The following is a 72,004-nucleotide window of genomic DNA, read 5'->3' on the forward strand; positions in this document are numbered from 1 at the left end:
ACCAGAACATGAGCTCATGGCTGCTCTTGGCTCTTAAGTCTCTGCTGAAGAGGAGAAGGAGAGCCTGCCAAGGAATGCCAGGGGGAATTATCAGGCTTGTGGGTTTGCCAAAGCAGAATTAGCAGGGCTATAATGCCTGAGGTGGGCGGCATGCAGATGGAGAGACTGCTGGAAGCAAGGCAGGAGCCTGGGGAGGGGGTGGGAGGCTTCAGGAGAGGGCTGGAGGGACAGTGGCAAATATGGGCTGGGGTTGTGATGGGGAGTGGAGGGACACTGCAGCCAGCATGCTGTTGACTTACAGACAGGCCTTGCTATAAGGTCCGGATTCAGAATGTCAGAGCTAGAAAAATCCTCAACATCAGGTGGCTCTACTCCCTCGTTGTACAGATGACAAAACGGACGCCCCGCTGTGTTCTGACCTGCCCAAGGACATGCGTGTTTTGTGAGGGGAGAACCTCGTTGTCTATGGCTGGCTTGCTAGGGGTCATTCAGAGAAGGGAAGTTGGTGTCCTGTTTTGGCCAAAATAGAAATAGATGTCCAGAAAGTGCTAAGCTCATCTCATAAAAGTCTTGAGGCAATGCCAACTGCTTGTCCATCACCCATGGGCAGAGAGGGTACCACATAACACAGGCTCACACTGCTCTTTTCTTTCTTTTGGAATATGGGGGTTTATGGGAGTGGAAGCCAGCTTTTATAGCTTTTTAAAAATTTTTTGTTGCTACTGCAACAAATATTTATAATAACATTGTACTATAATAAATACAGTATAACACTATACTATATAATATTTATTATAACATAATATTTATCATAATATTATAATTTCATCATAGTGCTTATTATTATTATTTTTTAAAGATTTTATTTATTTGTCAGAGAGAGAGAGAGAGCATGCGTGAGAGAGCAAGCACAAGCAGGCAGAGGGAGAAGCAGGCTTCCGGCTGAGCAAGGAGCCCGATGTGGGACTCGATCCCAGGACCCTGGGATCATGACCTGAGCCAAAGGCAGACACTTAACCGACTGAGCCACCCAGGTGTCCCCATAGTGCTTATTATAATGAAATATTAATACTAATAATGTACCAGATAACAATTTGTAGAAATGACTCATCTTCCCTGTTCTCTGTCCTGAGAGAGGAGCATGGAATGGAATGCCTGTGACCGGCCTGGGGAGGTCCCTGAAAACACCTCCTGACCCCTGATGGTTAGTCTCCCGGGAAGAAACACCCCACCACCACCCTACCACCCCCGCTGTCCTTACATTCGGAGCCCTGGCCCATCAGCTGAAGCCTCCCCTTCCCACTCCAGGCTCCTCCCCTGGGCTGAGCTCCCCCCTTGGCCCCCCTCCCCAGAAGGAGAGAGCCTGGCAATGGGAGAAGGTGGTCGCTGGGTTTTGTGGGAAAAGAGGTGCCAATTATAGCCTTTATTAGGCTCACACCCGCCGTCTCACTGCCTTTCGACTGTAGCAGGACCACACACACACTCAGTTCTCCTGCACTGGGACGGGAGACCTGTGTGGTCCTGCAGACTCACTTATAATAAATCTGCGAGCTTAATAAAAGGCATCACTTCTATCTTTTGATCTCTCTTGAGTTACTCATTAGCTCTGGGTAACACACTTCTTGACTGACAGGCCCTTCCCAGGGAAAACCCGAGATTTGTGGTTCTTCAAACAAAAAGCAGCACGGAAAGGTAGGGGTGTGTGTTTGTGTGTGTGTTGGAGGTGGTGCACTGTGTGATTTGGAGGATGGAGGAAGGGGAAGGAGGAGCTTGACCATCTCAGGAGATGTCTGGGACAAGGTCACCAGAGGAGAATGAGCATCACCTAGGAACTGCTGCTGCTGGTGGAAGGTTCTCGAGCCGTTAGGGCTATTGAGCCCTGTAGCCTCACCTGTTCCAGTCTTCCTTCCTACCTTCCTTCAACATCTTTCTCAGGATTCCATTTCTCCGTGGAAGCTCCAAGTCTTAGCTTCGATTTAATCTGAATTTCCTTTAAACGTACTACAAACACTTTCTCGTGCAACCTCTTGCCTGGTAAATTTTCTGAAGGGATCAATACTCCATTTTCTTTCCCACTTTCTGGCACACCCAAAACTTGCCTTTCCTCCTACCATGTGTAGGCATTTGCGGCATCTCCTCTGTGCCAGGTTCTGGGCTAAGCTCTGGGCCTATTATTCCTGTGTGTGTTTACAGCCCCATGAGGTAGGGACGGTTGTGTTCTGCGTTTAATAGCTGAAGAAACTTGGACTCGGAGAATTGAGGTAAGTTGCCCAAGGTCACACAGCTAATAGGTGAAGGATCAAGGACCTCATCCCAGCTCTGCCTGAGTCCACAGGCCTACCCACTCTGCCCCAAACCGCCCGCGTTGGGCCTCGCTTGGGCTGCTCAGCTGTGCTGCATTTTGCACTCCCTCCAGCCCCAAGCCCAACACTGAGGCGAAGTTCCCAGTGTTCCTGCCTCCCGAGGGCTCACGTCATGCCCACTCACTGGGGGTGACTTCACCCTGGGCCGAGGCTGCTCTGGGAAACCACAGCCACTCAGAGAATCGTGGGGAAAGCACCAGACTCCATATCGACTCACTGTGTGTTGGCGTTTCAGCTGAGCAAACACACTCAGCAGCCATGTTTGGTCCTCTTTACCACCCAGACACAGCCTTCCTCACAGCCACCCCCACGGGAAACTACACCGCAGCCACACAGGGCCACACAGAACAGAGAGGCTATGTTGCCCGTGGCTAAGGGTGCAGCCTCTGCAGTCAGCTGAGGCAGGGTTGGGCCCCACTTATGTCCTTTCCTGCCTACTTGACCTTGAGCAAGTCACTTGGCTTCTCTGCCAGGTCTCCCAGTGCCTTCCTTAAAGGGAGCTAATGGGAACTCTTACATCATGTGTGCGTTAAAGGAGATAATCCACGTGAAAGAGCCCCTCATAAAGCAAAGTCTTTTTATAAAGGTTAGGTATTATTAATGTTATGGGTTGAACTGAGTCTCCCAAACATGTTAAAGTCCTAACACCTGGTACCTATGAATGTGACCTGATTTGGAAATAGGATCTTCGCAGATGTCATCAAGCTAAGATGAGGTCACCAGGGGCAGCCGTAATCCAGTTTGACTGGGGTCCTTATACGTAGAGGGAAATCGAGACCCAGATGTCTGCAGAGAGGAGAACGCCACGTGACGGACACAGGCATGGAGGGAAGACGGCCATATGAAGATGGCGACAGAGATCAGAGTTAGTTGCCGCAAACCCAGGAATGGGAGCTACCAGAAGCTGGAAGAGACAAAGAAGGATCTTACCCTAGAGGTTGCAGAGGGACCGCGGCCCTGCTAACACCTTGATTTCCGACTTCTAGCCTCCAGAACTGTAAGATAACACGTTTCTCTTGTTTTAAGCCATCTAGGTTGTGGCAGCCTTAGGAAACAGATGCAATTAGCATTAGAAACATCACTGGTACAGGAGCCCCAAGACTTCCGTCCTAGTTTTGAGTTTGCTTCTTTTTTTTTTTTTTTAAAGATTTTATTTATTTATTTGACAGAGAGAGACACAGCGAGAGAGGGAACACAAGCAGGGGGAGTGGGAGAGGGAGAAGCAGCCTTCCCGCCGAGCAGGGAGCCCGATGTGGGGCTCGATCCCAGGACCCTGGGATCATGACCCAAGCCGAAGGCAGACGCTTAACGACTGAGCCACCCAGGCGCCCCTTGAGTTTGCTTCTAAATAGTTGTGTCCACTTGGACAAACTACAGAGGCATCAACTATTAGGATGGAAAAAGACTGGATGCCAGGTGAGGGAACCAAGGCCCACAGAGGGGAGTAACTGGCAGGTAACCCCAGCGAACCTGTTACTTCATCTGTCAACAAGAGATAATTATCCCTGCCCCGCCTGCTTCCCTGAGCTGTGGTTGAGGTGTCAATAAGATCACCTAGGTAGACCGGTTGCCATTACAACCTCAGCAGCACACACACACGCACACGCGCACACGCACACGCACACCCCCCCCCCCCCACTGTCTGTCTTCACAGGAGCACCCTTGTCAGCGAGCCAGGATTCTGGTTGATTTAGGCCAATGATGAGCTATTTGAAGCAGGTGAAATTAATAACAGCCTCTGGGCACCCATGTGACCGTAAGCCCACTGGTTGGGTAAATATGGAAGAGTTGGTTAGATGTGCCACTCGAGAAGCAGTGTAGACAGCGTATATGGGCATCCACAAAGGAGGGCTCTTCTCTTAAGGAAGAATATGATGACTCAGGACGCCTGGTTTCTGCACCTGGTGCTGCTGCCTGACTCAGTATGCATTCTTGGGCAAGTCCCTTACCCTCTCTGGGCCTTCCCATGCCTATCTATAAAATGTGAGCTGGGACCTGCAGCCAGCTCTGTGTGACTCCAGAATCTCTGATCTTAACAACCACCATTTTCTACTGCCAAAAGAGATGAAACCAACTGGTCATTCCAGAGAGTACAAAATGTCAGTAGGGCACGAATGTATGTATGTTCTGAAATCACAGAGCTGACAGGGTCAGGAGGTCACCTGGCTTGACCCACCAGATGATAACCCTCATAAACAGATGTTTGGATAGCTTCTGGACATTCCAGTAATGTTTTCCTCACTTGTCTTGAGGATGCTCATTCTGTTGGCATGGAAACAGTCTTCCTTAATGTGGCGAAATGATGACTACAAACGTTGGGTTTATAAAACCATAATACCTCAGTTTGGGTTCTGCCTCCCTTTTTTTAGCCCACGTGACTTTAGACAAGTCACTTTGCCTACTGAGATTGATGTGGAGACTTTGGGGGGTTGGGAGGAGAGCAAGACAAGACCATGAAAGCCCCTTGCCTCTCTGGAACATGGCAGGTGCTCAAGAAATGTGGGTTTCCCTCCCTTGGGTTAATCTGGAGCTAGAAAGATTATATCTACTCTTCGTACCTCTGTCAGCTCTTCAATTGTCTGAAGACAACTGTCCAGTGGTCCCCCAACTGTTAGCATTCTCAGGCATCCCTCCTCGTCATCATCTTCATCGTCACCATCATCACCATCACCAGCATCCTCATCAGCATTCTTTTTCTCAACAGCATCATCTTTTACCATTATCACCTTTGTCTTCATCACCACCACCATGTCATACATTTGAATTGACCCTAGAATTTATCCTGTATTCTCAGAAGTATAGCCAGTGGATCCATCAAAGATTCATTGAACCAAATATTTTTTTCTTTTTTAAAAGAATTGAAGTATAGTTGACACACAATGTTACATCCTTTGCAGGTGTACAGCATAGTGATTAGATAAATCTATACACTATGCTCTGCTCACCACAAGGAGAGTACCATGTGTCACCATACAATGCTATTACCACCATCAACTATATTCCCTGTACTGTACCTTTCATCCCTGGGACATATTCATTCCATAACTGGAAGCCCGTACCTCCCACCCCCTTTCACGCATTTTGCCCATCCCCCCACCCCTTGTCCTCTAAATATTATCCTTATTTTACAGATGGTGAAACTGAATCTCAGAGAATTGCTTTTAGCCTGCATAACACCTAGCCAGCTCAGGTTACACACAGGATGAGGTAGGAAGCTTCAGATGTTTTTCAGTGACGTTTGATCTTCTCCATCATATTCTTGTGCAACTGACTTCTCAAACTTAAAGGGAAGATTTTACATTTGAGTGTGTGTATGTGTGTGTGTGAAAGAGAGGGAGAGACAATGTACATATCATATCCCTGGAAAACTCTGGACCCCTTCTGCCAAGGAGATTTGGGTTTCAGCCCACACCTGCAAGATTTGATGTCTTTTGTCCCCTAATAGTCTCACTTCGCCTGGTTAATCCAGGCGGAGCTTCCTGCTGCCTCCTTACAGGACACGGTTCAGACTAGAATATTAGTGGAGATTACAGGAAGGAGAACAGATTTGGGGGAGGGATGGAGCTGCCAGGCAGGGAAGTTTGGCATCCAGGTGGGAGCCTTCCATGGATGATCTCAAAGCATTTGGTTAGAAGCAGGATGGGATGGAGTAGGCCCTTCCCAGGGGTGCCTAGAACTAAGTCTATATCCTATACTTAGTCCCTAGGTTCTTCCTAGAACAAATCTGCCCATACCTTTGTTTTTATATGTAAATGACATGCATACATCTTTTTTCTCTTCTTCATATCAAACTCTGCTCACTATAAATAGGGTGACCTATAGCCCAGTTTGACTAGGACAGTCAAGCTTGCATCTGTTGCCCTGTCCAGTTCACCATTTGTCACCAAACAGTGTCCCTGTTTGGACATTTACTGTAGAACATTCTTCCAAGGATGAGTATCAAAGAAGACAGAGGACAAGGGCCACCAAATGAAGGGTTTGCCCTGTGGCTCAGTGGGAAGAGCATTAGACTTGGAAGCAGAGAGCTTAGTTTAAGATCTCAGCTGTTCCTCTTTCTATCTAGGTAGGACTCAGTTATCTCATCTGTAAAATGGGTATGATTATACCTACTTTACAGGGTTATCAAAGGTGAATGGCCTTAGTAGGCTCTGTTCCCTGCAACGTCACCTCTAATGATCTGTTGTACCTTTATATTTCAGTTACAACTGTGCCAGTTTTTCTCCAACTTTGTCAAATATCTGGTCACATGAAATCATTGGGGGCTTTGCACCAGGGTCCAGGGCTCACCAGCTTTGGAGTTTGCTCCAAGAGCTGTAAAAGTCTAGTTATGCCTAAGAAAACCCAGCCCACCTCTCAGGGCTGTACCGGCTGGAGCAGCCACACCCTAGGAACTGCTAATTTGGTAGAAGGATTTGGAAAATCTGGAAGATTATAAAAAGCATTTACTTGTTGGAAGCTTAGGAAATGAGAGCCAAAAAGCAGAAAGCAGTTTTGGGAGGTGGATTTGTTATAATAAAGGACTGAATCTGTGAAGGGGAGGAAGAGAATGGAGGCAGCTCTGCAATGCCATGGCCCAGAATGTTCTCTCCAGCCCAGTTACTGAGCCCAGCACCGCTCACCAAGCCCCATGCTGGTGAGCTCTAAGAGGCTTCCAGGTGCTATTCTACTGCTCCCTTCCACAGGCACCCCCGTAAGTCCCACCTGCGCTGCTGACCACGCTAGCCCCTCTTCCAGCCACACACCAGTGGAGTGCCTGAGGCCCTAGCTACTCACGGCCACGCGGCACGTACAAATGCAGAAGGTCCCGCCGGGCCTTCTTCAGCCCGTTTCCTCCTCTCAGCAAGCGCACGTTCTCCCCACCATGGGAATGCAGCCACCTTTGAACACCCAAATAAAGATTGTTGGCTTTTCAAACCTTTTCTTTTTTTTATTTTACGATTTTGTTCATTTATTTGAGAGAGAGAGAGAGAGAGAGGAAGTACGAGCACAAGCAGGGGGAGGGGCAGAGGCAGAGGGACAAGCAGACTCCCCCCTGAGCCGGGAGCCTGAACACGGGGCTCCATCCTGGGACCCTAGGATCATGACCTGAGCTGTAAGGCAGATGTTTAACCAACAGCCACCCAGGTGCCCCTCAAACCTTTTCTTGACTCCTGCTGTTCCTGGCAATGTGAGTTGCTCCTTCCTCACCACGGCACTCTGATCTTGCAAAGGCGGCCCTGCTTTACAAGATACTCTGTATCTGTCTCACTCTGGTCACAGTGAGCTCTGAGAGGGCAGGCACAGCATCACCCAGCTCTGTATCCCCCCTGGCTCACACAGTGACCTCAGTCAGGTTAACCTCTGTACCACTTATCTACACACAAGGTGTTGTGAGCCCTGTATTAGTCAGGGTTCTCCAGAGAAACAGAACAAGCAGGATATTCATTATATATATATATATACTATTATATATTAATATATACTATTATATATAATAATAAATACTAATGTGTAATAGAAATATTTATAGAGAGAATATATACTTATATATACACATAAAGAGATTTATGATAAGGAATTGGTACACATGATGATGGAGGCTGACAAGTCCAAAATCTGCAGAGCTGATGTCCCAGTTCATGTCCGAAGGCTGAAAGCTGCTGCGGAATCAGGTCTTCCAATGTACCCCCTGGAACACTGTCAGACAAGAAAATGTTCTCTTATTTGGGGGAAGGTCAGTGTTTTGTTCTATTCAGTACTTCCACTGGATGAAGCAATTTGCTTTACTCAGCCTACCAATTCAAATGTTAATCTCTTGTAAAAGCAGAAACACCCAGAATAACGTATCACAATATTTGGGCACCCCGCGGCTCGGACTAAGTCGACCCATAAAATGAGCCATCATATCCCTCTGCTGTTGGATATTGTTTACAGGTGATCAACATTCATTCCTTCCCCCTTCTGTAGTCTCCAGTGTATCGAGAACTACATTTCCCAGACTCCCTTGCCAGCAAGGTTAAGGTTCTGCCCATGGACCAACTCCCAAGAGATTCAGAAACAAGGCAGAGGCATCCTCTCTCCAGCACTGGGCACTAGAGCATCCGTAAGCCTCTGCAGATGGGACAGCTCGCCTTCCCATCCTCCGCCTGGCCTCTGCGCTGGCAGAAGCAGGTTCCTGCAGGTCTGACCTCTGGATTAAAACTGGCAGGGGCAACCTGACCAAAATCCAGTGGTGGTCCCTGATGGCTTCTTCACTCTAAGCAACCTGTTCCCCATAGTAAACCCTCCTTCTTGAAATACCGAAGGTGTTTTTTCTTTCTTTTTTCTTAAATTTTATTTTATTTTTTCTAAGATTTTGTTCATTTATTTGAGAGAGAGAGAGAGAGAGCACAAGCAGGGGCAGTGGCAGGCAGAGGGAGAGGGAGAAGAAGGCTCCCCACTAAGCAGGGAGCCCGATGCGGGGCTCGATCCCAGGACCTTAGGATCATGACCTGAGCCGAAGGCAGATGCTTAACCGACTGAGCCACTCAGGCGCCCTTACTTTTTCTTTTTTTGCACTGAAGCTCAGATGATAGATACATCATCATATTGACCTGAAGGTGTTTGGACTCTGGGTTTGTAAATACAAAATTTAAGAAGTAGAACTATACCAAGATACATTTTTTTCACCAAGAGAGAATTTTCAGGAGCAAGTCTCATTAAGCTGATAAGATTTCTAGATCAATTTTCTATACAACACAGTTATAGTTTCCCCCTTATTTCCATTTTTATTTTACTGAAAAAGTTTCATCACTATCATGTTTTTTCTCTTTTTGCTCTAAAAATAAGAAAGATGACTCACTTATCAATCAAGGCTTTATTTTTGTCAAATTAAATGATACCCTATCTCCTAACATTTTTATTTTTGTTTTGTGGTTTTATTTCTACCAAACCTAATTTTCCTAGGAAGGCCTAAAGCTTTCAATTTTACCGAGAAAATGTAATTCTGTCAATTTTTAATCCATAACCAATTTTACCATGCATAGCTTCAGCCATTGATAATTTAATTATATGTTGAATATTTTTACACAGACCAATTTTTCTTGGACCAATTTTTGCATTTTTGATGTTAACTCAAAAGATCTGACATTGTGAATATAATAAGAAATATGTATGTTAGTCTTTGTCCGTGGTTCCTAAAACCTTGTAATTTCCTAAGTTATTAGAGCGGTAAGAGCATCTTTTGTTATAGTACTTGTTTTTTGTCCTCAGTTCCTGAAATAGCTCCAGAGAGATAAAGGTAAATGAATGTCTCTTATTATTTATAACGAATGTCTTTCAACAATACCTGAGTTGGTTAATGAGGTGATTTTTAGAAAGCCCCTAGATAACCACAGGATTGGGAGTGGTTGCCAGGGAACCAACCACATGATTAGAGGGTTGGAACTTTTAGGCCCCCACTCCATCTTCGGGGAAAGGAAAAGGAGCTGGAATCTGAACGAATCACCAATGGCCAGTGATTTAATCAACCGTGCCTATGTAATGAAGCCTTCATAAAAACCCCAAAAGGATGGAGTTTGGAAAGCTTCGGGTTGGTGAACGGGAACACATCCACTTGCACCATGACAGATGTTCCTGTGGTCCAGGGCCTTCTGGACCTCACGCTATGTGTCTCTTCATCTGGCTGTTCATTCCTATTCTTCAATATCCTTTGTAATATCCCGGTAATCTAGTAAGTAAACTGTTTTTGCTGAGTTCACTGTGAGCCATTCTAGCAAATGATCAAACCCAAAGCTCCAATTCATAGCTAACTTGGACAAGTTGTAGGTAACTTGGGGACCCACCACTTGCAATTAGTGTTTGAAGCTGAGGAGGACAGTCTTGTGGGACTGAGCCCTTCCCCTGTGGGGTCTGCACTAATTCCAGTTAGTATCAGAATCAAATTGTAGGACATCTGGCTGGAGCTGCAGAATAGCTTGGTGTGGAAAACCCTCACATCTGGGGACCAGAAGCGAAGTAGTCTAGGACTGGAGTATTGTAGTAGAGATAAATAGAGGTGTTTTTCCCTTCCATTGTGATTCTTCAGTTTTCAGATTTCACTGTGCACTATTTTAGTTGATGTCAGATTTCTTCCTTCTTTTTCTTTTATTTCTACAGCTAAATTCGACAAGTAATTATCACTGTAAATTAATTGTACAAAGATTGATTCTTTACATTTTTTTTAATTGAAGCTAAGGGCATCAGAAAACAGAGGATGTATGTGCACAGTAAGCCCATAACATTCTTATTTCAATAAGGCAGGGTTTCCTTAACTATAAAACAGACTTGTTTTGAGGATTAAATGATAACGTCAAATGCTCAGCATGATGTCTGGAGCATAAATCACTCAATAACCATTAGTCACTATTAATTCTAAATGTTTGTGAGTTAAATTGAACTTTGAACCCTGTGAGATGGGTATTATTATTACCTCTGAGGAAGCAGAGTGGACTGGTGGCTGGCCCACATTCATCTCGGACATGGGCCCAGGCTTTCTGACAGTGGGTGCAAAATCCTTTTTCCAACCCTACACAGCTTTGCAGGGGGTAAAAAAAAAATGGTTCTGTCCCAGGAGGAGACAGTCAGCTTAGCTCTGTGCCATGCCAAGTGGATACAGGTGTGATATACCACCTGAACTCCTGCTAAAGGCAAGCCAAGATAGGACCCATCCATAGGAAAACATAGGGCAAATAGGACCAAAATGCCAGACAGTCCCCAGAAAGTTGGGGCACAAGGCAAGACTCACCACAAAGGACATAACTGACCTGATGCAGACCAATGATACCTCAGAAACCCCCATAAGTAACCTGAAAGAGACCAATGACATTGGCCTACCAGGGTTCAAGAGAAGTAGGGCAACAAATGGGAGTGGCAGCTCATTCTGGACGTTGAGGTGGGGCTATGTTCCTAGGCTCTAGAGGCTCTAGACGAGGCTCTAGAGGAGAACCCATTTCCTTGCCTTTTCCTGCTTCTGCAGGCCACCCGCCCTCCTTGGCTCCTTCAGCACCACTAGGCTGAGTCTTTCTCATGCTGCTGCTCTGGTTCTCCCTTCCAACTGGCTCTTCCACTTTTAAGGACCCTTATGATTATATTGGGCCCACTTGGGCCATTCAGGAAAATCTCCCTATTTTAATGTCAGCTGATTAGCAACCTTCATTTCGACTGCAGTCTTATTTCTGCTTTGCCATCTAACCAAACACAGTCATAGACATCTTTGGAGCCCCTCGTTTTATCCACCACACGCTGAGAAAAGCAAAGTTGAGGAGGGCAAGAGAGGGCCAATTATCGTGGCCAGTTGGTCAGTCTCTGCACTCCCTTCCAGGTGTTGGGCAAATTCCAGGGAGATGGTGTGATGGAGTTTTGGTCAGGCAGATCTGGATGAGAAGCCTGGCTTTCACACTGAATGATTGGTGACATAGACACTCTGAGTTATTTCCTCATCTGCTTGGGGGTGGTAATAATACTTCCAGCACATTTATTTCACAAGGGTTCCATAAGATCTCTCATGTGGGAAAACGCCTAACATTCCAAGTGTTCGATTTTCTTCCACTGTCACAATATGTAGGAGCTCTTGTCTCCTTCTTAACATTCGTTTACTTAGTCAATGTACATGAAATGTGAATTATGTGCTGTGTACGTAGTAGGTGCTGAGGGAGAGACACTACCTGTCTGACTTTCAAAAAAGCAGGAGAGCTGGATGCTAGATTACGTGATGGACAGCAACAGAGAAACGATGAGAGGGTGATGAGGTGTATACATCTCCCCATACCTGTGTGTGTCACTCTGCTAAGCAGTGTTGAAGAGAGTCCTAAATGACAGAGAAAGCTTGCAGGAGTGAAAGAAAATAGGAGTTAAGGGTGCCTGGGTGGCTCAGTCAGTGAAGCATCTGCCTTTTGCTCAGGTCATGATCTCCGGGTCCTGGGATCGAACCCCACATTGGGCTTCCTGCTCAATAGGGAGTCTGCTTCTCTCTCCCCCTCTCTCTCTCTGCACCCCCCCCCCCCACTGCTCATTCTCACTCTCTCTCTACCAAATACATAAATAAAATCTTTATAAAAAAATAGGAGTTAAGAGCATAGGGTTTGAATTCAGATCTAGATTTTTATTTTAGTATGAAAAGTTCCAAACGTTAACAAAAGAAGAGAATACAAAACTATGTTGTCTAATTCAGTAGCCACTATCCACATGTGGCTATTAAACACTTGAAATATGACTAGTCTGAATTGAAATTGCTATAAGTGTAAAATACCTTTTTATTTCAAAGCCAATTTCAAAGCCTTAGTATAAAAGATGTAAAATATCTCATTAGTAATTTTTACATTATTTTGGGTTTGGTGAGGTAAATAAACTGTATTATTATAATTAATAATACCTTTCATTCCTCTTTAAATGTGGCTAGAAATTTTTTAATATGTATATAGGTCACATTAAATTTCTTCTGAATCAAGCTGATATAGAATACTGAATCCCCACTTTAAATGACTCACCCAGCTTCAACAATTACCAACTTCTGAACATTCTTATTTCTTCTTTATCCCTTCCAACCTCCACCCACACCGAATTATTTTGTAATAAAGTCCAGCTACCATATTATTTTGTATGGAAACATTTCAGTATGTACCTCAAAAAGAACTATCTAAAAAAACACAGCCTCATTATTACACTTCAGAAAAATGAATGTATATCACTTGTATTTCAATAAAACTTGGAAAAAACTAATAATGATTAATATTATTGAATGGAGATTATTGATTTCAGACAAAATGAAATAGACACATTTCTCCCTCTTCCTCCAGGTACAACCAAACACCCTGGACAAAATAAATAAGACAAATATAAGAAGATTCTGAGAGGTGAAAAGGAAAACTGGGTAGGAACCTCAGGATTTCAGGAATAACATGATGATGAGTTCCTAGATTTTCTTATTCTCTCTTCTTCTTCTTCTTCTTCTTTTTTTTAAGATTTTATTTATTTGATAGAGAGAGACACAGCGAGAGAGGGAACACAAGCAGGGGGAGTGCGAGAGGGAGAAGTAGGCTTCCCGCCCAGCAGGGAGCCCGATGTGGGGCTCGATCCCAGGACCCTGGGACCATGACCTGAGCCAAAGGCAGATGCTTAACGACTGAGCCACCCAGGGGCCCCTTATTCTCTCTTCTTATATGTATTTTGGCTTCCCTCAATCTGGAAACACTAAGAGGTGTAAAACAAAAACAAAACCAAAAACTAATCTCCAAGAAAATCTCTAGCCAAAGGATCAGAAGAGAAGTGGCTTAGCAGATCAAAAACTTTTTTGAAAATACTCACTTTACTCTAGCCAAACACCATGGGAAAAACAAGGCACCTGTCAACAACTGAGGTCAAGTGGGAGCCTAGGCTTTAATCCATGCCCAGTGGTAATAAGGTTCCTCTTCTATCTCCCCCTATCCCACTATTTGCAGTGTCAGCAGAGACCTAGTGGGAAGCCTGGACTTCTGCATTACGTGGCAGTAAAGAGGTGGTACCCTCCTTTCTTCTGTTGGTGTAGGGTCAGTGAGACCTGCTAGAATAGAATATTTAAATAATATCCAGAGTCTCATAAAAGAATACCTAACATACCTAGTTTACATTAGAAAAACACTTCTTATACCAAAAAGCAAGAATATCTCAACTTGAATGAAAAAAAAAAAAGACAATCAAAAAGCACCAACACAGAGATGACACAGAAGTTGGAATAATCTGACAAGGATTTTAAAGCAGCTATCATGAAAGTGCTCTAATAAGCAATTATAAGCCCATTTGAAGGAAATGAAAAAGTAGAAAGCTTCAGGAAAGAAATAGAAGATATAAAGAAGAACCAAATGGAAATTTTAGAGTTGAAATTATAATTGAAAGAAAAACTCACTAGATGGACTCAACAGCATAACAGCAGTGACAGAGGAAAGAATCAGTAAACTTGAAAATAAATCAAAATAAATTATCCAGTCTAGGGGCACCTGGGTGGCTCAGTCGGGTTATGCATCTGCCTTTGGCTCCGGTCATGATTCCAGGATCCTGGGATCAAGCCCCACATTGGGCTCTCTGCTCGATGGGGAGTCTGCTTCTTCCTCTCCCTTAGCCCATCCGCACCCGGCTTGTGCTCTCTCTCTCTCTCTCTCACTCTCTCTCAAATAAATAAATAAAATCTTTAAAAAAATGATCCAATCTAAAAAAAAATAAAAATAAAAATAAAAAAATAAAATAAATAAAATTAAAAAATTATCCAATCTAAACAACACAAAGAAAGTAGACAACAAAAGAACAGAATCTCAGAGATCTGTGGAACAATAACAAAAGATCTAACATTTATGTCACTGGAGTCCCATAAAGAGAAAGGAAAGAGGGTGGGGCTGAAAACTATTCTATGAAATAATGGCTGAAATTGTCCCAAATTTAGCAAAAGACATAAACAGACTGAAGAAACTGCTTAAACCTCAAACAGAATAAACCCAAGGAAACCCATGCCAGCCCACATCATAATCAAACTTCTTAAAACTAAACAAAGAAAAATCTTGAAAGTAACAAGAGAGAAATGATTCCTTATCTATAAGGGGAAAAATTGAATAACAGCAGATTTTTCATCCAAATCATGAAGTCCAGAAGGAAGTACCACATTTTTCTCCTCCTCCTCTTCCTCGTCCTCCTTCTTCTTCTCCTTCTTTTTCCCCTTCTTCTTCTTCTTCTTCTTCTTCTTCTTCTTCTTCTTCTTTCTTCTTCTTTCTTCTTCTTTCAGTAATCTCTACACCCAACATGGGGCTCAAACTCATGACCCCACACATTTTTCAAGTGCTGAAAGAACTGTCAACCCAGAATTCTATGTCCACAAAAATATTCTTCAGGGGTAAAAAGGAAATCAAGACATTCTCAGATAAAGGAAAATTAAGAAAATTTGTTACCAGCAGACCTGCCCTCTGAGAATGGCTGAAGAAAATTCCCTAAACAGAAAGGAAATAATAGAAGGACTTGTAGAATATCAAGAAAGAAGGAAGAACATGGGAAAAGTAAAATGTGAGTAAATACAATACAATAGACTTTCCTTCTCCTCTTGAGTTTTCTAAATTATGTTTGGTGGTTGAAGCAAAATTATAATATTATATGATGTGTTTTTCAAAGTATGTACACTAAATATTTAAGATAATTATAAATGAGGGAAGGTAAAGGGACTTAAATGGAGGTAAGATTTCTACACTAGTAGACTGCTATGTTACATATGTATATATAATACTTAGAGCAACTATAAAAAAACTATACATAAATATGCATCCCAAAACACTATTAGTATATCAAAATGAAATTATTAAAAATATTCAGGTAATCCATAAAAAGGCAGGAAAGGGGATACAGAAGAATGGGAAAGAGAGGGAGTAAACAAAAAACAAATTAAAAATGACATACTTAAGTCCTAATATATCAACAATTACATTTGATGTAAATGGTCTAAATATACCAGTTAAAAGACAGATTGGGCCAATGGCTACAATAATATGCTCCAACTATATATAACTACAAGAACTTCACTTCAAATATAATGATACAGGTAAGTTAAATGTAAAAAGATAGCAAAAATACAATGCAAATTAATGCAAACATTAATCACAAGAAAGTAAGAATGTCTATGTTAATATCAGATAAAGTGGACTTTGGAGCAAATAAAATGACCACAGACAAAGAAGAAAAAAAACATAATGATTAAAGGATCAATCCACCAAAAAGACATAGCAATCCTAAATATGTATGTACCAAATAATAGTGCTTCAAAAGATATAAAGCAAAAACCAATAGAATTGAAAGGAGAAATAGACAAACCCATAATTATAGTTGGGACCTCAGCACTCCTTTCTCAACAATTGATAGAACTGGTAGACAGAAAATCAGCAACCAATAAGATCTAATTGACATTTATAGAACACTCTACCAAGATGAAATCTATAGTCCTAGGTTTCAGTGAATACTATTCTTTCTAAGCTTGGCACCCTTGGCATAATAGAAGTCTCTAAATAAAGAGTATACAAAAAGACAAACATTTTGGTAGCTGCTGATTTTTTAATGCTCATTTTACTTTCAAATGATTATTTATATGGTTATAAGAAAACTGGAGAAGCCTCTGCCCCAACCAATAGGTTGGGAACATTGGCACTGAAGCATGGGATCTCTGGGTGGAATGAAGGAGTTATTTTATTTTATTTTATTTTTTTTAAGATTTTATTTATTTATTTGAGAGAGAGAGAAAGCATGAGGTGGGGAGGGTCAGAGGGAGAAGCAGACTCCTCGCTGAGCAAGGAGCCCGATGCAGGACTCGATCCCGGGACTCCAGGATCATGACCTGAGCCGAAGGCAGTCGCTTAACCAACTGAGCCACCCAGGTGCCCATGAAGGAGTTATTTTAAAAAAGAGTAGAGCTCAGGAGTCACCCTGGCTGTCCATGACTAGTGCCAAGTGTGTTAAAGGGGGACTGAAGCAGACCTGAAGCTAAGCTTTTCGTAGAGCCACCTGTCAAATTCCCAAGATCACACCAGCAACACAGAGGACCAGAAAGAGAATCTGAGAACCATCAATACTAGCGCTAAATGTGGCTCTAGCACACAGCAGGTGCTCAATAAACATTAGTAGAACAAATGAATGAATGGTTCCAGCTCTGCTGCTCTAACCATCTGTCGTGCCTTGTCCCCTTTCTGAGTTTTCTCACATGTAGATGGAGTGAGAACTTGGGTCCAATCATCTCTCCAGCCCCTTCTAGCTCTCACAATCTATAACACTGCCTCGTGTTGCAAAACATTTTCACACACATGAGATCACTCATAATGTGATCTTAATCTTCACAACAGCTCAAAGAGGAAGTCATGCCCATGTTTTTTTTAAAGATTTTATTTATTTGTTTGACAGAGAGAGACACAGCGAGAGAGGGAACACAAGCAGGGGGAGTGGGAGAGGGAGAAGCAGGCTTCCCGCCGAGCAGGGAGCCTGATGCGGGGCTCCATCCCGGGACCCTGGGATCATGACCTGAGCCGAAGGCAGACGCTTAACGACTGAGCCACCCAGGAGCCCCAGTCATACCCATTTTAAAGATGAGCACACTTACTGCCTAACAGAGTGCCTTGCACATACATAGTAACTGTCAGTTATGATTTGTCCTTCTCAGAAATCCTATTAATGTAGCAGGAAAAAAGATATTATTACTACTATTTTCCAGATGTGGGGAAAGAGAGAGATGTTGCAATGTTCCTCATTTACCTCCACATCTATCATTTTGCAAATCAACATGTTTTCACAGACTCCTCCTTGTAAATTTTGGAGTAACCAAGGAAATGGCCAAGGTGCTGATGTCCCTTCTTTCAGGCAAGAATGATTTGACTGCATGTTCCAGTTTGTCTCCTAAGCCCTTCATGGTTGTCTTCTCATAAAGGCATAAAGTTTTAGCTTGACTATCTCTTTTTTTTTAATCTAAAACAGTTCCCAAATCAGTAGTAAGCTGCAGCTGCAGAATCAGAAACTCAAAAGCAGGTCAATATAAATTACCCAAACTGAAGCACAAAGGGGAAAAAAAATGATGCATGGGAAAGAAAAAACTCAAAATTTGTCCCAAATCATGTACTAAATTGGATGCTCTTATGATCCCCACTTTACAGAAGAAGCAGCCAAGGTACGGAAAATCTATGGAACTTGCCCAGTCATACAGCTCATGAGCAGAGGAATCAGGATCTGAATCCAGGCTCTGGGTCTAGACTTTTCTTCGTTTCTAACCACCTTTCTACAGTTGCTTCCTAGAAGAGGAACCTGAGGCTCTGGTCATTTGCCCACAGTCACACACAGCTTAACTGCACTCGGAGCTCGGATTCAAACACAGGTTGACACTGTAACACAGGCTTGAGTGGTTCAAAGGGGTAAAGGGAGGGATTTGGCATTTACTGAGGAAGTTTCCACTAGTTCAGGCTCTGCACCTAGCGTTGTTGCAACATTATTCAATGTAATTCCCACCATGGGAATTAAGTAACGGGACCCACACTTTCTGAGATAAAGAGACGGAGGTTCTGAAAGGCCCAGAAAAACTCGGTACAAAGAGGCTGAGTCTTCTCTCTTCCAAGCTGCAGTTCGTGTCACTGCTTCTCAGTTGCCTTCTCAGGCTTGGGGGAGCCGGGGGACAGGATTCAGACCATAGAGTCCCTCCTCATCTCGATCTCTGAGGCTGCCTTTGGTTGAAATGCCCCGGTCTTAGCCCAGATGGGGCTGGAGTGTGAGTTAGGGGGACTGGTGGTGGGAGAAGCGAAACAAAGAGGCGGCTCTAGACCTGTGGTCCAACAGGGGCAGCCTCAGCCTCAGCTGCAACCTTGTTAGAAATGCAGATTCTCAGGCCCACCCCAGACTGAGTCAGAAACTCTGGGACTGAGACCCAGGCACCCCTGCGTTACACCTCGGCTGTTTTACCCTCAGGACACCCGCAAGGGTGATGCACACCTTGTCCTCTTTTGTCTGATGACATTTTCTGATGAGCACTGGATTCAAATCCTCGCTGTGTGACCTTGGCCAGGCGACAGCCCCGGTCTGAGCCTTACACTCCTTCTCTGTGCCTCCCTTCCAGGGGTGCAGTCCCACGAGCTCAGTGCCGTGCCGGGCGCGCAGGGAGGGCGAGCCAGCTGACAAATGGTATTACTGTGGTTGGTCAGGGCTCTGAGTAGAGAATGAAGAGGCCCCAAAGGTCATTAATGTAAGCTGTCTGTCTGTCTGTCTGAGGCCTGACCCCCTGGGGACCACCCCCCAGCTCCCCGGGAGGGGCAGTGCCCTGCAGCCCTTTCTCCGCTCACAGTGGGTGGGGTGCCTCAGCCTCCAGAATTTGGAATTTTAGAGAGCACACAGGGGCTCCGAGGCCCTGCTCATGTCTACTATAGCTCCCTGACTCTGAACTTGTCATTCACCTTCTCTGGGCCTCAGTTTCCTGTAAAGAGAAGGGGTGAGATGTGCCCAGAATGTACTCGATCAGAGGACTCCCTGGGCCCTCTGTGGGGCAGGGCTTCGAGGACTGTCCAGGCACTGATAGAAACAGATCATTCCAGGGCGCCTGGGTGGTTCAGTCAGTTAAGCGTCTGCCTTCGGCTCAGGTCACGATCCCGGAGTTCTGGGATCGAGTCCCGAGTGGGGCTCCCAGCTCAGCGGGGAGTCTGCTTCTCCTTCTCCCTCTGCCCCTCCCCGCCTTGTGCTTTCTCTCTCTCTCTCTCTTTCTCAAATAAATAAATAAACTCTTTTAAAAATAATATAAAAATTTAAAAAATAAAAGAAAATCTTAAAAAAAGAAAGAAAGACCATTCCAGGGACTGCCACCGTGAAAGAAAAACTGTACACCAAAGGCCCTCATCTATCATAACAGTTCAGAGACATTAAAATATGAATTTCCAAATGAAGGAAGCCCAGCGCCCTTGGCCTTAGATCCCTTGGCTCTCCCCACAGGGCCAACTTTGCTCCTGAGGCCCCTCAAAGAGGCCGCAGGGAGTATCAAACCCCTCATCACTTCCTCCTGGACAGATTCGGCTCCACAGTAGGGAACCTGGTCTCCTGCCTGCAGAGGCCGACGCCCCCACTTAGCAGTTTCGGGCTCCAGCAAAAGGCAGTCGTGCTAGTGCTGAACACATGTGCAGGTTCTCCCCCCTCACATTCCACCCCTTTCCTTTCATATTCAGTCACAGGATAAAAGCCTCCCTTTATGTAATGATAGAGCATTTTTGGTCTCATCTGCTCCTCAGAGCCACTCTAACAGCACAGCGTCGTTGCTCCCATTTCCCAGAAGCTTGCACAGCTGGAGAGCAGCGAGGTTGGGATTTGAACCCTGCCTTCTCACTACAAGTGCAGGGCACATTAGAACTGGAGTTCCCAAAGCCGGGTCTGTTGAGCACACACGTCCGAGAAGCATCCAGCAATCTGCTTCCGGAGGGAGGCTGCAGGGTCAGATGGCCCAGCTTTCAGTCCTGGCTCGGCAGCTTTCCAGCTGTGTGCCCTTTAACAAGTCAATCAACCTCTCTGAATTAAGTGTCGTCGTTCAGGGCTATAACCATATACGTTGAGAGTGGCGACCCCGTTTATTTTGTAGGAAGAAAACACTCTGCTCTGATTTGATAAGTAATGAGTGGTGCTTCATTGTTTCATGGTAACAGTGGTTTATCTGGTGGTAAGCAAAATCTTCGAGGAACACAGCCCACAGAGTGGTGGAGGAATAACGAGGGACCTCGAATAATGGCCAGGTTGGGGACATTGCCTGTGCACAGGTGCTAGTCAGAGCCCTCAGCCCGCCTTTAGACTGAGTCTGATGGTCTCTCAAAAAAGGAGACGGTCCAACCAAGTAGTCCTGGAGGGAATTTTCCTGCCGGAAACCTCTCTGTGTGATCCCTACGGGGGTTCATCTGTTCTCTTTCAATGCTTCCGGGGATGGGAGTTTCTCTCTTAGGGTAAACTCTTGTGGGTTGGATGGCTCTAACTGTATTAGACTCTTCCGCAGAGCATGTCGGAACCAGCCTCCCTCGACCTCGAGCCTTCGGTCTCACTCCGGCCTCTGAGGCCCCAGGGTAAGTCTAGGCGAAGACCCTGTGGGTACCTGCAGACAGGTTCTGGAGTCTCTGCCAGCAAAGTCTCATGTTTGTTTTGAGTCCACGGCCCCGGCACCTGTAACTACCCACCACTGTACTCCCAGAATATTCTGGCAGAGTTTAAAAATTAAAGTTAATTAAATTCATGTATGGAATTTCATTCCCCCTCCCATGCTTACACACCTAAGGGATAATAGTAATCACACTACCACCATTTCCCCATCTGTTGAGCACTTCATTTCCTTCAAGGTGCCCTTGTATTTTTTATTTCAAATTGATCTCAGCACCCCCCATGAAATGGGTCAGTGGGGGATTAGTATCCTCATCTTGTGGATGAGGAACTTGCATTTCAGAGGTCCAGTGAGTTGTCCAAGAGTGAGAGCAGGAATTTGCTGGGGCTTCCGAATCCATGGCTAGTGCTTTTTCTACTATGGCTCATTATCAGAACTAATGCCAGGCTATAAAAATAGTCCACGTCTAAGAATTTACCCTATGGGAATATTTATTTTAAAATGCACATATTTGGGCGCCTGGGTGGCTCAGTCGGTTAAGCGACTGCCTTCGGCTCAGGTCATGATCCTGGAGTCCCTGGATCGAGTCCCGCATCGGGCTCCCTGCTCGGCAGGGAGTCTGCTTCTCCCTCTGACCCTCCCCCCTCTCATGTGCTCTCTCTCATTCTCTCTCTCTCAAATAAATAAATAAAATCTTTAAAAAAAAATAAAATGCACATATTTGTGTACAAGAATGATTACCACGGCACTGTTGGCAAATGACTGTTTGCCATCTGATTGTCCATCAGTGGAGAACTGGTTACAAACTGTGGAACAGCCTGTAATGGAACCCTACACCACTTTCAAAACAGTGTAGGTGACTTCATGCAGTCACGGGAGTAATGTGCCCGCAGTTCGGCTGAGCCATGCAGGGTTGAGTGGGGGGGAAATGCATTTTTAAAAAGTGGGTGTAATGGCCCATTTTTATTTCAGAAATCTGTACGTTTGCACGCACAGAAAAGCTTAAAGGACCCACAGCTGCCATCAACAGTGGTTATCTTTTATTTGTGCGTGGGCAGGTCAGGAGGGTCAAGGGTAAAGCAAGATTGACTCTACATTTCTCTTAAGTTTCCATTTTTTAAACAATAAAGGCAGAAAGTTTAAAAAGACTCATAGGGGTCTTTCATTCTTTACATTACAGAATTTTGTTTTATAATAGATACATTTTTACTTGAAAAATACATATCTATAGCCCAAAGCACTGCCACAAAACAGTTTTCTTTGATTTCAAAGTGAGCAAATTGCAGAGTTGCAGTCAAGTGTATGCTAAGTTGGTCTTCACTGAAATACCCATCTCATCCTCAATGACAACACTTTACAGAGAAGACTCTCTTATACCCAGGAATAATCTTGGGACATGGCGGGTGGCAGCTCACGAAGTTCAACGGTTAATGGGGCTCATGGTGGACTCCTTCTAACAGGTGTTTGAAAATTTTAACAGCAAGGACAGAAAAGGTTGTTATGGAGGACCTATGCTATAAATTATAATAACAGTAGCAGTCGTAATAACAAAAGCTGTTATTGCCACTGTGAATTTGAAACTCCCTGAGGCTGCCCTATGCTAGAAGCAAGCCCATCCTGTCTGCTTTTGTATCTCCAGCATTTAAGACAGTGCCTGGAGTACAGCAGACGCTCAACGAACATTGCTTAACCGACTGAGCCACCCAGGTGCCCCGCCTCGGGAGTTCTAAAACAAAAGGGCACTTAGTTGTCCAAAAATTAATATTCATGATTTCTTCTAGTTGTTAGAAACCCTGGCAGATCAGTCCTCCTGATTCTGCCTCAGGCTGGCAGGTGGATGGCAGGGCCTTGAGGCTGGTCTAAAAGGGGGAGCCCGTTTGCAGTTGCAGCTGAGTGGTGAGCCTAGCCACCCACCGGACGTGCCACACACACACTGACCCCATGACAACTCTCTCCTGAAACCCCATGGCGATGTTTCCTAACTTGGGGATTGACAGAGGCTTTGAACTTTCTCTTTAAAAATAGCTAACTGCGCGGTGCCTGGGTGGCTCACTCAGTTAAGCGTCTGCCTTCGGCTCAGGTCATGATCCCGGAGTCCCGGGATCGAGTCTCACATCGGGGTCCCTGCTCAGTAAGGAGCCTTCTTCTCCCTTTCCCCCTACTTGTGCTCTCTCACTGTCAAATAAATAAATAAAACCTTAAAAAAAATAGCTAACTGCTTCTTTAGTTTATTGTCCTAAATTTCATAATCAAATCGTTCTTTGTATCCACATCTATCCACATTCTTTAACGTCTAGGTAGAGCCCGGAGCTCCCCCATTCTTGCCCTCTTCAGTTTTTTGGGGCTTTACTTTCTCGCCATAGATGGTTCTGAGGTGGTGGGACTGTCTGATCAAGGGGGCGGTGGGGAGGGGTTCTTCATGATTAAGGGACGGCCACTGGGGAATAGCTGAGAGCGGCCACAGTGTAGACTGCATAATCCTGACTCCGGGCTAAGACTTAAAGTCTTGGGCTGCAGGAGTGCTCAGATTTCAGTGGTCTGCCCAGCTCACCAGGGCCATGACCTTGCAGCAATTCAGAGCCAAGCAGCCAGTGTGCCTCTGGGCCACAGGACCCCAGGACCCTAAGCACATCTAGGGAATTCACACCGTTCCAGTCCTGCCCACTTGGTAACACCCTTAATGACAGGCTTTTCAGTGATTCATTTAAATAGGATTGTCCTTAGGAATCTCTTCTAACTATCCCAGAGTCTGATGAACATGGTCCTCCTGCCACACCCCAGGCTGCCACAGCCTCACCTCATTTCTCTGCTTTGCGCCAGAGGAGCTGTGTAGAAATCCTGTCTGTGTGGAGGGAATGCCACGGAATGTTCCATATTTGAGGGAATCTGAATTCTGATCCCCTAGTTACCTATTGCTGTGAAACAATATTAGCAACTTAAAACAATGCACATTTAAGGTGAAGGGGATTAAGATGTACAAACCTCCAGTTACAAAATAAATAAGTCACAGAGATGAAAAGTGCAACACAGGGAATATAGTCAATAATAACGTAATAACGTTGTATGGTGGACAGATGATTTCGCTTATCCTGGTGAGCACTGCATGATGTATAGAATTATCAAATCACATTGTACAGCTGAAACAACATTCTATGTTAGCTATACTTCAATAATAAAAAAATTTAAAAACCCACGCATTTATTATCTCAGTTTCTGTTGGTCAAGAGTTTGGGCTCAGCTAAGATCTACTTTGGGATCTCTTACAAGGCCTTAAGCAAAGTGTCACCCAGGGCTGGGGTCTCTGAAGCTCGCCTGGGGAAAGATCTACTTCCAAGCTCCTGTGGCAATCGGCTCGATTTCATTCCTTGCAGGTTGTTGGACTGAGGGCTTCAGTCTCTTGCCTGCTGTTGTCTGGTGCCAATCCCGTTTCTTATCACAGGAGTCTCTCCGTAAGGCGGCTCATAACACAGCACGCGGCTTTGCCAAAGCGGCAAAGGGAGAACGTTCCCTAGCAAGGCGGAAGTTACGGAGCTGTGTGACGTAATCAAGGGGCGTGGCAGCCTTTGCTGCATTCTACTGGTTAGAAGCAGGTCATAGGTTCTGCCTACACACAAGGGGAGGGATTCCAGAGGTGTGAATACCTGGAAGCAAGACTCACGGGGCCCTTTAGAGTCTGTTCACCACAGGGATCAGCAAACTTTTGTAAAAGCGTGGAGAGGACACATTTTAGGCTAGCAGGTCAGATAGGTTCTGTCAGAACTATTCATCTCTGCCCTTGTAGCGTGAAATCAACCATCGACAGGATTTAAACAAATGAATGTGTTCTAATGGAACTTTATGGACACTGAAATGTGAGTTTCATGTAATTTTTGCAGTCACAAAATGTCATTCGTCTTTTGATTTTTCCCCCCAACTATTTAAAAATATAAAACCATTTTTAGATTGTGGGCCATACAAAAATAGGCAGTGGGCCAGATTTGGTACTAGGTCATGGTCTGCCCACCCTGCCCTAGTTTATCAGGAAAATTAAATTTTTGCATATCAAATTTTCTTAAGGCGAGTTACTCCAGAATTGGAGGCCTTAGGGCAACCTCTCTGCAGGTGGTCAACTTCCACCATTGGGTTTTAGAGTTGGTTCAGTTTCTAGACTCTACCCCATTATGCTGAAGAACGGAGATAGTCCCCCATTTGCCTAACCGCAATACCCCCTCACTTTCACTCAGGCAAGTCAGCCACGGAGAAATGCGTATTTGTCCTGAACTGACTAGTCCTGCAGATAGAAAGCATCCTCTGACCAGAACATACAGACCATTGATGAGGACACACAGGTCCAGAGGGGCAAAGTGACTGCTCCCCACTACCAGGGCTGGGATTGGACTCTCAATGTCACTTCCTGTCTCCCATGTCAGCCCACATTGCTCTTTTCTTGTTCTACTCTCTCTCATTCTCTCTCTTTCTCTGCTAACCCAGCCACCAATCCCTCAAGCAGACTGAGAGCTCTCTGAGGCCCCTGATGGAAGATCTCCCCTTCTTCTACCTGCTCATCCCCTTCTCCTCTCACCTCTGCCATTGACTGGGGACTGGCGGGGGGAGGGGGCAGGTGCACAGTGGGACGGGTAGGGGGAGGGCAGCAAGTTCTCATGGCATCCAAGTGAAATACAACGGGTGTCTATTAAAAAAAAAAACATTTGCAGATTCTTCTGGGTGAATCCATACTTCTTGGGCCATTGGCTTTGGACCTGCCTGTCCTCCAGGGACTCCCCTTAGACCGGGAGGGGATGAGTTAGTCCCACGTGACTAGTGGCTACAAAGGCTGTTAGCATTCAGTTCTAGTTGGAGGGTTTGTGAATAATCAATGAGTAGTTACTCAGTGAAATTACACCCAGGGGCTTAAAATAGAGTTTGTCTCTGGACTCTAGAGTGATCTTTTAAAACATTAATGGCATCATACTTCCCCCTGCATGATACCCTTAGAATAAGATCCAAACTCCTCTCTACAGTTTATAAGCCCTGCCTGGCCTTACCTGCTTCTTGGACCGTTCTTAACCTTGCCTCCCTTCCTTTCCCGAACAGCTGGGCACAGGCCCACCTCGGGGGATTTGCACTTGCTCTTTCCTCTGCCCAGAACGCTCTTACCTAGGGCTTTTTGAAGGGTTAATTCTTACTCATCAGGTCTTGATTTAAATGAAGCCTCCTCCGAGGGCCCCCCCCCCCCCCGCCACACACAACCTCCCTTCTGAAGGAATCCTGCACACTCTGCTCTGCCGGTCTGTTAGCTCCTCCTAGCCTTTATTAGCCCCTGGAGTCATTCTCTTCGCAGGTTTATCGTCTTTCTCTCATTTACTGCTGCATCACCAATACTTGCGGTCGAACCTGACACATGGGCAACTCCATAAATATCTCTTGCAAGAACCAAAAAAGGCTTCCCTTCTTTTATAAGGAATAATTGCAACCCAAATGTCCTTCAGTGGTTAAACAAACCAAGGTACCTCCACATCACCAATCCTACTCAGCAAAGAAAAGGTACAAACTATTGACGCACGCAACAACTTGCACGGGACCTCAAAGAGATTATGCTGAGTGAAAAAAGCCAATTTCAAAGGGCCACATACTGTGTGATTCCACTTATGTAACATTCTTGAACTATCAAAACAATGGTGATAGAGAAGAGATCAGTGGTTGCCAGGGGTGGGGGCCTGGAGTCCAGGGAGAGGATGAGAATCCACGTGGGGCTGGCATGAGGGGGCCCTTTGGTGATGGAACAACAGATCTGAATCTTGATGGTGGAGGTGGTTCACACCCAAGCTACGTGTGTGATCACTGCACAGAGCTATGTACACACAGACACAAATGAGTGCTTGTCACACCAGTGAGATCGGAGCGAACTCTGTGGATTATGCCAATGTCGGCGGCCTGGTTTGAGATTGTACAGTTATAGAAGTCGTTCACCCCCAGGGGAGGCTGGGTGAAGGGTGCATAGACCTCCCTATGCATTGTTTTTGCAACCTCCTGTGAATCTATAATCGTTTCAAAATAAGAAGTTAAGAAAATGTTCTGTACGACAACGACAAAAGAAGTTAAGTTTAGAGACAAGTTTCAATGTTTTTAATATTAAATCTATTTGTGTAGGCTCTATTGTTATTGCTATTGTGAGACAAAGTATATCTAGTTCACTGAAAAGCCTTTTTTACAAAAAGAGTTGATCAATGTGTTTTGCCTCTGATATTCATACACAATTCTTTTTTTTTTTTTTTAAGATTTTATTTATTTGCGAGAGAGAGAATGGGAGACAGAGAGCATGAGAGGGAGGAGGGTCAGAGGGAGAAGCAGACTCCCTGCTGAGCAGGAAGCCTGATGTGGGACTCGATCCCGGGACTCCAGGATCATGACCTGAGCCGAAGGCAGTTCTTAACCTTGCCTCCCTTCCTTTCCCGAACAGCTGGGCACAGGCCCACCTCGGGGGATTTGCACTTGCTCTTTCCTCTGCCCAGAACGCTCTTACCTAGGGCTGAGCCACCCAGGCACCCTTCATACACAATTCTTTTGTCTTATTTGGGGTTGCTATTTGTCCCTGGTTAATATCTACCATGGATAGAGCCGTACAGATCACACGGGGCTTTGACAGGCACCATTTCATTGGAGATTATTAGTGCGGAGGCAGTACTTTGATTAGCCTTTCCATTTTATGGATGAGAAAACCAAGGCTCAGATACAAAATGGTATACCTTAACTAAGGGGTAGAGCCTGAGTGACTCAGGACCCGGGTGTCCTAATTCCAAATTACTTCTCTTCCCCTTACCACCACCGACACACATTTGAGTAACTGTTTGGAGATCGCAACTTCATCTAAATTTATGCCTATATTCAGACTCTGAAGCCTATACCCTTCTCTCCTCTAGAGGGGTGGTGGCCTCCAGCCCCAACCAACTCCAAGAAGCTAATTAGCACTTCTTTTTAAAAAACTCAAGGTGGACTAAGAGAGAAAGAGACTGTTAGTTGTTGCTCATTTGCGGATGTTTTCCTTGCAAAACCACATCAAAGCAGGGAAGCCCACCATGGACTTGGCCGGAAACCAAAGCTCCGCTGGCCAATCTGCGAAGCGACAAGTTCCATCAGGCAGAAAACCATTTTATCTTCTGGGCCCAGATTCCTCACTGAGAGCTGACGGGGGCGGAGCATCCCCGGAGCAGCAAAGCTCTCCCTAAGCCCCCAGCTGTCTCAGGGAGCCCCCGGACTTGGGGAGCCCTGCCCTGTGCGGGCCTGATTGGGGCAGGAGATGAGCCTCTGAACAGACCCCACAGATGGTCGCTGAGTGCCCACCAGGTGCAGAGCATATGGTGGATGTGACTTTGGGGAGCAACCCCATCCCTTTCAGGTACTGCAAAATGAAAGTGTGTATTCGTCTTTCAGAAAGGCATCACCAAACATGTGTTGATTTTGAGGGAAGAGAACCCATCCTGTTAGATGCTAAGGGTGTATTCTGCAGGGCGTTGTGGGAAACCCACAGTAAAAATGCCACTGGCCATCCTGCCCCACCCCACACCGCTCTCCAGGAGATTCCAGCATTCGGAACACAGAGAAACATCGAAGATCCCCTAGGGAGAGGTCTAGATTAGATTCGAGGGAAGCACAGGATTTACAGAATACAGGTATGGGCGTGGGGTTGGGGAGGGTGGGGATTGCCTCCTGGGGAAGGCATTTCAGCCAGAAGCACTAAGGACACACTACTGCATGGGTGTCCGTGTCTCCGGATGTAATCGTGTCCACATCCATCTCCTTGGATACACTCTGAGCTCCCTGGGGGCTGGGCCCATGGTTTTCATCCTTCCATCTCAGGCATCTAGCACTATACCTGACAATAATGGGCACAGGTACACTTTGAGTGGATGAACGGATGAATAAATGAATGCATGGGTTAGCCTCTGAGTGAGGGAGATTAATCAATGGTTTTTGAGCTGTGGAGGTGACACATTTTATTTATTTTTTTAAAGATTTTATTTATTTATTTGTCAGAGAGAAAGAGGGAACACAAGCAGGGGGGGTGGAAGGGGGAGGAGCAGGCTCCCCACTGAGCAAGGAGCCCGATGCAGGACTCGATCCCAGGACCCTGGGATCATGACCTGAGCAGAAGGCAGATGCTTAACAGACTGAGCCACCCAGGCGCCCTGGTGACACAATTTTATATACATTTTAGGAATACCACAGTGACAACCCTGTGTAAGCCCTGGCAGCAGGATGAGAGTTTGAGGATTTTAGTTTGGGTGTCTTAAATCTGAGAGGATAAGGCCAGTCACTTGAATCCCATCTGACCTCTGGTCTTGTAAGTAAAGAGCCCAGTGTAGGCTTGGTGCATACAAGAACTGAGACCTTGAGCCCAGTGGAGATCTGAGGTTTCAACTAAATGAGGCAGTCACCTTTCCATTCACCATGCCTTACAGGGACCTTGGACTTGATAAATATGAGTTAAATAGGAGTTGATTCATGAAAGGAAAAGACTTGGGGAATTTTAGAACTACAGAGGTGTGGACACGTTTTGGTTCAGCACATTTGATCTCTCTTCCTAGGTTGGAAGAATTCCCTACTTACAAAAATAAGCGCTTATAAGCCCACCTCACACTAAGGGAAGCCGAAACCCATGAAATTGCTTCCCCAGCTGTCTTTAGAGCCAGAGCACTGTCATGGGACCAAAGCTAGCCGACCAGAAGCCCCCACCTGCCTTGGCTTTAGTGAGGTGCCAATGACGCCTCAGCCATGGACTTCCTAGGGGAAGGTATCACCCAGATGGACAGGAGATCACTGCAGGTATCAGGGGTAATCCAGAGAACATTCAGCAGATCCGATGACTCTTCTCTGCTGCCAAAGGCCATAGTTAGCTACAGCCCAGCCCCCTCACCTAAGAGATGCCTCCTTAAAGGAAAAGCCTGAGCAGATCCAACTCAGGGGTAGGGCCCTTGATTGACAAGTGAAGACTCCTTGATTTAGTATTTCAGGCTCTAGACAATGCTCCATGTCAAAGGCTGGAGGGTACTTGACATTTTTTTTCCTATACCAATTGTTCTGAATGTTCTGAGGAGACGACACTTTGAAGTTGTTTCAGACTAGATGGGCGGTTACAATCATAATGTAGAGGTTAAAATAGAGACCCTGGGATCAGACAAACTAACATTTGGCTCTGAAACCCTCTAGGTGTGTGACTTTGGCACCTGGCACAGTGAGTCCAGTTAATGGGGGCTATTATTATTATTATCACTACCTGGGGAGACTATTTGAGGACTCAGGGTTGGAGAGAAAGAGAGGAGATGGGCTGACTCCAAGAACCCCACCCAAGCACTTGGCTGAGCCCCGGCAGACAGTGGAAGGGGGATTAAACATGTTCAGCGGAGCCCTGAGGGCAGAGGAAGACCCAGTGGTAGAAGCTGGAAGGTGATGTGTTTGGCCTCGCTACCAGACTTTCTAATAATAATCTGAAGATGCGCCAGGGTCACTCGGTGGGTAGTAAATAGTAAATAGTATGGGAAGTATTTAAGCCAGAGTTGGGAAAATGTTTGGTGAGCGAGGGGATTTAAATAGACATTAGATTTGATCAAAAGTTTAAACAATGAAACGTCCCTTTCTTTCTTTTTTTAAAGATTTTAATTAATTAATTAATTAATTTAGAGAGCACGAGTGCGAGGAGGGGCAAAGGGAGAGGGAGAGAGACATCCCAAGCTCAGTGCGCAGGACCCTATCTCAGGAACCCGAGATCACAACCTGAGCCGAAATCAAGGGTAGGACGCTCGACCGACTGAGCCACCCAGGCGCCCCTGAAACTTCCTTTTTACAATGAAACTTTCTGTAAAAACCCAGTCAATGCTGAGATTATCCAAAAGGCATACTAAGCATGTGCTCGGAACACCGGACAAATAGGAAGAGGGAGAGAAAAATGTTCCATTTAAATAAACGCAGCTAGTTTTTTCCATCAGCAAAACTAGAGATGAGCCACTTTAATGTCAGTAAGGGATGGGGGCTGCCGGGTCTTCTCAGTATTCAGGGCCTTTAAGTCTTAATCTGGTCCTGCGCCCATTATAACAACAGATGAAAGCAGAAGTGCTTTAGGGACAGCCAGAGCCCCCTCCCCACCCAGGCCGCTACAGGGACTCTGAGGACCCCTCCAGCATCATAGACCCCAGTCTGAAAAGTCCCAGAGAACCTTCCAGTCCTGGAATGAGGGCAGGTTCTTCCCACCTTTATACCCTGACTCTAGTCAAGCTTTACTCGAGTTTCATCTATGATAGTATTTAATTGTAATTTGCTTAGTAATTTTAACTTTCTCATTTTTCTCCGTCTATTATCTTGGTTTACTCTCATAACATCCCCTGGGGGGGCTTGAAGGATGTCACTTCCATCCAGATTTTATTGGCAAGGAAACAGGTCTAGATGACACAAAGACCAGAGCTATGAGCTGAGGGAGACGTGTTGGTACCAGAGTGGTGACTAATAAGGTGTCTGCGTCCTCCATTTGCGCAGCTCCCTTGTCCCCCCTGAACCCACTTCAGCCCAAACCCCAAGGCACCACTTTTATTTTATGAGAGATTTCTGCTGCTTCCCTCCCCAGCCTTGTGACTTGGGGCTCTAACTGTATCCAGCTCATGGCCTCATGGCCCCTTGACTCCCCAGGGTCAGAGGCGAAATTTCTACAAGGACCCACTAACATGTCAGGAGCTGTTTTTGCAATAATGGCACATAGTTCTGCGCTGCAAATGCCTTGACCTGTTGCAGAACCCTAAGTGTTGTGCTGTTGCTGTTTTATTGGACTATTCAGAAGCTCCACCTGGCATCGTCCTCGGCCCCAGACATGTCTGACACCATGCGGTCTCGCAGGCTTCCTAGCCAGCAGCAGGGAGCTTGTCCAACAGTCTAGACCTGCTGTAGAGCCTGCTTTTGCGCTGGGTCCCACTCAGAGCTAGCAGCCTTCCATAACACCTAATAAATGGATCATAATGGGATTCCTAAGTATGGACTATGTAGCTTCCAAAACCCAAAGAAGTCTACCAAGTGTTATGTTTCTTTCTCAGTAGTGGGAGTTTAAAGTGCAATACGTTGTCCTTACTTTGGAGGGTTAATCTGATCGTGGCTCAAACCACTGGACCCTTAAAAACTTTATCAATATAGTCTGTCCCTGAATCTGTTATGGTTTTTCTACAGCACAAGTCTTTAATCATGGTATGTCTACAGCACAAGTCTTTAATCATGGCATCCAGGGCATTTGCTACTTTTTTTGTGCATTGGATCAAATTAGCGTGATTTTACCAATTTATCATGGAGACCAAGGTGCAGCCTTGTGCTGTGGGATGTTAATAGGTGTTGCACCAGAAAAGCTCAAAGCTCTATTAGCCTTATTTTTGCTCTAAAAATATTTAAAATATCTACTTAAGAAAAACACTGGACACATTCATATAGGTGCCATTGATATTATTACATGAAAGTCTGCTTTTTTTTTTCTTGCTTCTTTAAAATGAGGCTCCATATTGAAAAAATGGCAGGAAGCATTACCTAATTACACACATGTGACATCCAATATAGCCTCTATTGATGTGTGGTATTTAACAATTGACTCTTGTGTTGTGTGATTCTTCAACGATCATGATCAGCCTCATTGCGTGTTCTGACATATAAGACCCAATATATTCGTGATGTGATTCAATGTTTTTTGTATCCTAAACATAGCCTCTACCCCATATCATCCTCATGGACCCAGAAGAAGGAAGTTTCAAAGAAAAAGCAGAATCACGTGCTCGCAAGCTGGGTTTGAATCATAGAAGCACACAATTAAGCAACCTCCAAATGAAGAGAGTTTCTAAAAAAGTTGGGAGAAGAGCTGTTCAAAATGAATAAATTAATTGCCAACAATAAGAATAACTACGGTAAAACATAACACAAACAATGCAAAATAAGAAGTTGATCTTTTCTCCTTTGATACATTGTACTGGTGACAGAAACAGAATATGGAAATAGACCTGATGTTGAACTGATAAGGAAGATCCTAACCAGCCCCCTTGCTCCTAATATTAAGTGAAAAGGTAGTTTTTAAAAAAAGAACTCTTTCAATTAAAACAATTTTGAGGGGAATCATACCTTATAATAAAAAAATACAAAATATATATATTTAAAATCTTGATCTATTTAATTATTAACAAAATTAAGTTGGCTTAATATCTAGAACATGGCAATTCTGTTCTAAATTAAAAATATAATTTCGTGCTATAATTTCTTGCTACAATTAATCTGGAAGACTGTGTTCTTCCATCTGGTGTGATCCAAGCACATAATTTTAATCACCTTGGTGTCCCTTCAATCCATTATACTTTTAAAAAGTATCTCATGATGGCCGAAGTTGGAGAAACATAGTCACAAGAGCCAGTAGATATGTGGAGAACCTTGGAGTCAGAGCACCTGGTTTTGAACCTCCTTTCTGCCATTTCCTACCTGTGAGCCTGGGCAAGTTTCTCAACCTCTCTTAGTCTCTTTTTCTGGCTTTGGTACAAGAGCAGAACCCCAGTTTCTTGGGGGGACAAGACAGTCATGCTAAATTAATGGTAGCCATTCATGTTGCCAGATACAATGTAGAGTCTGTGATAAGAAAGATGCTGACAGAGGGGCTGCGGGCCAGCAGCTTCGGCCTCCTCAGGGAAGTCTTGCTCTTTGTTCCCACTCTGGATTTTGCCTTCAGTCCCCTTAAAGTGCCTGGCCTGTCCCCCCTACCCCCAAACTGCCAGATGGTCCCACGACTTTGGTCCTATCTCGGTGAGCTGCAGGACAACACAGCGGTTGTTTCCTTCCTACATTTGTCTTCATCCGCACATCTTGAAACTGCCTGCAACTGGCAAGGTTTCTCAGGGATCAGTTGCCTTGTGCTGGTTTTAGACTTTTGCCTTGTCGAGCTCCAGGAGCCCTCTCTGTCTCTCTGTCTCTGTCTCTGTCTCTCTCTCTCACACTGAAGGGACCGTAGGGCATATAACCACCCCCCAGCTGTTGGGAGCTCTGCTGTAGACAGCCCTGAGCCCTACTTATGTAGAAATTGTCTCAGCTGAGGACAGTCACGTCACCCAAAGTCCCCCCTTCTGGGGTAAGCCCACTTCCGGTAAGTGGTTGACATGAGAGACAAACACTGCCCACTCCTGCTTCTTTTCCTTCCCTTCCACAGGTGGGCCACCCCAGAATTACCCTCCAGTGGTAGCACTCTGCCAGGCCACCCCCTCCCCCAGCCAGGATGGCCCTGCTCTGCGCCCCTGCCGGGAGGCTGCCCTGCAAACATCAGCTCTGGAGAGATTCTCAGGCCCAAATCTCCCTTCCTGAGCTTCGTATGCTAAAGCTCCCACTTTGTTTTGTTTCTCATGGGGAAGGAAAGAGAGGGAGACTCCCAGAGGAGAAGAGGGAAAAGTAGAGAAGGGTGAGAATAATAAGCCTGCACATCAGTAAAGCCCAAAAGAGTTGGCAAAGGGATTTTTATCCACATTATTTTAGAGAGGAGGAAAAGGCACTCCTACCTTCAGGCAGTGAAACTACAGGTGATCTTTGTTTTCTTTCTTTCTTTCTTTCTTTTTTTTTTTTGGTTTTCTATATTTTCAGGATTTTTTTTTTTTTTTTGCAATGAGCAAATAATCAGGGGAGAGAAACAATAAAGCTATTTTGAAGAAGGAGGAGGAAGCGAGGACGCAGGGCTGGAGGGCTTGATTCTTCTCCCTCTCCGTTCCCTCCTTCCTCCCGCCCGGAAAGTAGAGAGTAGCGCAGTCCGCAGTCCGAGGGCGAGGGCGGCTGTGGGCAGAGGAAGTGAGGCCGAGAAGCTCAGAGGCAGCTCAAAGCAGGGATTTCTGGTTGAGCAGATTCCCCCATTCTTTGCTTCCAGCCCCAAATCCCACGCTTACTCACTTCACAGCACCTACTTTTAACCTGCCAAATGCCACTAAATCTGCAAATTAAACCTCTGATTACAGAATTCCTTTTGATGTAAAAAAAAATGTGGGGATTTTTAAAATGTAATTATTCATACACTAAGATTTTAATGGTGCTGCTTTTCTCCCTCTCTCGCTTTTTTTTTTTTTTTTCCAGGGCAGGGTGATTCCCGGTGCGGGCCTGCCCAGGCAGCACCGCGGGGCCGCGCACAGGAAGGAGCCTGCAGGAGTTGTCTGCTGCGGATCAGGATGCTCTGCTTGGGGGAGGCTGCAAGGGGTCTGGGCGGCAGCTGGTGCCCCTGGCCTCCACACACACACACACACACACACACACACACACACACACACACACCCGCAGCCTCCCCAGTTTGGCAATAAGATGACGACCAGATGCAAGTCCCGATCCAGGAGCCTGGGGCCGAGGGTCTGAAGTCCCGGCTTCTGCTGCAGGCTCACCATCCCGAGGCTGGGGCTTGGGAAAGTGCTGGAAGGGACATCCTGCAGCCCTGCAGCCGCAGAGGCAGGAGCGCTGGGGAAGTGGCCTGCCCTGCCCACATGGTTCCAAGGCTGCGCCTCACTCCCCGCCTGAGCTGCGGCCAGACTGATTTTTTTTTTAATTGTGGTAAAATACACATAAAATTTACTTTTAACCATTTTTAAGTATCCAGTTCAGTGACATTAAGTACATTCCTAATATAGGACGACCATCACCGCCATCCATCTCCAGAAGATTCTCATCCTCCCAAACGGAAACTCACCTACCACACCCCTGTGGCACTAACTGCCCATTCCCTTCTCCCCTGACCTTACCCCTCCCCCCTACCAACCACCACTCTCCTTTCTGTCTATGAATTTGCCTCTTCTAGGTATTTCACGGAAATGGAATCACATGATGGTTGTCCTTTCGGGTCTGGCTCTTTCACTCAGCATAATGTACTCAGGGTTCATCCATGCTGTAGCATGGATCAGAATTTCCTTCCTTTTTTAAGGCTGGATAATCTAATGTATGGATATATCGCATTTTATTTATCCATCCTTCTCTTGGTGGACACTTGGGTTGCTTCTGCCTTTTGGCTTTTGTGAATAATGCTCCTTGAATGTGGGTGTACAAGTATCTGTTCAATTGTCTGCTTTCAATTCTTTATTTTTTAAAAAAGATTTTGTTTATTTATTTGAGAGAGAGAGATAGAAAGAGAGAGCACAAGCAAGCGGTGGGGAGAGGGAGAAGCAGGTCCCACCTGAACAGGGAGCCCGACATGGGGCTCAATCCCAGGACCCTGGGGTCGTGACCTGAGCCAAAGGCAGACGCTTAACCAACTGAGCCACCCAGGCGTCCCCAGACTGATCTTTTAAACATGAAAGTGAAACCATTTTGTCCCAAGCCTCCCTTGGAGCCCACAACGGTCTCAGGGAGCTCATGTCATCCCACTGCATCCTGGGGGTTCTCAATCACCCCAGCAGATCCCACGTCCAAGCTCCTGCTCCGGCTTGTGACATCCTGCTAGAATGCTCTTGAGTTTGGCTATCTAGTCCTCATCCCTGGGGTGGCAGCCCCTCAGAGACCATCCCTTGACCACCCCACCTGCAGCTGGCCCTGCCCCTCCTCTGTCTCCATCACATCTTCACCCTCTGCTGGCTTCCCTCCACGGCCACATCGCAGTCTGGACTTACCTTGCTTCTTTATTTTTTCTCGGGGGCCTGCTCCTTGCCTGCCCCAGCATGAGAGCTCCAGAGGAGCAGGTACTTCATCTGTCGTATCCCTGCCTCTAAAGTGCCATGCCTGGCTCATAGGGTCTGTCTCCTTGGCTTGACGGTGGCCATCTTCTCCCTAGTCTTCACATCATCTTCCCTCCGTATATGTCTGTGTCCAAATCTCCTCTTCAGAAAGACACCAGTCATATTAGATTAGAGCCCACCCTAATGACCCCATTTTAATTTACTTACCTCTTTAAAGACCCTATTTCCACATACAGTGACATTCTCTGGTACTTAGGACTTCAACATACGAGTATTTGGAGGAATACCTTTCAGTCCACAGTGGCTAATAGATCATTAGCTAAAACCTACCACCCTCTGGCAAGAAACTTGACTAACTCCCTCTAGGAAGCCTTCATGAACTGTCCAACACCGAACCAGTGACGTCCCCCCTTCTCAGAACTACCACAGGAAATTACCTACTGCTCCCACCATTTCATGTCTGTGTGTGTGCGTGGTGCGTGTATGTTTGTGCGTGCGTGTGCGTGTGTGTGTGTGCACACATAGGTCTCTGGCAACTACTGGAGAGTGGAGCCTATCTTTTTCTTGAGGATGCCTCCTCGTGGATGGTACCAAGCACATAGTAGGGTCTTTATCAATACTGATTATTTGGCTGGCTCTTGGCTCCAACCCCGAGACCTGAGAACAATATATTTCAGTCTGAGGAATCCTATCCTATCCTCTCCTTTGGAAGGACCAGTGCAAGTAAAAGATGCAGCCCAGTGGGGGTGCTGTCAGAGTCCAGGGGTGTGGGGATCAGGAAGGGACCCAGAGAACATGGAGCCAACACCACTATTCACAGGCAAGGACGCTGCAGCGCCGACAGGGGGCGAGGCATGTCTGAGGGTGCCTGGCCAGATAGGGACAGATAAAGCAAGAGCCACCAATGGGGCCTTCTGACTCCCAGGCCACTCCTCTGTCCACCACAAGCACCACCTCTGTCCCCAGGACACGCCTCGAGACACCCAAGCATAGCAACCTTTCTTTTATTTAGAAAAAAAAAGGGGGGGGTATTCTGGTTCATTGAGAGTAACCACTTAAGTCAGAAAGATGATCAATTTTCAAAGAATAGCATACACCAGAAGGGAAGATTCCAGAAACTATAATGGCCCCGTGCAGATGAATCCTTCTGTTTGATGATGCTGGTGGCCTCGCTGGGCCTGGCAGGGCCTCGGTGTCACCATGCTGAGCACCAGCCCCAGCAGCCTGTCCTCTGTGAGATGTGTGAGATTGGGGTCCCCTGCAAGTTGAACTCTACAACAAATTTCTAATTTTAACATGCTTACTTACTCAGTTTCTCTTTTTCCTCAAGCTGAGACCAGAATAAGGCTCCACCCCAGTTTGCTTATTTACCGTATTTGCGCTATTTTACCACTTTATCTACTAACCAGTTTTTCACTATCCCATCCTCTACATTGCCCCCAAAGTATTCTTTCTAGAGTATAAATCACACCATCTCTGTCCCTTCTTCCAATCATTTAATCCCCCACCCTGCCCACCCACATCAGCACCTCCAGGGATAAGCCATAAGCTCCTTAGAAGAGCATGGACGTCATTCCTGATATGGCCCCTGCCTTCCTGTGTGTACACACTCTATCACTAGGATGCCTTTAGCTACAAGGCACAGAAAACTCAACTCAAATAGATTTAAATATAACCACCCTTGTGATACCCCCTCACTAGAAGTCCAGAGGCAGGAAGCTGCGGGCTATTCGGTTCAGAGGTTTACAGCATCACTGATGCTCCTCATGGGGGCAAGGTGGCTGCAGTCGTTCCGAGCGTCTCTGCCTCCCCTTCCAATGTCAAGAGGCAGAACCAGTCCTGGATGAGCTTTCCCTTGCATCTCATGGGCCAAAGCTGAGTGACAGGCCCTTTCTGAAACTGGCCTGGGCAATGGAGTACCGTGATTGTTTTACACGAGCCTCCATTTCCCAAAGACCCAGGTCTCATCCCAACCTTCACTTTCCCTTTGAAGCCTTTCTTATCCCATCTGTGGCAGGGCTACTGGATGTCTCCTCATTCAGTTATTCAACAAACATGGCCTGAGCATCCAAGAGGTGCCAGGCATGGGGGCAAGTAGAAGTGAGCAAAACCAGACACGGGGCTGCCTTCATTTGTCCCTATTTCTATTATAGGACTCGACGTATTTGTTGTTTTGCAGAGTGTGTGAAATTAGGCGCCTCCCAATTTCCTCACACATGAAAGGGGGATAATACTGTCCACCTCAACGTTGCCAGAGATAATACACATACCGAACCCCAGGATGCACCCAGTTTGTAGTTGATGTGACTCTCCACAGATTTGTTTCCCCCAGATGAAGGGTACTTCTCTGGTGTGCGAACTCCTTTGGCAGGCTGGAATAATATTTTCAAATGCATAAAATAAAGTGCATGAGATAAGAAAGGAAACCGATTATATTGAGAGACCATTATTAAAATATTTAAAAATACTTCCAATACAGAAACCCTGTATATGTTCCTTATTGATAATTAAATAACATAATATAGTGTCAGATCTAGTATTATCTGAAAGTGGGGATGAGCATTAATAATATTTCACGCTACCTGCCATTGCTGTATTGTTCTGTGACAATGTCTGACTTCCGGCTCCGGCAGAGTCCCAGGGGCTGCTCCCATTAATCTGTTGGTTGGCAGCATTTACATGGCAAGTCACAGGCTAGGGAAAATAAAGCTGTAGTTTCTCCCATTCAGGTTCCCAAACCCCTCGAATTCTATCCATGGACCCTTTGGGAGTTATTAGACCTCCAACTCAAAACCTGCCCCTGGAGCTGGGACGGAGATGGCCTCTTTTCCCAGGCCCTTAAAAAAGCATCCAATAAGGCCTCAATACCCGAAAGACTTAGGAAGCTTATATATATATACATACAGAAAATGAGAACATACAGAAAGGTGCAGACTGGGACTTCTTTTCAGACCCCAGAGTCGGGAAGGGCTTTAAACAAATTCTTTTCATTTATGGCAGGGCTGTGTGTAGTCTGTGTGATTTCTTTAATATTCCAGATTTCACAAGATGGCTGCTTGCAACCTGCAGTGAACTACCCAAATGGCAATGACGAATCCCTAAGACAACCCCCAGGGCTCCTTTCCGGGAGGTAGTACTGTGCAAAGTGAGAGTCCCAGAGTTCTCAAGCTGCCCAGCCTGACTAGTCCTGCGACCTCAGCCAAGCCAGCTCTCCTCTCTGAGTTTTTGTGTTCATCTGTAAAAAGCAAGGGTTGGGGCCCCGTCACACGGGGCTCTGGACATCCATTCTTGCTTTTTTTTTTAAAAGGATTTTATTTATTTAATTTGAGAGAGAGAGAGAGAGAGAGTGCACGAGCAGGGGGAGGGCCAGAGGGAGGGGGAGAAGCAGACTCCCCACTGAGCAGAGAGGCTGACTCTGGGTTCTATACCTGGACCTTGGGATCATGACCTGAGCGGAAGGCAGATGCTTAACTGACTGAGCCACCCAGGCGCCCCCCATTCTTGCTATTTAAGAATTTTCAATCAATGGTGTGGTTTTTTGGTATGTGATTTTGTGTGTGTCCAGCCACCTTAACATTAAGTCTTACGCAGAATGCTAGTGTCTGCATTTGTATTTGTATTTACAATCACAAGCAACAATACTGTCTGGATTGTCACAAGCCAGTGAGGAAGGTTGACCATGTGACAAATACACGCCGAGTTGGTGCCAAGCAAAGGCTATATGACATCACACCGTGCTGTGCTTGGGATGTTTCCAGGTGGTTTGAAATGAAGAGGGATGGAAGAATGAAGCTATTCCATCACAAACAGAGGATAAATCTGCTAAACCGACAACAACGAAAATCCTGCGTCTGGACTTCAGTGCCCCAGTCCCGCGGCCCCGGAGGCTTGAGTGCGGCATGTGATGTATCACACACATTCAGGAGATTACTTTGAACTTTGATTTCGTTTGTAGATTTGTTCTCATTTAATTTGAATTTTTATTTCTGTTTATCTTTGTATGGGAGTTATCAGTATAAGGAGTTTACAGGTAGCTTTATGTTTGTACATGTTTGAGTAGCATTATTACAAAACAAAAACTACTTAACACAACATTGGAAGCCTCTGTGATATATATTTTTTTTTTTTGAAAGGAGGGAGGTCCCAATATTAAATCTGAGAATGAACTAAAAAAACTCTGCCCCCACCCCCCACCCTGACCTTCAGGATTTCTGATTCCTAGAGAACAAAGTCAGACCTGCATGCCCCCAACGGGTGGGGCTGGGGCTGGGGTCAGTCACCTTTGGAGGGAGAGGGCCTTGGGGTGTGTTCTGCTGCCCTCTGCTGGCCATGTGAATCCCTGGCTGGCTCATCCTGGGCTTGGAGAATTTGGAGGGATTTTTTGCCCAGAGGTTGGAGGAAAGCGGGGGCAAAAGTGACCTTTATTTGCAGGAGCATGGCACAGAGCTGGGCCCCGACCCTTCTGATCCCTCAAGACCTAAACTGAGTCCATTCTACAAGCAAACGCTGTCTCTGCTTGGGGATGAGGCTTGGATAAGGGATGGTGGAAGGGAGACAGTGATCCAGGCGACGCCAGGAGTTGAAGGGGAGGAGTTGACGGGGAGGCAGGAGAGCGGACACTCCATGGGTCCCCCTAGCGGCCACACCAGGGGAAGGCTCTAGTGGTTTCACCCTGGCCTGAAGGACCCAGAGCCTTGCCTGGGTTCTTAGTTTTGTACCTGTTACGGGACATTTGCCTTGGTTACTTAGCTCCTGAGCATTTTTTCAGAGGGGAGGAGGTCCCTCCACCTTCTTATAAAAGATCTTTGTGATGAACAAACCATTGAGGAGGAGAAGGAAACAGTTCTGGATCTAGGAGGACCACCTCCGCACCTAGCAGACCTCTGGACAGCCAGCCCAGCCTTCTGCCCCACCCCTCCCTCTCCTGCTGTTGTCTTTCCTCTTCTGGGCCCTGCAGCCCTCCGACCAGTTCTGTTCTCATCAGCCACTCACTGAGGCCATACTCAGGAAGGCTAGGTTTGGGAGCTAGGTCTTGGTTGATGGGGTATTGGACAGCAGTCTTGCAGAAATGTTTACGTCTCCACGGAGCAGGCCCCTAAGCCAATCATGGCAACACTGCGGTCAGCGCTGGAGCAGGACCGGGAAGAGTGGGCCACAGGAGGGCTGCCGGGCTCCTGCATTCAAGAACGGGTCACTCACAGCCTTGGGGCCTGAGGGTGGTCACAAACTTTTATCCTTCTATATAGGTCAACCCCAGCCCCATCTTTTCTTACTCTTTCTCTCTCCTTTGGAACCCAACACAGGGCCCAGCCCCTGGTATGTTGAAGGGTGGATCTGGGGAGGAGCTTTCTTGACCAGGACACAGAGAAGTCATCTCTCTCCTCTTTCAGGAAGTTAATGGCCCAGCGCTGCTTGTGTTGCTCACCTTTTGTTCATTTGGGGACACAGAAAACTCAACAAAGTCTCCCCACCTCCATCCGTCTGGGTCTTCCCAGTGAGGCCCCCCAGACAGGGCCTCTTTGCCAGCATTTGAAAAACCCCTCAGAACTTCTGTCATCCACTCTCCTCCTGGGACAGCTCCCACCCCACGCAGCAGACACTTGCTCCTAGCCTTCCCCAGGGAGGAACCCAGCTCCAAGTGGGAAGCCGAGCCAGAGGCAAGCCTCCAGCGAAGGTTCTGGCTCCCGGCTCCCTCCCCAGAGCACCTGGCCCTCCTCTCTAATTAGGCCATCTCCCCATCTAATCTTCAGATGACTGCAGGCCCTGATTTCAAGAGAACCCAGAGACCCTCTGGCCCAAAGTGCCTCTCCCAGGCTAGCAAGATGTTTAAACTCACAGACCCTACACCCAGCCTCACATCTCTCTTCACCACTCACTGGCAGGGGTAGCTTTCAGCAAGTGACTTAACCTCTCTGAGCTTCATTTCCTCCTCTTTAAAATGGAGATCCCAATAGTACTTTCTCATAGAGCCCTCATGAACATTAAAGAAGTCAATGTCTGGAAAGTGCTTCGGAAAGGGCTCAGCCAGTCATTGGTGCTCAAGAAAGGGCATCATTCCATCACCATCATCATTGCAAATTAAGCAAAGCTTGTTAACAAGCTAGCAGAGCCACTGCTGACCAATCCATGCCCTCAAGCCCCCAAGGGAGGCTCGCAGAGCCTGTTGCCAGGTACGTTGGCTGGGCGAGGGCCACTCCAACCCTGCACCCAGAGCAGTGCCAGGTCCTCCAGGTAGAGGCAGTGTTGCAGCAAGATAAGACTAATTGCAAAGCAATTAGTAAAAAATACAAGATAGCTTAAAAGTCCTAAATTGTTCGGTGCAGACTATAATTGTGTTAATAAGAAGAACCATTTGTGTAGCATTTTAGCATTTACCTAGCCCTTGGAAATACATTATCTCATGTAATCCTCAAAACAAACCAGCCAGGTAAGGACTGGCATTAGCCAACCAGGAACCGGAAGCTCACAAAGGTGAAATGGCTTGTGATCCCGCGGCCAGTAAGTGGTGGACTCGGGAAGGACCGCTTCACCTCGTTCTAACTTTGTCTGGTGCCCATGGGATGCGTGTGTATGTGTGTAGGTGCATAGATGTGTGTGTGTGTGTGTGGACAGCCGGGCTGTGTGTATGTTTACGGAGTGGGTGCTTCTTCGGATTTTCCCTTCAGAATTGCCCTACTCCTCCACCGGCCCCCAAGATTCCCGGTGGCCAGGATATCCTGTAGTTCATGTTTCGCATCTATTTGTGCTGTGTTCAGTGGCTTTATTACAGTCCCTTCTTCCAGGTGTGGTGACCTCTCAGAGCTGGATAGGTCTCTGAACCATCCAGAGGGTGGGCATTTGGGGGACTCTTATGACCCCAGCACTGCCCCGAGGCCCTCAGAAACATGGCAGCAAAAGATGAGGAACCAGCAGCTCAGGCCAGCCCACAGTGCTTCCTGGGAGCCAGGGCCAGGGTCTGTTGGACCTGCAAAGCAGGGCTGCAGCAGCCCCCCCGGCGGGCCTCTCAGAGACACAAAGCCACGCTCCCAAATCCATCCGTGAAGGGGAGAGTGGAGGAGGCCCAGAAGCAGGGCCACAGCCTGGGGAAAGATGGAGAGCAGCTGATCGCAGACCAGCTACGGAAGACACAGTGTGATAGAAACTGTCCGTTGAACTTGAAGCCACAGTACCTGGGTTCAAGTCCCAGCCTCTCTGCAGCCTAGTGGTGCCACCCTAGCCAGGGGCCTCGGTTCCTTCATCTGCAAAATGCAGATAAGAGCAATACCCCTGTCACAGGGGGCAGGATTCAATTAGTTACTTTGTAAAGCATTACCTGCACAGAGTAGGTTCGATCAGGCCCACCTGATGACTTCTGGACACTTTTGCATGGGCCTCTTCCTCTCTAACGAATGTTAAAAATTCTATTGTACAAGTAGGCTGGTATAAAGATAAATAGAAGCCAAGCTGGATTGTATTCATTGTTTCTTTTGATTTTAAAAGAAATGAAAACATTTTCATAGGCCTCTAAATGTATCGTGACTCCTAAGCATCAGACCTGTAGTGCCTAGTGGATAAACGGGCCCCGAGGCTCCATCCTGTTTGCTGGTGTAGATATTACAGTGTCTCCGGAACTGCCCAGGGCTTTGGCCACTGTCGTTCCTTTAGGAATGTTCTATCCATCCTCCTGCGGATCCAGCGTTCCTGCCCTTCCCCCTTTGTAATGAATGCCACACTCCGACGTCAAATTTTCCAGTAGGGGGCGCCCTCCAGCCTCTTCCTTCTCTCCCTGGGCACAGAGAGATGTGGGGCTGGCATGCTCTGCTGTGGGAATGACAGGCAGAGATCAACCCGGGTGACCAGCTCCTTTAGACCTCAGTGCACAGGAGGAGGGCTTTGGAGGCAGGATGCTTTCTCCGGGGGGCCCTCAGAATGGTAGCAACAGCATCTTCTAGCGGTTCCCAAACTCCCTCCATGCTGTGCCTGACTCACCTCTCTCACCTGTGTTCCAAAGGTTGCCCCCCGATCCAGAACATAAGGCTTGCGTTCACCTTTACATGTTTGTGTTGGTCTAAACACACCCCCCTCAATTCATACAGAATTTGAACCCAGTAATATAACTAAACCCGCACCTATCTACAGTGCGTTCATGTGTACCCGAAGCCAATGCTAAACTCTAGATCACTGCTGTCCATGGAAATGCAACACGAGCCACAAAGGCAAGCCCCATATATAACTTTAAACATCCTAGTAAAAGGAAAAGAAACAGATGGAATTAATTTTAATGGTATATTTTATTTAACCTAATACATCCAAATATTGTCTTTCCAACATGTGATCAATATAAAATTATTCCTGAGATATTGCAAATTTCTTTCATTCGAAGTCTTTGAAATCCAATATATATTTTACACTTATGGTATATTTCAATTAGAACACTCAATTTTCATTGGAAATACTTATCTGTATTTAGACTTCATAAAATTTACAGCTGAAAAAGCAGATTCAAATACCTGCATTTTTCCAACCATACTTAAAAGGTTTTTTTAATAACTGAATCAAGTAATAGTTTTGAAATTTAAATGTAAATTAATTAAAATTTTTAAAAATTAAAAATTCAGTTCTTTAATTGTACTATTCACATTTCAAGTGCTCAGAGTCACATGTGGTTAGTAACTACTGAATTCGACAGTGCAAGGCTAGATTATGGAAACAGTAGGAGCCATAAAGCATGCCCTCGTGAAAATAAAGTACACCTCATAATTGATAAACAAGAAATTACTTATCACCTTAAACTCCCCAGCCAGGGGGAGTTAGAGCACATGGAAGACTTACTCAGGGAATTTGTAAGAACTGCAGATGATGTCCATCCCATACCCAGAGATTCACCTGTGAAGGTGGCCAGAAGTGTGCATTTTGAGGAGACCCAAGGGCCACACTTTGAGAACCATCACACAGTCATCGGGCAGATGGGGAATCACAGGCATGCTGGTTCCTGCTGGTTACGGAATGCACCAGACACCAAGCTCAGTTAGGACTGCCAAAGATGGGTCCATAAGACAAGGCACTGGAGTATGCGGAGGAAAGGTCAATATATGTTTTTATCATTAGCCCTTCATTCATATTTTAGCATATGGTTTGTGTAGTTTATATATAATTTAGTATACACATGTCGGGAGAACAAATTTTAAAAATGTTTTGATCAATAGGGGCAAACCCAAAAGGTTTCAGCCCGTTGTGTTAAACAGTGGTTCTTGTCTTCGAGAAGCTTTGAGACGGGGAGGTAATGTCTAATGTGGAGCGAATAAAACAGGGTAGAAGGGAACACATGCCTTAGGAAAGCTACCATTGATGTTCTGCCAGGATCAGGAGCCCTTATTTCCATCTGGGCTCATGAGGGACAACTTGGCAGTTAAACAATTTGCAGCGACCAAGACTCATCAAGGAAGGACAGTCTCCCAGAGGCAAAGGCAGGGTGGAAGGCACGGAGAGGGGAGAGGGTGAGTTATATTTTCAGAGGAAAACACAGTGTGACTTCTCCGGGGCAGCGTGGTTACGGAGGTACCTACGGAAATGCAGGCATTTGGACTTTATTTAGTGGTGCTGTGATACCTGCCCTGGGTTCATAGAACAGGGGACCCTGATACAAGAGCAACAGGGCAACTTGACTCAAGTCAAATCCAGCCTGGCTATTCCGGAGCATTCAGGACTGAGCCCTCTGCTGCCAGCTCAGGCCCTCAATGGTGTTCCGAAGCATCAGCGTCCAGTCGTCACCCTTCCGCATCGGAGTGCAGCGCGTCTCCTTGAACTCCAGGGCTAGGATGTCCTCAGGGGTCTCTGGGGTCAGCCCTGCAGCCAGGACAGCTTCTGGGAACTTGGCTGCAGAGGCGGGGGCCAGACAGCACCGGGGAAGGCTGTGGGGTGAGGCAGGTGGGAACAGGAGGGCGGCCGAGAGACCAGATGGACAGATGTGGAAAGGAGAAAGCGAGGAGGGAGGAGGAGAAGGAACAGGGGAGGAAGGGATAGGATGGTGCACAGAGAAGAAAGGGAGAGAGAGAAAGAGGCAGATGTTGGGTACCTTGAACTTATCTCGACAATGACACTGCCAGGGAAACTGCTCCTCTTTGTGGGGGACCCAGCTCAACCACCACGTCTCAGTGGCCGCCCCCAGACAGCTATCACACACCCTCCTCCAGGACCACAGTTCTCAGGGCACAACTCCACACAGCACCCGTCATGCTCAGGAAAGCCACTGGTGCAGATTCCTGTCTCCCCTGCTTGGGGAGGAGGAGGGCCCCCGAAAGCCAGAGTACCCCGGTGACCCAGGCGCCCACGGCCCGTACCTGGGCTGCTGCCTGTTCGTCTGCTGGTAATGGTAACTCACGGCCACGGCCGAGTGAGGGCACAGCAGGTAGTGGTTCTCTTCCCAACAGCGACCCATGGTCCGGGTGATGGCTTCATCCGACACTGACTCAGACGTCACGGCCTCCGAAAGCTGACAGGTCCCAGGGTCAGAGGGGTGGGAATCAGGGTCGGGGAGGAACCCGTGGAAAGTGACCCAAAACTCACTACATCACAGAGGCAGGCAACACCAGACCCTCAGATGGAATCTTCAGACTAAGTTGCTCAACTTCAGCTCAGAGAAAAATCTGGCTCCCCGTGTTTCCCAGTTTTAAGTCGATTCCCTCAGCTTCGGGGAAGGATCCTTTGAGTTTCAGGTCAGTAAATTTAGTCAGGATTAGCTCGTGATTTAGCAAGTCAGTCTATAGTCTTGTTCAGCAAAAAGACAAAACACAGAAGGTTAAGGGCTTTCAAACATTCCTGGTGCCCTATCGTTGGCACACCCCTTCCCTGTGGGGGCAAGAATACCTTCCAGTGAGTTCCCACCCAGCCCAGGTCACACCTCCTCCAGGAAGCCTCCCCCCAATCCACAGAGGAAGATTCCCCACTGCCCCCTCAGTGTGGAGGGTTGATCTGATCATTTTCTGAAAATCTATTGCATGCTATCGATGTGCCAATCACCCTGCTTATACTTGCCTGCAGCAGAGACCACAGGGTGTCATAAATCATTTGTACAGCTACCTGTCCCATTAGGGTTCACAGAAGACAGAGAATGTGTTTTCTCTATCTTTGTATCTCCAGCACCTAGCACAGTTCCCAGCTTACAGGAGATACATTGAATAAATGAATGAATGAACGAATGAGTGAGTGAATGATGGCTGTTCCAGCAGATGGAAAGTCTTGTCCGTGTACAGCCAGGGAGAGAATGAAGCAGGGCGGGATCTGGTGTCTGTGTTCCTGGAGCACCTCATTTACGTGAGCAGAAGGAACGGGGTATCAAAACAAACCATTAACTGAATATGTTGATCTTTGGTTGTGTTATGGTCTGAATGTTTGTGTCCCCCTCCCCCCGCTCAAATTCATATATGAAAAACTTAATCCCAATCCCATGTCATGAGGGTGGCGCCGTCGTGAACAGAATTAGTGTCTTTATAAGAAGAGGCCAGAGAGCTAGCTGCGTGTCTTTTCACCACGTGAGACCATGACAACACATTGACCGTCTACCATTTCTATGGAAGTTGCTCCCACCAGAACCCAACCATGCTGGCACCCTGATCTCAGACTTTTGGCGTCCAGAACTATGAGAGACAGAGGTATGTGGTTTATAAGCCACCCAGTCTCTACTTTGTTATAGTAGCCCCAACTAAGGTTGCATCACAGGAAACACTGAAATGCCACTTCGGTCTGCAACGGGTGGCTAAGCCCAGAGAACTGTGTCCAGTTCTAGGAGCAACCCTTTAAGACAGTCACTGACTAGGCGAAATTAGGTCATGTGAGGGACGGCTAGAGGAACCGGGAAGACTCAGCAGAGAAATGGAGATTCTCTTCCAATATGGGAATCACACTGCTCCCCAGCGCACAGGTTGGAAGGAGGAGATTCCAGCTCAACACACAGAACTTTGCAACGATGAGAGCTGGTGTGAGGTAGTGAGGTCCTGGTCACTGGACATATGGCCTGGATGACTTGGTGGGATGTGGTAGAGAACATTAAAGGTGGACCATCACCAGGTTGCATTTAAATAAAAGCCATCGGGCACCTGGGTGGCTCAGTCAGTTAAGCGTTGGACTCTTGATTTTGGCTCAGGTCATGATCTCAGGATCGTGAGCTCAAGCCCTGTCTCGGGCTCCGTGCTGAGCGTGGAGCGTGCTTAAGATTTTCTCTCCCTCTGCCTCTGTTTCTCCCCCAACCCCATCCACTTGCACGTGTGTGCACTCTCTCGCTCTCTCCCTCTCAAAAATAAAATAAAGTTAAATAAATAAATAAATAAATAAATAAACAAATAAATAAATAAATAAAATAAAAGCAGTCCTTCCTAACTAGATTCCTACCACTCTGAAGAAATAAAATTTCTCCTTTCCTTTTTAAAAAGAAAAAAAACTCAAGAGGATAATGGTCTCTGTTCAAACTGGATGGGCAAAATGGCTGCCAATTGTTGCTACTGCTGAAAATCAACAACAATAATAAATAAAAATAATAATAGTTAATGTATCAAGCCCTATATTTCCAGGCAGTGTACGAAGTGCTTCATGGGCATTATTTGACTTCAGTTTTCAATAGCAATAGGCATTCTCATTAGCCCCACTCTACATATGAGGAAACTGAGGCACAGAGTTTAAGAAATGGGCCCAAGTTTTCATGGCCGGCTTGGAGCCAGGCCCTGTCTGACTCTAAATCAATGCTCTCTACTGCGTCTCCTCATTCAATAAATTAATCCATAGAAAGTGACTGCAAAGCTGCCCACCTCATAGCAGGTGCTCAAGAAACAGGTGCCCTCTTCCCGTAACCAGATTTCCAAACCCACGTTGGGTTTCATGGCTGCACCCTTTGCTGTCTCCGTGGTGCGTGAGTGGTGACTGACCTTGCTGTGCAGTTCCTTGGGTAGACTCGTGCTTTGGGTCCTTTCAAACTCCTCCATGAGGGCTCTTGTCCCCTGGCTGTCAGAGGCCAACAGCAGCCAGAAGATCCTCTCCATGTTGTAGGGCACCTGGGCAGGAAGGCAGGGTGCCAGGGGCCACACTGATTTCAGCCCTTGTCCATCCCCACCGAGTCAACACCTGGGCCAGGTGCCCACTTTCCCACAGGTCCTACCTGAATGTCCATAGCTGATGCCAAGGTTGGTTCGACAGCCTTGGACAGAGAGAAGTCTCCCCGCTGCACAGTCCTGTGGATGATGTCATTACGGTTCACTGCCACGACCAGGCGGATGGGCAGGCCCATCTTCTGAGCAATGCACCCAGCTTAAGACAAGAGAGGAGAACAAAGGTCTCAGACATGACGCCCGAAGTACAAGAAATAAAAGGAAATTTAGATAAACTGAACTTCATAAAAATTAAGAAACTTTGGTGCTTTTGAAGATGTTGAAGATTTGTGCTTCAAAGGGCATGATCAAGAAAACGAAAATGCAGCTCACAGAATGGGAAAAAATATTTGCAGATTGTATATCTGATAAAGGACTAGCATACAGAATATGTAAATAACTCTTCAGGGGCGCCTGGGTGGCTCAGTTGGTTAAGCGACTGCCTTCAGCTCAGGTCATGATCCCAGGATCCTGGGATCGAGTCCCGCGTCGGGCTCCCTGCTCTGCGGGGAGCCTGCTTCTCCCTCTCCCACTCCCCCTGCTGGTGTTCCCTCTCTCGCTGTGTCTCTCTCTGTCAAATAAATAAATAAAATCTTTAAAAAAAAATAACTCTTCAAACTCAACAATAAAAATACGAATGGTCCAATTTAAAAGTGGGCAAAAGACTTGGAAAAACATTTCTCTAGAAGATATACACATGGCCAGTGAGAACATAAAAGATACTCAACATCAGGAAAATAGAAACCAAAGTCACAGTGACATACCAATGCATGTCCATTAGGATGGCTAGAATCAAAGTGTTGGTGGGGCTGTGGAGAAACTGAAACCCTCATACACTGCTGATGGGAATACAAAATGGTGCAGCTGCTTTGGAAAAGTCTGACAGTTCCTCAAAAAGTTAAGCATAGACTTACCATGTGACCCAGAAATTCTACTCGTAGGTATATATACTCGAAAAATGAAAATACTGGTCCACACAAAAACTTAGGCACCAATGTTTACAGCAGCATTATTCATAATAGTTACAAAATCGAAGCAATCCAAATGTCTAATAACTGATAAATGGATAAACAAAATGTGGTATATGCATACAATGGAATATTATTCAGCCATAGAAAGAACGAAGTAACTGATACATGCTACAAATATGTGAAACTTGAAAACATATTAAGTGAAAGAAGCTAGACACAAAAGGTTACATATTATATGATTTTATTTATATAAAACGTCCAGAATAGACAAATCGATAGAGACAAAATAGATCAATGGTTGCCTAGAGCTGGGGAGATGAGGGGAAATGGGGAGTCACTGCTAAAGGGAACAGGATTTCTTTTCCATGTGATAAAAATATTCTGAAATTAACTGTGGGGGTGGTTGCACAAATCTGCACATATACTAAAAACTATTCAGTTGTATCCTTTAAACAGGTGAATTGTATAGTATGTGAATCGTGTAACAAGCTGTCACTCACACACACACACAAAACAGGAAAGAAGAGGAGATGTTACTGTTCCCTGATATTCTTCTCCACCTCCACGTTTCTCCCTCCTTCCCTTCCCCCCTCCCTCCCTTCCTCCCTCCCTCTCTCCCTCTCTCTCTCTCTCCCTCTGTCTCTCTCTCTCTCTCTCTCTCTCTCACACACACACACACACACACACACACACCGGGCACACATGCTCGCTACCACTTGCAGAAGAGAAAATGAAGGTTCTGGGAAGTTGAAATGACCCCCACTCAGCCTCCTAGAAGCAGCGTCTGTGGACACCCCGCCCCTCCTGGAGAGGCCCCTGGGTGGGGGGGAACAGAGCTGTGCCCTCTACCCTCCCAGCCACCAGTTCCTGTCAGCATGGAACAAACAAGGAATTCCTCACCCTGGGAGAGGGTTTTACATACTTCCACGAATGGTTCCTCTCTGGTGGGTCATTAAGAGGAGTTAGGGATCACCACACCTCACCCCGAATTTTGCAAAGCACTTTCACATTCTTATTTTCACTTGATCCCCATGTAAACGTCGTGCAGAGGAGAAATGGATGCTCAAAAGGGCCCAGGAGCTTAAATTTACACGGCTAATTCCTGATGGAGCAGAGATCGATAGGCGCCCTCTCTGCAAATGTTCGTTTTGTGCCAGCCACTGTGGGAGGCACTGGGACACGTGCAGGCGGCACCATTCACGGGAGGCTGATGCAAACGGGGAGCGCTGTGGGGCCCCCCGCCCCCACCCCCCCGTGGATGGTGAAGACCGCTGAGCTATCCTTCCCTAATCGCCAGCCCCGCTCTTCCCATCCCCGTGGGAGTGGAAGAAGTCAGGCAGCCTCGGGACCACTGAGATGCTTTCTCGGTCTCGCCGAAGCCATCCTTGGCGCCCATCAGAAGCAAAGCCACGGACAGAGCCATCAGAAACAGCTGTGCCCGTGAGGAGGCAGCCTCGCAAGCTCACGAGGACGCGGGCTCTGGAGCCAGCCCGCCGGGGTGGTCGTCCTGGCTCTGCCACCGACCGCTGTGACCGCGGGGGCAAGCTGGCCAACTTCTCTGTGCCCCCACTTCCTCATCGCGACGTGGAGACAACAGTACCGTCCTCACAGGCGCGCGTGAGCATTAAGCAAGGTGATACGTGAACAGCACTTGGATGGGCGCCTGATGCACAGCAAGTGCGGGATGCATGTTTATTATTATTCTAGAAGGCGATTTTAAGGCCACGCAGCGGCACGGCACTGCATCTTCATGAAGTTCATACACACGCATGAAGGATCTTACTTGCACTTCACAGGAGCCCTGAGAGATAGGATAAGCTATCCAATATTGTTTTTACAGCTGAGCAGCCGGTCTAAGGGACTGCCCCAGGGCCACTCAGCTGGGGCCAGAACCCAAAGTCCAGACATCTTTCCCCCTGACACGGTCTCTGGGTGGTGACTCTAGGGGTGGGAACGTGTTGTGCCAGTTGCCCTCATAGCGGGCAGCTGGCTGAGGCTGGGAGCAAAGTCAGCCTCTCTGAAGCGGGCGATGGCAGGCCTCCACAGCGGCTGAACCATGACCGCATCTCTCCACAGCCCCCTGAGGGGGGCGAGCCCATCCTGCCCTCCTGCAGCAAGAGGCCGGGCGGTCCTCCCAGGGAGTGACCGGGACGTTTGCTGGGGTCTTCTTCTGCCTGGGTGCCTGTCACCTTCAGAGCAGGGACTCCAACTTTCTCCTCACAGTTGCAGCCCAAGGGCAGCTGGGAGGACGAGGGCCACAGGGATTTTTCCAGAAAGCCCATTTCTGCCCAGGGGTCTCCTTACCTGCAAGGTTACCGGCAGCCCCTGTTGGCACAACCACTTCCACGGGGGGCAGGGGGTGCGTGTCTAAGGATGGCGCACACTGGAAGTAAGCGAAGAAGTGGTGGGCCATTTGCACGAGGACCCGGGACCAGTTGATGGAATTCAGACTCATCAGATTGTGCTTCTTGACAAAAGCCACGTCAGCAAACACAGCCTTGATTGGCTCATCAAGCTCGTCGCTGTTGCCCTCCACTGTCAGGGGAGAGGGGGGAGGGGAGCTATCAGGAGCACGAAGAACCCCCAGGTGGTCGGCACTTGCCTGGCACAAGGCTCTCGCACACTGGGCCCATCCAGCCGGGACCTTCACTAGGCCCTGGTGTCTGCTCTCCCATGTCCTGGCCTGGCTTTCTAGACTCGAAATTAAGCAACTCAAGAAAAGAAACCATGTCTCATATTCTTGTGGTCATACTTGCAACGTTTCTACCATTGTGTAAAATTAGACATAAATTATCAACCTGCTGGGAGGTTGGGAAAAGGCTTCCTCTTTGGAGTCCGTGCCCACCTGCCCCACTCTCCAGGAACAAGGAGAGATGGTTTATGAGGCTATGCGGTGGCAAGAGGCTGATCCTTTCTTCACTCCACGGTCCTCTACCAGGACGTGGGGGTAAAGAGTCTCTGTTCTCATATGCTCTGCCCCTCTCTCAGTTAGATCACAGAGAGGCATTCTGCTCTCTGCTCCCATGTGGTAGGTAAGCTGGCATGGACCTTTCCTCCCTGAGCTGGGTGTGGGCACAGTTTAATTTATGGATGAATTACTGGGTAAATTTATGGGTGAGTTGGCTACTAGTCCAAGTTGCACTCCTCAATCCAGCCCAACTAGCAATCAAGCCAATATTGATCTCTTATCTGAAACCTGGGTCTATTTCTCCACCGGATCCAAACTTGAAGGAGAGGGGTAAGATTTACTGCAGGAAGTGCCAGAGTCAGCACCAAGGTTCTCATCCATTCTACCCTTCTCACTGTAGAGCAGCAATGAGGCCACGGGGCTGACTCTAGATCCACACACCAGCGGGATGTTTGCTGGGGTTCCAGGAAAAAATTTACTGCTCTTAAGATGGAGCCACAGGAAGAGAGACTTAGTTACCTTAAGTAAGCATCATATGCCATGAGAGAAATGAGCCTTAGGATGGGGAAGGCAGAGGAGAGAATGCCAAGAACCTGGGTCTCCGCTGAGGGACTGCTGAGTCACTGAATCAACTATTCAGGAACCCCATCCCACCTCTAGACTTCCAGTTATATAAGCTGGAAAATATTCTTATTCAGACTGGTCGGAGTTAGATTTTCTGTTACTTCCAGCCAAAAATATCCCAAATAATGTATAACCAGCACTTGTTGATTATTCTGTGCAAGAAGAACCAAGTATAAAACATATATGGAAATTAATGACTTTAAAAAACATCAGTGTCCAACACACAACAATCCAGGTGGCCCATCCCTACTCCCTGAGCTCCCTGGTCTAAGGGAAAAGACACGTCCACTCTTAGCTCTGGAACACACACACATCCTCCTAGAAACCAAATCAGAAGATTCCAGAATGAAAGGAAGGACCTGAACAGTGCTATTTAGAAACAAAAATTAATTTCTTTAAAGTCCGCTGTCTTATTTTCTTGAAGCTCAGAACGTGGATAAAACAGAAATGCCCCTTGGGCTCCAGCAAGAAGACATTCATAACATGTTGCACTCATCACCATCCACATCTCTAGCTCTACTACTATTTTACAAATGGGCACCGTTCTCCACTCCGTGGTCAGGAACCGAGCTTACACACAAGCCCTTAGGTAAAAGCCTTCCAATATCTGGTATAAGGCAAGAAGGGAGAAGGTGGCAGAACAGACATAAGAAATGTTATTCTCTGCTTCGATTCTAGGCAAAGAAAGTCCTGGATCCATAACTAGCAATTTTAGTGCTTAGAGTATAATAGGGATCCTCAGGAGCCCAGATATCATACATCAAAATTTTGCAACGAGTGCAGGAAAATGCAGCCAAATATAGGCAACCGCCAACACTAACGTGTAAGATTTCCCAACACCTGCATTAGCTAAACCCAGAATTTTCACTGAAATGTGCAGGTGCTTGTTAAAGAGTAGAAGGGGGTTTTGCTTACTTTTGAACCAATGGACGAAGGATCTTCCTGCTACCGCCATGGGTAAGGTCTGTTTGCACTATGCTTTTTGCTCCTTGACAAAACCAGTGTTCTATGAAAACATCCTCTGTGGGATTATATACCAGGAGGCCAGGCGATTTGTAGGAGCAATGTCTTCTGCTACCAACATTGCTCTCCTGCTAAGTGAGTGACCAAACCAAGCCAGGCCTCCGAGACAGCTCTCCTAAGGCCACAGTGTACAAAACCTCACCAAGACCCCCTACTCCTCATATCCCTACCCTTACTTCAGGGCTACCTGGGGTCTAGCTAGGTGTGCAAAAGTGGAAATAAGAGTTTATGGCTCCATTCAAGCTCATTCTGCCCTTCTAGAGTCTCGATTTCCATAGAACAGATGCCCTGACATTAAAGGAGATCATTTTTTGCTTTTCTGTGAGTACAAAATGCCAATTCATGATGTGGCTCAGGAAGAGGTGTCTCCAGCAGCGGGTACTATTGAGTAATTTCCCAGACCTGCTAACCAAATGCACGACTTAGTTGTTTCTACACCATAAGGGAGGGCCTGAGCTGTTAACATGTAAGGATACACTCTTTTAAAATATTTAACATTTTTGTGGCCTCTAAAGTTCAGTGCACTGAAACAAAGCCCAGGTCACTTGGCTTGGGCTATGGGTCTGGGGCTGCCTTTATATATGGTACCAGTAGGTTGAACCTACACAGAGGTGGCATTCTTTGGGGTTTGGTGTTGGGTTATACTGTCAGTAATGGTTTATGCACTTGTCACCTCCAGTAGCTTATGAAACTGTGTTGCCAAGAGCTTGCCCAAAGCTGGGCAAGGCATATACCAACCTCATGATTTATGAGGGGAGGGAAGGACAGAGACAAAGTAGGAGCAAGGGTGGTCAACTAATCAATGGACCAGTTGTATTCCAGCCCATCTCCCAAAACAGACGCGCTCAAGGCGGCCATGCTCTCCCTTGAGCCTCCATCCCAGCACTCACCTCCAAACACATGGACATTCTCCCTCACCACCGTGGTCATCTGGAGCTCTTGGATCTTCGTGCAGTGACCCTGGGGCAGCAGAACGATGATGTCCACGTTCTTTGCTCCTTGAACACTCTCAATGGCAGCACTTCCTGTGTCCCCAGATGTTCCTGGATAGGAAGAAAAAATAACCCTCCCCTTTAAAACAAGGAGACAGAAAAGGAAAGAAAAGGTCCCTAAAGCATTGCTGCACAGAAGGCAATGTCTACTTCAAATACCTGAAGAGATGGAACCTCGTACTTAACCTGGGGTCCATTAACCTCCTAGAGATCCAGGGACAGAAATCAGGGCATCTGTGAACTTGGTACCACACAATCTTACATATTTTGTGTACTTAAAATATTCTTCTGAGAAGGTTCCGTAGCCTCCACCAAACTGTCCAAGGGTCCACAGCTCAGGAAAAGGTGACGAACCCTGCTCTAGAAGAACCAGTCACACACACTCCTTCAGACATGCATGCGGAGCATCCCGTGGGTAGATACTGGCACGTCAGGGCACCTACGGGGCTCCGGCCCTCACGCGCACCATGCACACCTACAACCACAGTGACGTGCTTCTTCTCCTTCTCCAGGAAGTACTGCAGGAACTGAGCTGTGCAGCACAGAGACAGGTCCTTAAACGCGTACGTGGCCCCATGCCACAGCTCCAACACGTTCAGCCCATTCCTCAGCCTGGACAGATGGACCACCTCTCTGTGACGGAATCTGCGGAAGGCTCGGTCGATCAGATCTGTGCGGGGAGAGGGGTGGGACAGTGGGGGAGGGGCATTAGCTCTGCCTCAGGCTCTCTCCCCTCTCCACTCCCCTGCACCCGTTTCTTTATGCTTTTTTTTTTTTAAGAATTTATTTATTTATTTATTTGACAGAGAGAGACACAGTGAGAGAAGGAACACAAGCAGGGGCAGTGGGAGAGGGAGAAGCAGGCTTCCCGCGGAGCAGGGAGCCCGATGCGGGGCTCGATCCCAGGACCCTGGGATCATGACCTGTGCCGAAGGCAGACGCTTAACGACTGAGTCACCCAGGCGCCCTCTTTATGCTTTTGAGTGTGAAGTTTCTCTCTCCTGCTACCAGATAAGAGACCATAAATGTTTACCCCAAAGGAGACTATCTATGAATAAAATTACTTAATCCTAAGAAGAAGTCTGCAAAGACATGAACCACACTGTTCATGGATTCCTCAGAGTGATGCCCCCCAGAGAAGAGAAAGAGTATAAGACTTCCATTTTTTACTTTATAAACTTCATCATTTGGATGTCTTGCGTGCATGTATGCCAGTCAAGTTTCAACTCAACAATTGTGCAACAAACAAATCAATGTCTCATCTCTTCCCATGTTCCCTCCTAAAGCCCAGACATGGTTTGTTTTTGCTATACTAAATTGCACACCTGTGATACCAGAACTTTGGGATGGTTCACATATAATCCTACCTAAGGCAGGTCCACCATAGGTAGTGCTTCTCAAACTTTAATTGACAAACCAATCACCTGGGATCTTAAAATGCCGATTCTCATTCAGCAGGCCTGAGGAAGGCAGAGAATTCTAATAAATGCCCAGGTGATGCCAACAGGGCTGTCAGCCCACATTCTAGAGCAGTCCTCTTCTTCCCAGCCCTAAACTCCCACCATCACGTCGTGGATTAGTTCACATGTCGGGCCCATGGACCAGCAGCACTAGAATTATCTGGATGCTTGGTAGGAATGCAGAATTCTCAGGCCCCACCCCAGACCTACTGAATCAGAATCTGCATTTTAACGGGATCCCCAGGGAAATCGATGGGCACGTTCCAGTTTGAGAGGAGCTGGTCCAGGACACTCTCCAAGTCCCTTCTGAAATTACCATTCAAGGAAACAAAACAGTAATCTGAGGGTCCAGGTGTTTTATATACATACAGGTAGGAAATATCCCAACATTCAAGCATCTCAGGATGTTGGTGAAGTCTCTAGTCTTAAAGAGATTTTTGAAAAATAAACTAAAGGAAAAACATTCTCTGCAGATCACCATGGCATTCATCCCATTGGAGATGGAAGGTGGAATGGATAAACTCTTTGGGGATATTTCCATTTCTGGGATTCTAGAATCTGGGGGGAAACGCCAACGTTTGAGAAATAGGACTAGAAACCTCCTAGGGGTTAAGTGACGGATTGCAGCTCTGTGGGGGGCTGGACTGGCAGGGGAATGAGGTGGGAGAGTAGGGAGGCTGGGGGATGCTCACCGTTTAAGACATCTCTTGGAATGAGCTCAGGACCAATGAAGAGGGTGCACAGCTCCTTAACCAGGCTGGGGTAGGAGAGCGTACTCCAGTGACGCAGGGTCTCTATGCCCAGCTGTGGGAGCTCCTCGGGCATGAAGAGACCTCCATCGGGAGCATAGCCAGAGAAGAGGGCCCCCTCAAAGTTGACCCGTGGGGCCATCCCCCGAGTGCTGATGTACCACATGATCCTGGTAGCCTGCAGAGGGAACGGTCCCAGAGGCACCTGATCTCCAAGCTCAGTACCCCACAGGAGGAAGCTGAAGTGTACACAGCACCCTCAGCTAGCCCTTGGATCACCACTCACGGGGGTAAGCATCCCAGCCTGAGAGACTGGAGCCCTGTCGAGTCTCATGCCAGCTTCATTTGGGACTGTCCAAATCATGACCTCTCCAGTCAAAATGAGGCAAATTCACTGACCTTGGGAGAGGGGGTACCAAGTCATTTCAGGAAAGGAGAAAGTTTGGTCCTCACGGTCAAGGAGTAAGGGAACTGGGAACAGATCATAGCAATAAGGCAACTGCCATTTTGATAGCCCTCTTGATAAGGAGAGGACCACCACAGTTGGTTGTACACCCTTTTGAGAGATATCTGGGTCCACTTCTGCTCAAAAAGTAACCACCGTCAATGGTTGTCTATAACCTAGTGGTTCCTCACTTTGGTAGTTTGTTGGAATCAACTTGGGAACTTTAAAAAAAGTATTCCTATCTGGGGCCTTCCCTGGATCAATGAGATTAGAACCTCTATATGAGAGGCTCCATGGGTGAAGCTGTTGTGCAGCCAGGGGTAAGAATACAGTAACCAATTTGTCCCACTTTGCCCAAGACCTTCCCAGTTTTAAAACCGAAAGTCCCATGTCCCAAGAAACCCCTCAGTGCCAGACAAACTAGAACGGTTTGGTCATCCTAGTTGAGAACCAGTGCCCTACCTCTCAGCCTAATCCCGGAATCGTTAGAAGTGCTGGCACGCTACCCTAAAGACTGTCTAGCCAGCCTAAAGACTGTCTAGCCAAGGCTAACTGGCCCTGTGTGGACTCAGGACTCCGATTGGGGTTATGGGGAGGAGCATCCAAGAGCGCCCAAGGCCTAACTGTGGTCACAATGCTGCATCAGTTAGGTTCCCAGGAGCCAGGTGCCAGGTCGAGGAGCTGAGCTTGAGCTCTGAATACCGTTCTCTGGATCCAGGTGGTAAATCCAGGAGCTCTGGTTTTAAAGCCCCAAGGCCAGGAAACATTTCAGAACGGGCCAGCTGGTAAAGAAATCTTCTGACAAAAGGTGGGGCAGGGCAAGGACTTGGACCCGAGGAGCTGAGCCCCTGGCCACTGATTGCAGGCAGACAGTGCCCCTGGGCGGCGGGGGGGCGGGGGTGGAGGCCCCAGCAGGCTCAAGCAGGCCTCTGCCTCTCTAGGGCCACCGGGGACCAGTCCTCCGGCTAACCAGGCCCCGGGTCAGGGAAGGAGGTTTTGAGCCTCCCAAAACACGGTACTACAGAAACGCTACAGAAGGTGCAAAGCCTCGGAAACCCAGGTTCCTCCGAGTCCGAGCCGAGCGCCGCAGCTAGAGGTTACAGAAGGGGCCGGGAGGCCGACACAGCCGAGCGGAAGCCAACCGCGAGAAGTTCAAGAGCGCAGATAAACCGCTACGGACGCCCCCCGCTCCGCGCCCCCGGGAGGGCTCCGCGATCGGCGGAAGCGCAGGCCGGCAGGGGTCCCCGCGGCCGGCCTGTGTGCGTGGAGCCCGGCCGCGGGGGCGCCGGCTCGCGTGGGGCGGTCGCCGCGGCGAGCGAGCGGCGCCACCCCCCCACCCACCTACCCCCTCCCGGGGATCGGCTGGCCTGGGCCCGAGGGGCCGGAGGGGCTGCCCGGGCCGGGCGGGGGCCGGTTACCGGGTCCGCGGCGCGGGCGGTGCGCGCTGGCCTGGGCTGCAGGGTCAGGCTTCCGCCGGGAGAGGGCGAAGGGCCGCGGGGGAGTGAGGCCGAGCGCGGAAGGCAGCGGCGCGGGAAGAGGTGCAGGAGGGCGCCGGAGGGAGGGCCAGTGTGAGCGCAGCCCTGTAGCCTCACTTGGCATGTTTTTAAGGCACCTGGCAAATCACTGACAGTCAGTCTCCCAATCTTCACTGCCGCCCTGGAACCTTATTTTTTCCGATTAGAAGGCAGGACAAGATGGAAAGAAGAACCCCTTTTCTTTGGGCTTCGTGCTTCTCACCTGCAAAATCAGACGTCTGGACAAACTCCTTGTTCCTCAGACTAGGGCTAGTGCATCAGGAATTCGGAATCCACAGGGATACATGGCATTGTTTTAGCTCAACAGTTCTTTGTAGGAAAACACTTTTTATTAAGTACAGAACTATTCTAGAGTAAAAATCCTCCCCAGTTTATTTATTTATTTTTAAAGAAGCAAGACACTTGAAAAAATGTCCTCCAGACATGGCAAATGCCCCTGGATTCACATTCATCCTCCTGGGTCCCACCTCACTTAGGAGGCAAAGTTTGAGGAGCTGGACGGATGTCAGCTAAGGGTTAGTCTGTTCCTCTGTGCTGGGCCTGGTCCCTGTAGCTGGGCCTCATGGGGACAGAGAATGCGGATGACTGCCCTCCTCCTTTCTTCCTCCTGTTTATGACATTCTCCTAAAGCTGTGGTCTCTGCTTATTCAAGTTACCTGTCTCCAGACTTCGGCTCACATGTGCTCATTGGACATATCCACCCAAGTCCACATACCTGCCATTGACTGACTCGAGTCTGGATGGATCTCAGATTCCAGAAAGAGAGAGTCTGACTGGTCACTGTTCCGCTAACGGACTGTCGTGGTGGACTTCACACAGAGGCCAGGGAGCCATTCCCAGAGAGGGATCCAGGCCAGGCAGGACCCCCAAAGGGTATCCACTCCTTGTATCCGGTATACTTTGTCACTCAAAGGCCGGAGAAGCTGAGGCACTTGGCAAAAATGCCCTAAGACGCGGCCGTATATGTTACAATGCTCATGACCAACCAGGATGGTATCTCAAAAACCCCACAAGGACAAAAGTACCTTCCACGGAGTTCTCCCCTCAGGCCCCTTGCCAGACTTACAGAGGCCTCAGGACTTCATTTCTGACTCCCTCAGAAAGGAGAGGAGCAAAAGGCTCGGAGAAAAAGAGGTTTAATTTGTTAGGAATCCCCGCCCAAGACATTCAGAACAATGCGGCTCTGGAAAATAAAAACTTCTGCACGGCCGGCCTATGAGGGGGACAGAATTCAGAGTGCCGAGCAGGAATAGTAGGAATGTGGAGTTCCCTGAGACTTTTACACTGGACCAACGTTGAGTTTTTATAAGATTAAAAATTGCTTTCTATGTATTTATTAAAAAGCCGGTGCTCAGACTTTTTCTGGAGTTCTGGTGGGGCAAGGGAGCAAGGCAAAGGGGAGAAAAGATGGCATTCAGAGACAGGACACGCCTGGTCTCTCTGAGCATTTTGACTTCCTAAACTGATAATCCATTATTTTACTTAATGTGTGTGGTGGTTGCTTGAGGAGATGGGGTGGTATTTAAGCTCACATACTCTGAATCACCCTCATTACTCTGAGTTCCTGACTCTGTAACTAAGGGTTTCAAATAATTAGTCTCAAATTATCAAGAAAAAACTGACTAGTATCATTCCAACTACCTTTTTTTTTTTCAGAAACAGGTTGATCCTAAAATTTATATGGAAATGCAAGGGACTCAGAATAACCAAAACAATCTTGACAAGAAATTACAAGTGGAAGACTTACACTTCCTGAGTTTAAAACCTAGTTCAAAGCTGTAGTAGTCAGGACAGTGTGGTGCTGATATCAGAATAAACACACAGATCCGTGGAATAGAATTGATAGTCCAGAAATAAATCCATGCATGTATGGTCAATTGATTTTTAACAAGGGTGCCAAGATTCTTCAATGGAGAAAGAATAGTCCCTAAGCAAATGATGATGAGATAACTAGATATCTACATGCATATGAGTGAATATGGACCCCTATGTCACACCATATGCAAAATTTACCTCAAAATGGACCAAAGATGTAAATGTAAGAACTAAAACTATAAAACTCTTAGAAGAAAACAATGGAAATCTTCATGACCTTGGATTAGGCAATGTTTTCTTAGATATGGCACCAAAATCAAATGCAACAAAAGAAAAAATAGACAAATTGGGCTTCATAAAAAATTAAAGCTTTTGTTCATCAGAGGAAACTATTAAGTAAGTGAAAAGACAATCTATAGGATAGGAGAACATAGGGGCGCCTGGGTGGCTCAGTTGGTTAAGCGTCTGACTCTTGGTTTCGGCTCAGGTCTTGAGTTCAGAGTTGTGGGATCCAGCCCCACATGGGTTCAGCATGGAATCTGCTTGAGATTCTTTCCCTCTTCCTCTCCTTCCCCCTCTGCTCCTCCCCCCCGCTCATGCATGCATGCGTGTTCTCTCGCTAAACTAAATAAATAAATAAATAAATAAATAAATAAAATCTTTAAAAAAAAAAGGAGAACAGATTTGCAAATCATAAATCTGATAAGAGTCAAGTATCCAGCATATATAAGAAGCTCCTACAACTCAATAATAAAAAGACAACGTAATTTAAAAATGGGCAAAGGACTTAAATAGACATCTCTCCAAAGAAGAGCTATGAATGGCCAGGAAGCACATAAAAAGATACTCAGCATCATTAGCCGTTAGGGAAATGCACATCAAAACCAGTATGAGATACCACTTCATACCTACTGGGATGGCTGACATCAGAAAGATTCTGTTGGTGAAGATGTGGAATGATTGGAACCCTCATACACGCACCGAGATCCATTGCTGGTGGGAATGTAAACTGGAATATCCACTTTGGAAAACAATTTGGCACTTCCTCAGAATGTTAAAAAGTTACCAGATGACTCAGCAATTCCATTCCTTGGTGCATGCCCAAGAGAATCGAAAACATATCTTCCTACAAAATCTTGAACATAAATGTTCATAGCAGCCTTATTCATAATAGCCCCAAAATGGAAATAACCCAAATGTTCACCATGTGATTAATGGATAAACCAAATGTGGTATATCCGTACAGTGGAATATTATTCGGCCATCAAAGAAATACTATAGCATGGATGAATGTAATATGGCATGGATGAAACTTGGAAACATTCTGCTAACTGAAAGAAGCCAGACACAAAAGTCCACGTCTTGTATGGTTCTCTTTATATGAAATGTCCAGAACAGGCAAATCTATAGAGACAGAAAGGAAATTAGTGGCTGCAAGGAGCTGGGTGAGAGGGAAATAAGGAATGGCTGCTAATGAGGACAGGGTTTCTTTGGGGGATGATTTACGTGTTCTGGAATTAGACAGAGGTGATGGTTGCACAAATGTGTAGTATAATAAGAATACTGAATTCTATACTTGAGAGGGCGAGTTTAATGCTCTGTGAATTATGTCATAATAAAAAAAAATTGCAAAAAAACCCCATAAAAATTGATTGGCTAGGAGTCAGGGCACATTATCCAAAATAGCTGCCCAGAGAGAAAAGCTTTGAAGTCCGGAAGGGACAGACTGAGTCCTGAGAAGGGGCACATTGCTCCCACTGGGAGTACAAAATAAGAGGAGAGTGGTTTTGATTCAGACGTGATCTAATTCATCAGTAAACAACTTTAGAAATCATTCATAAAAACTCAGGGAAAGACAACCAAGCCTTTTTCAATGCTGCAAGTTTCTTCTGTGGATTCTTTGCTACTGTTCTAAATAAATTCCTCCATTGCTGAATTTATTTGGAAGAGCAATCAATGGTGCATAATTAATGCAGGTCAGAGATGCATTATAACATCCTGATACCTGGTTTTACTCCATAACTTTTGAGAAACCTGCAGAATACATTGGGGAAGAGTACAAATAGTTCCGTAGCTGATGTCACTTCAGGTGCTGCTCTCTGACCATCTGAGATGAGTGCACAATCCTAACAGATGTCTGTCCTAAGGACTGGATGCTGCTTTCTCAGTCATGTCTTTTTCCTTCCCCTGGCCTGTGCCAAGCATTTCATGCTCCACGTGCATAAAAGCATCTGTGCCAAGTTCAAAGGTACTTTTGCTCATGCAAATAGGAAATCATGCCAACTCAATTATCTCCACTGAAGCAGAATTAAGTAAAAGCCTAGACTCATGTTCCGTGATCTCGAGACTATAAGAGGTTATTACCACTGTAAGTGGTAATAATTGTAAATGGCTGTTCAGCAATCATGGATATTGTTGGCTGTCAGGATGTGAGGTCCTGTTCTGTGGACTTGGATATACCACGTCACTGGAGCAGGCTCTTGCTTTGTTCTGGGAGGGGACTTGGCTCCTTGCTGCCTGACAAGTGTTGGACCTGCCCTTTGCTCTTCCACTCTCTCAGCCAGGACTCACATTTCCTAAGAATCTTCACATATATCAGCCTATATATCCTCCTGGTCACCACTTCAGTTCCAGTTTGCAGGAGCGGAGACTCAGCAAGATCGAAGCCTACCGAAGGGCATACCATTAGAAAGCAGGGCAGCTGGGGTTCCCCCTAGGTCTCCCAATTCCACATCCAATTTTCTTCTCATCCCGCCACAACTGTAAGTTGCTTGGAACTTGGAAACGAGTTTCTCCATTAATGAGAAATGATGAAAACCTGGGAAAGACAGCAGTGTAAGAGCAGGCTTACAAACGTCCCAGGACAGAGCACTGCGAGATGCTTGACCAACCTCCACTCTCACCTCCTCCCCCGCTGTGGCAAGATGTGCAGCTGGAAAACTCACATGTGTCCTCAAACCTCTCTGCCTTGAGAAGTGGCCAAGTGACCAAGTTCTGGCCAATGAAATATAAGCTAAAAATTCTGGGAAGGGTTCCAGGACAGCTTTTGTAAGGAATAGCTCAACTAGTGAATGCACCTGGGACTTAGATTTGTTGCCTGGTGTTAAGTCGGAAACCATGAAGTGTCTGGGACGTTACCCAGCTTGGAAGCTAATGTTAGCGTGCCATACTTTACGTATATCTACTGACAGGAAACATGAGGTTTTCTGGATCGGACAAACAGTTGATCACTCCTGACAAAAACAGGCGGAGAAGCATCTTAGCACCAGTTCCCCAACCCCTCAACCCCCAAAGGAGAAGATGGTAAGAACCAGATTAAACCTGTACATACAGTGGGGTTGGCATCATGGTAGAGGAACCCTGAAATTCAGAGTTTCTTAGGCCATTGGCATATCTACCCCTTGAGATGAGTCATTTATTTGGCCTCCGGGAAAGAGGGAGGACATCACTAGGTGTATTACCTTGGAATGTTAAGAAATGTCTTCAGGATGTAGAAGGAGAGGGCTTTAACTTCCCAAATCTCTCTGGAGGTCTCTACATTTAGGGAGACACTCTCCATGTTCCCAGGCCTTTGCTGGTCAAACATACCCTTTGTACAGAAAGCCTGGATCAGGCGAAACTATGAAATATCCATTGAGAATTTTCCCCCAACACCTCGAGGCTCAGCAGCCACTTTGTGCCATAGTGGACAGCAACAAACTAAGGATGGAGGGGCAGAAAGATGCAAGGTGCCTAAAGCCTTGGTGACATCTTTGAGCGACTGACCCAGCCCTGGACTCAACTTGTTTAAACCTTGGTTTCTCAGGGTTTCTAGAAGCTAGAAGCCAAACAACATGCTAACTGCTAATGTCTTCTATCACAAAATGATAGGATGAAAGAGAATCCCCAAAAAGAGGGGGTGGGCAGGCAAGTGAGACAAAGAATCACTACGAAACTTGAGAATGGAAAGATGGCCTTTCATCTTCAATACAACATGCCATACACAGAACTTTTCATCCACCACCTACTCTTCCCTCGCTCGGTGGATGGTCTCTTATAGGCTCAGTTGCTGAAAACTCCCAAGTTGGAATACTTCATTTTCCCTTTTTCTTTATCCCCCAGATCCAATCCATCACAGCCCCAAGGTTGTACCCACAGAATCTACCTTCTTGGTCCATGTGCTACCGTCTCCACCTCATCCCCAGCAGCCCCCTGGTGCCTCTACCCTCCCAACCCACCATCACTTCTCTTGGCAGCAGGACTGGTCCCAGCACACCAGCCATTAAATCCTCAGTAGTTCTTGTCACTATTAGAATTTAGTTCTGAGCCCATGTGGCCCGAGAGAATTCTCCAACATCACCTTGAAATATTCCAACCTTCACCCACTGTGATGACTGAGCAGCACTCAGCTTTTTTCCCTTAAAAAATAAGCCAAGTGTTTTCATATCTCTAGGCATTGCCATTCCCTCTGACAAAATGCTATTCCCAGGCTCTTTCACGACTGGCTTTTTCTCACACCTGAGGTGTTTGCACTCATGTCCTCTTCTCAGAGAACCCCCCCTGATCACTCTCCCTTCCCTGTTTCTGTCAAACTATCCTTCTTATTTCCTTTATAGCACTTACTAGATTCTGCAGTTCTCTTGCTTGTTGTTATTCAATTTCCTGTCCACCTACCCACTGAAGTGTCAGCTGCTTGGGAGCAGACCTTTGCTCCACTCACCACTGTGCCTGCAGATCCTGTGCCCAGCACGATCCACTGAAGCTCTTAATCGGTGTGGGCTTGGGTAGGTGAGACAGCCACATCTATTTTCTAGGAGTGAGAGAGTAGATGGCCTTGGAGGAACCCTCAGAGCTCACCCTTCCCCAGCCACCACCATACGGCCCCGTTCAATTGTCTTTTTTTTTTTTATGTTCAATTAGCCAACATATGATACATCATTAGTTTTTGATGTAGTGTTCAACGATTCATTAGTTGGGTATAATACCCAGTGCTCATCACCACACGTGTCCTCCTTAATACCCATCACCGTTCCATTGTCTTCATGGCACTTACTACATCGCATTCTTGAGCTCGTTCGTTGTTTTCTCCCCTCTCTATTCTGCCGGAAGCTCTCTGAGGACACAGACCTTATGGGTTATGCCCGCCACTCTCTCCCTGGCACCAAAACAATTCCTGGCCCCACTCAGTGCATGCTTACTGAACAAATGAGTACAATGCATAGAAAGCAAAGTTGACTTGCTTAAGTTGTCAGCCACCTAAATGTCACTGGTTACTCATTGAGCAAAGGCCAGCCTGCCAAAGTTGGTTGGAGCCTGATAAGAAATTCCATAACTGGTGGCCAAGCTAACCATCCCTGGGACACAATGGTCAGCAAGGTTATTATCAAGCTTCAGGATGAGGACATGTGTTTGGCAGATGAGTATATTAAGAACTAGAAAATCTGAATGGACTGAAGTGGTCTCGAATGTAGAAAAGGAACCTACAGCTAGCTGCATAACTTTCTTCCTCTGGGTGAGCCAAGCAACCATTTCCTGTGGCTTCAATCTGAGCATAGACCCAATTCTGAGAATACTTACTCTCACCTGTTGATAGAGTTAGATCAGTTGTTCTTACACTCCAGGGTGTATAAATATCATCTAGGCCTATTCTTCTCAAACTTTAACACCCAAAACTTCCCCTGAGGATTTTTTTAAAATGTGGATTCTAATTCAGTAGATCTGGGATACGGCTGAGATTCTGCATTTTAACAATTTCCCGGGTGAGACCAATGTTGTTGGTCTGAGGACCACACTTTGAGTAGCAAGTATGGAGAAATTTTGTTTAAAATGCAGATTCCTGGGCTCAATCTCCAAGCTCCTGATCCAGAAGGTCAGTAGGAAGGGCCCAGGGATCTTTGTTTTTAATCAGGGGCCCAGGTGATTCTGACTCAGATGGTCTGCTGACACATCTAGAGACGTTTTGCTTTTGACCATTGTCATAAAAAAAAACTCAAGAAGAGGGCGCCTGGGTGGCTCAGTTGGTTAAGCGACTGCCTTCGGCTCAGGTCATGATCCTGGAGTCCCTGGATCGAGTCCCGCATCGGGCTCCCTGCTCGGCGGGGAGTCTGCTTCTCCCTCTCCCACTCCCCCTGCTTGTGTTCCCTCTCTCCCTGTGTCTTTCTCTGTCAAATAAAAAAAAAAAAACTTTAAAAAAAAAAAAAAAAAAAAAAAAAAACTCAAGAAGAGTGATGAGTTAACAAGCTGCCTTGAAAGGTAGCAAATGGCAGCTGAAGAAATAGCAGAAAGGTTTGGGCCATGGTAGAGAGGGAGCTCTTTACGGATACTCTCTCGTGGGTGGTGCGGAAGAGGGACACAACATAATGCTTGCAATACAATATTGTAAATGGCCCTTGTTCAGACACCTGAAAATGTCTAGCCCAGAATCTCAGGCATGGGCCACTGAAATCTTAATACAGAGCATGACATCGCTCATGACAATGGGCCTGGGTTCATATTTAGGAAAAACCTGAGCAACAGTTCCTTTTCATGGGCAGTGAGAAGTAGGGGAGTATTCGATTCTAACTCCATTCCCTACACGCTCTCTTTTGCTCTCTCTGCTCCAGCCACAACGGCATCTCCTTCATGCAACCAACATAGCAACACCTCGGGTCTTTGCGCTTGCTTTTTCCTCTGCCCAGAATGCTCTTTCCAGAGAGGCCTTCCCTCTTGTTACGGCCAGGTTTCTGCTCCATGGTCTCCTAATTAGAAAAGGCTTCCATAATCCCTCAGTCTAAAGCAATGTTCTCTATCCCCCTACCCTGCTTTATTCTTCTGCATCAATTTATTGCCACCAGACACTGTAGGGGGGCATTGGTTTCTCTTCATCATAATGGAAGCTCCCAGAAGAGTAGGGACTGGCTCTGTTCCATTCTCCTGATTTTTCCCCAGTGCTTAGAACAGTGCCTGTCATGTGATACATGCTCAGTAAAATATTTGCTTAAGGAGGAAGGAAGCCATGACCACGGGGATGGAGATGGCCTGCCCCTCTCTGTACCCTGATACCTTTTCCTTCCTCCCAGTGCCTCCAGGCCCCAAGGCTCTTACCACCACCCTGCCATGGATAAGAAAAAGCAGTTAACTCTCCTTAATGACTAATGCTACCCTGAGTGTGGTTACATGTGGTTTTCAACAAATTTGGGAGAGGCCAAATAGGGCAAGGTCAGCATGGAATTTATTACTTCAGGTGAAGAGAAAACTACAGGTGAGCTTCAAGTTGGATAGGTATTGGACAGGCCACTTGGACGGCACGGGTCTGGGTCACACAGAACAAGCCGGAGGTAACATAGGACAGGGATCATGGGAAGTTAAGAAAACACAAATCAGGCAGGCTAGCTGCCGATTAAGCCCAGGATGGGAGCAGATACTGATTGCCTAGAACAGGGGTCAGCAAACTAGAGCCCTTGGGCCAAATCTGGTCCATTGTGAGTTTTTGGAGATGAGGTTTTCCTGGAAGCCAGCTGTGCCCATTCATCTGAGTGAATTCAGCAGAGTGGGGAGACTATGACTTGGACCACATGGCTGGCAAGGCCTAAAAGCGGGCCCTTTACAGAAAAAGTTTGCCCCCCCCCCCCAACCGGGTTAGAAGATTTTTCTTAAGTAGAGTTACAGTCAGGGAGGCAAAGGTGGGCAGTATTTATCTGAACACTTGGGAGGAGACTCAGAACTTACCAACTCTGTTTCTCACGACGGGACTTCACAAGAAGAGTCAGGAAAACACCCACTCAGGGGAAGGAAGGCAGGCGTGGGGACCAGGAGGCAATGCAAGTCACACAGGGACTCAGAGGCAAGGGGAACAGTTTACCCCACAGGCCCCATTTTAAAAAAATATATGATACTGAGCTGAGCTTGCCTGACAAGAGTAGGAAAAGGAGTGGGGACACTCGACAATGCGTACCCCAAGCTGTGGGAGGGGAGGAGAGAGCGGCATGTTTCCTCAGGTGTAGAAATGGGACAAGTCACTCAGGGCTTGAAAGAGATGGAGGCCGCTGGGGGCAGACCTCAGAAACACCCCAGCATCCTCAGGAATTGGATGTGATTCTATAAATGCAGGCCTTTGCTCTCCCACACTGGTTAGTCATTGCATATGGCTGCCCCGGAAGGAAGCGTGACCTTGGGTAAGACTGGTACGGTCAGTGTCTACAGCTGTATCTTCAGCTGATACAATCCCCAAAGAAGGCTGGGAGCTGAAGGCCTTCTCCCCACAGTTCCCAGCAGCTGGGGAATAAGCTCTTTCTTCCTGAAGGAGGTTATGGGCAGCGCATCACAGCATCCCCTGTATTTAGAAAATTATTTAAGAGGAGCCCCACCAGGATTGGGAGTCTCATCTCCAAGGTAATATGGTTCATTTCCAGTAATCTCCTTTTGGTGGGAATAAAATTCTCATTTCTTATTAACTAAGCCAGTATTGTGTCTGTGTTTCATAACTTTAGGGAAACTATATTTTAAAGAATACCAGCAGATATTTTGCAAGGCAAAGTTATTCATTCAACAAACATGCATTAGGCATTTGCTAGATGCAAAGTGCTGCATGGGGGCGGAGAGTCACTGCTGACTGGTGGTCTCAGCCTTGCAGATACTTACCATCAAAATGGGGGAAGCAGAGGATGTTACACAACCAGTAAATGTCAAGGTGGTAGACATTTACTCTGCCATTCATTCATTTTTATTTTGTTAGTTATGTATAATTGTACATACGATGTCTGGTGTATGATTATATTCCATATATATTGCGCACCTACAGAGTAGCAGGTGCTGGGCCAGGCTCTAGACATGAAACAAGACCTCTGCCCTTCAGGACCCCACACTCTGGGGAGCAGAGGGAGAGGGACACGCACAGCCCAACTGAGCAGTGCTCTAAGGGAAGCAAGCCCCAGACTGGCTCAGCACAGAGAGCTGGGGTTCAGGAGTCACACCCAAGGCTTCCTGGAGGAGGTGGCCCCTGGTCCAGCCTCTCTGACTCAGATTTGCAGATATAGGTAGAACAGAAGAGGTCTTCTTTTTACCCACTCACACCAGGCAGGAAGTTGGCTGATACAGAGCGTTTGACTCCCTTCTCTCTTACCTGGTACCAACACCCTGAGTGCCACCTCCCATTGCTGGTTCCATCATAAACCATAGCGCCTACATTCAGTGCCGCTAGATGGCAGTATTGGGTCAAAAGTGCTGCCACAGCGAAACTGCTTTATTGCAAAGTCAATCCCAGATCCCGTTGTGGTTTATCCTCGGGGTGAGCTGGGTGGGGGTGGGAGTGAGTTCCTGGGAATGGCAATAGGATTTTCTGTTGGTTTTTTTTTTAACTTTAATTTATCAAATTGCATATGGTATATATATTCATGTGCCCAAAAGGATTGAAAAATCAAGCAAATGGTAGAGTATTGCTCTCCATAGTAGACTGAAATTACTCTTCCATATTTTCCTAGAAAATGGGTAAACTGGAATTTTCATGGGAATGATCTTTTCTTACTATGTCCTCCCTGGCCAGGTACCAGGTGTACACATTGGTGATGTTATACTTAATTTTCTTCATGATCTCCAGTTGGCACCATCTTCTATCACTTTTGCCTGTTCCTCAAGCCTCTCTAAGTAGATGATGATTGGAAAGCAGCTATTGTCTGCAATGTTTATGATATGTTAGAATCAGAAGATAGGTTGGACTTCCCTGATAGTTTACAGATGCAAAACCAGGATTGGGAGTCTCATCTCCAAGGTAATATGGTTCATTTCCAG

At 46.8% G+C, this 72,004-nt stretch overlaps 1 protein-coding gene across 2 annotated transcripts; it reads right to left on the minus strand.

Annotated features, from left to right (window-relative positions):
• Positions 1-45,235: 45,235 nt before the first annotated feature.
• Positions 45,236-58,631, minus strand: THNSL2 (threonine synthase like 2). Of its 2 annotated transcripts, XM_021697550.1 has the most exons (8): positions 58,409-58,631; positions 56,732-56,926; positions 56,155-56,307; positions 53,014-53,244; positions 49,750-49,898; positions 49,520-49,645; positions 46,943-47,094; positions 45,236-46,513 (listed from the first exon to the last, which is right to left on the minus strand). In XM_021697550.1, the coding sequence occupies exons 1-8, from the start codon at positions 58,629-58,631 to the stop codon at positions 46,303-46,305; spliced, it is 1,440 nt and encodes a 479-aa protein (XP_021553225.1). In that variant the 3' UTR covers positions 45,236-46,302. The 2 variants fall into 2 exon arrangements, with proteins under 2 accessions (XP_021553225.1, XP_044774724.1); XM_044918789.1 differs by lacking the exon at positions 46,943-47,094 and having other exon boundaries at positions 46,407-46,513.
• Positions 58,632-72,004: the final 13,373 nt, after the last annotated feature.

The sequence above is a fragment of the Neomonachus schauinslandi genome, chromosome 10, assembly GCF_002201575.2.
Source record: "Neomonachus schauinslandi chromosome 10, ASM220157v2, whole genome shotgun sequence".
NCBI lineage: Eukaryota > Metazoa > Chordata > Mammalia > Carnivora > Phocidae > Neomonachus > Neomonachus schauinslandi.

Excerpts from the sequence above, each read along its gene's own strand:
- THNSL2 (XM_021697550.1), bottom strand. The coding sequence starts at position 58,631 with ATGTGGTACATCAGCACTCGGGGGATGGCCCCACGGGTCAACTTTGAG. Across the intron at positions 56,927-58,408 it reads TCCAAGAGATGTCTTAAACG|ATCTGATCGACCGAGCCTTC; the intron begins GTGAGCATCCCC and ends CTCCCCGCACAG. Across the intron at positions 49,899-53,013 it reads GGCTGCCGGTAACCTTGCAG|CTGGGTGCATTGCTCAGAAG; the intron begins GTAAGGAGACCC and ends TCTTGTCTTAAG.